General features: G+C 54.0%; 3 protein-coding genes across 5 annotated transcripts; all 3 read left to right on the top strand.

Annotated features, from left to right (window-relative positions):
• The first annotated feature begins 8498 nt into the window (after positions 1–8498).
• Positions 8499–16089, top strand: ZP3 (zona pellucida glycoprotein 3). Its single transcript, XM_042922708.1, has 8 exons — positions 8499–8994; positions 10885–11003; positions 12760–12863; positions 12940–13117; positions 13209–13326; positions 15194–15285; positions 15412–15548; positions 15869–16089. The coding sequence occupies exons 1-8, from the start codon at positions 8689–8691 to the stop codon at positions 16087–16089; spliced, it is 1275 nt and encodes a 424-aa protein (XP_042778642.1). The 5' UTR covers positions 8499–8688.
• An 8973-nt stretch (positions 16090–25062) lies between these two features.
• On the top strand, positions 25063–60903 carry DTX2 (deltex E3 ubiquitin ligase 2). Of its 3 annotated transcripts, none has more exons than XM_042921301.1 (11): positions 25063–25195; positions 26381–26544; positions 37938–38294; positions 40633–41269; positions 47432–47532; positions 52202–52342; positions 55369–55442; positions 56790–56948; positions 57619–57780; positions 59023–59112; positions 60257–60903. In XM_042921301.1, exons 3-11 carry the CDS (start codon positions 38027–38029, stop codon positions 60482–60484), a joined length of 1860 nt encoding a protein of 619 aa, XP_042777235.1. In that variant the 5' UTR covers positions 25063–25195; positions 26381–26544; positions 37938–38026; the 3' UTR covers positions 60485–60903. The 3 variants fall into 3 exon arrangements, with proteins under 3 accessions (XP_042777235.1, XP_042777237.1, XP_042777236.1); XM_042921302.1 differs by lacking the exon at positions 25063–25195 and adding an exon at positions 25396–25515; XM_042921303.1 differs by lacking the exon at positions 52202–52342.
• A 1883-nt stretch (positions 60904–62786) lies between these two features.
• On the top strand, positions 62787–68276 carry UPK3B (uroplakin 3B). The gene is made up of 6 exons (XM_042921670.1): positions 62787–63046; positions 63164–63313; positions 63533–63770; positions 65053–65132; positions 65986–66115; positions 66571–68276. The coding sequence occupies exons 1-6, from the start codon at positions 62959–62961 to the stop codon at positions 66728–66730; spliced, it is 846 nt and encodes a 281-aa protein (XP_042777604.1). The 5' UTR covers positions 62787–62958; the 3' UTR covers positions 66731–68276.
• The last annotated feature ends 272 nt before the right edge of the window (positions 68277–68548 follow it).

Here is a 68548-nt window from a genome sequence, read left to right as displayed (position 1 = left end):
CTGGCAAGTGGAGGGGAGCCCTAGGCCTCGTGTCCGGCCTACTGTTCTGTCCATACTCCCTCCAGGAGGCCTTGAACAAACTCAAGGTGTACAATACGTTGGTTTTAGTACAGTCATACAACTGTACAACCATCACCATAATCTAATTCCAGAACATTTTCATCACCCCCCAGAGGAGAAACCCTGTACCTATAAGCAGTCAATCCCAATTCTCTTTCCCTTCAGCCCATAGCAACCACTGATTTATTTTCTGTCCCCATGGATTTGCCTATTCTGGATATTTCAGAGAAATGCAAGCTTACAATAGGTGGCCTTTTGTGTTGGCTTCTTTAACTTAGCATAGTTTTTAAGGCTCATTCATGTTATAGCACGTATCGGTACTTTATTCTCTTTCTAAATTTTATGTACATATGTATTTAAATATTTATTTCCATATCATCATTTTTTATTTCTTTAAAAAAAATTTTTTTTTACCGTTTATTCATTTTAGAGACACAGAGGGTGAGCGGGGGAGGGGCAGAGAGAGAGGTTCTAGGCTCTGAGCCGATAGCACAGAGCCCGACGCAGGGCTTGAACTCATGAGCTGTGAGATAGTGACCTGAGCCACAGTCAGACGCTTAATGACTACGAGCCACCCAGGTGTCTCTCTTTCTTTTTTAAGTAGGTTTCATGCCCAGCGTGGAGCCCAATGCGGGACCTGAACTCACAACCCTGAGATCAAGACCCAAGCTGAGACCAAGAGTCGGATGCATAACTCACTGAGCCACCCAGGTGCCCCACATATCATCATTTTTTAAAAACGATGGAGTACATTTTTTTAAGTTTATTTATTTAATTTATTTTATTTTGAGAGAGCACAAGTTGAGGAGAGGCAGAGACAGAGGCAGAGAGAGACAGAGCAGAGAATCCCAAGAAGGCTCTGCACTGTAAGTGATGTGGGGCTCAAACTCACTAACCGTGAGATCATGACCTGAGCTGAAGTTGGACACTTAACCGACTGAGCCCCGCAAGCGCCCCTGGATGGACTACATTTTATTTATCCAGTGAAGTCATTCTTTCTGTTCTTTTTCTTGCATCTGGCCATCAGCATCCATTTCATCAGAAAGTCTTTTCAACCTTGCATTCAAGATATGTCCAGAACCCAGCCCCTTCCTACCTCCTCCATGCCAACTCCAGTACTGCCATACATTTCTCAACGGGCTGATTTTGCCCAAAGGGGCATTTGGCAACTTTTATTTTTTTTAAGTGTTTATTTATTTATTTTGAGAAAGAGAGAGCACGGGCAAGTGTGCAGGGGGAAGGGCAGAGAGAGAGGGAGAGAGGGAACCCCAAGTGGGCTCTACCCTGTCAGCACAGAGTCCAATGCGGGGCTCGATCTCACAAACCCTGAGATCATGACATGAACCGAAATTAAGAGTCATGTGCTTAGCTGACTGAGCCACCCAGGCACCCTGGCATTTGACAAGTTCTAGAAACATTTTTGTTGTCACCCTTGGAGAGGGTAGATCTGGGGTTGTCACAACTGGATAGATGCTACTTACGATGCATAGGACAGGCCTTCGCAACAGAGAATTATCTGGGCTAAAATGTCAATAGTGCTGAGCTCGAGAAATCACACGCAGACACACACCTCCATCCTATCTCGCTTGAACTGTGGCAGTAGTAATATCCATCAGTATTAACCAAAGCCCAGACTTCATGTGGTTACTTCCAGTTTTAACATTAATGTCTTTTTTGTTGTTGTTGTTCCAGGATCCAATCCAGGACCTCACATTCCATTTGGCAAGTGTAATTTTTTTAAGCTTATTTATTTATTTTGAGGGCGAGAGAGACAAGTGGGGGAGGGGCAGAGAGAGAGAAAGAGAGAATCCCAAGCAGGCTCCATACTGTCAGCGCAGAGTCCGACGTGGGGCTCCAACTCATGCGCCATGAGATCGTGACCTGAGCCAAAGTCGGACACTCAACCAACTGAGCCACCCAGGCCCCCCAGTAAGTGTATTTTTGAACGATTATATATGCATATAATATAACGTCTGGGAAAAATGTCTGGAAGGATCCACCACAAATTGGTAACAATGATTGTGGGTGGGAGGGAGTGGGTTCCATTTTTACTTTAGACTCTTTCCCTTCCTTCCTTCCTTCCTTCCTTCCTTCCTTCCTTCCTTCCTTCCTTTAAATACTTATTTTTGTAAGGGAGAGAGAGAATGAGAGGGAGAATCCCAAGCAGGGTCCACCCTGTCAGCACAGAGCCCTACGCGGGGCTGGGTCCCACAAATTGCAAGATCATGACCTGAGCTGAAATCACGAGTCAGATGCTTAACCAACTGAGCCACCCAGGCACCCCAGACATTTCTTTATTTTTTAAAGGTAATTTTTTTTTTAATTTTTTTTTAACGTTTATTTATTTTTGAGACAGAGAGAGACACAGCATGAACGGGGGAGGGGCAGAGAGAGAGGGAGACACAGAATCGGAAGCAAGCTTCAGGCTCTGAGCCATCAGCCCAGAGCCCGATGCGGGGCTCGAACTCGCGGACCGTGAGATCGTGACCTGAGCTGAAGTCGGACGCTTAACTGACTGAGCCACCCAGGCGCCCCTAAAGGTAATTTTTAATACCCTATAATAAAAAGCCAAAACATGGTACAAAATATCCATTTTCTTTCGCTGTAATCAAGGTCACCTATTGGCTCAAGTGGGCTGTAAATTTTATACATCATTTGACATTTAATAATGAAATAGTGGGGGTGGGGCACCTGGCTGGCTCAGTTGTGGAGGATGTGACTCTTTTCTCAGGGTTGTGAGTTCAAGCCCCATGTTGGGTGTAGAGATTACTTTAAAAAAAATCTTTAATAATGAAATAGTGAAAAGTTCCCCCCCCACCAAAATTCCCCCTTCACTTCACCCCCTGCACAAAAAACGTGCCAAATTCCAGCCCATCAGGATCTCTCGAGTCTGACTAAAGTCTGGCTGCAGAATTAAGCAGTAGAATCAGCAGCATGCGGATATGTGTGTCTGGCAAATTCCAGCTGCCCCACAATTTATGGCTGTTCTTATTCTCTATTACGTATCAGCTATTTTGTCTTCCCAGGGTGACAGGCAGAACGGAGAGTCCTATATTTTTAAAAAGATTTTATTTTATTTTTTTTAAGTAATCTCCACAGCCAACATGGGGCCTGAACCCGCAGCCCCGAGATCAAGAGTCACACACTCCACCTCCTGAGCCAGTCAGGGGCCCCAGGAAAGTCCTGTTTTTTAAGCACCTGCTGAATGTGTACTATAAACTAGTTGGGGAGATGGGCACATCAACCCTAACACTCATTCATATTGGAGTTGTTTATCTGAGCGCATCTCCCCCATATACACACTGGGTGTTATTAACTCTAAAGTATCAGAGAGACAGTAAGGTGTAGACAGAAGAACAGGAACTGGAGTCCAGTAGAGCTGGGATTGAATCTTGGTTTGGCCTTGACTGGCTGTGTGACCTTGGGCACAACTTCTCCGACTGCTTGTTTGCTCATCTGTAAAAATGGGGCCAATAATGCTTCTGTAGATGGGTATGAGGATGAGGGCCCTTAGTCTAGTCCCGGCGTATGGTGAGTCAGTGATAAATGGTAGATTATTGTAGTTATTTTTATCACTTATGCAAATGTCCTAAAAAGTCACTTTTCCTTTTTTAAAAAAAATTTTTTAACATTCATTTATTATTGAGAGACAGAGAGAGACAGAGCATGAGGATGGGAGGGGCAGAGAGAGGAGGAGACACAGAATCCGAAGCAGGTTCCAGGCTCTGAGCTGGCTGACAGCTCAGAGCCCGATGCGGGGCTGGAACTCACAAACCTCGAGATCATGACCTGAGCCGAAGGCGGTCGCTCAACTGGCTTAGCCACCCGGCACTCCAAAAGTCACTTCTCTTAAATGGTGTGTGCTTTTTTCCTTAGGAGGGGGCGGGGGAGGGGAGGGGAGAGTAGTGGGAGTCAGGTTAACAAATACCCCTCCATCTCACTCCGTCCTGAGAGGTTATAGTTCCTTCCACAGATTTTAAAGTTTTGTTCTTACACATTCAGCTCCTCCATTGATCTAGAATTCATTTTTATGTGTGAAGTTGAAATCCAGTTTTTTTCCCCATATGGATAATGACTGTCATAGCTCCTTTTATTAAGTTGTCCATCTGTCCCCTCTGTCATGTGTCATATTTCACATATGCAAGTGGCTGTTTCTGGGCTCACTCATCTATTCCACTGCTGTTGTTTTTCTGTCCTAACAGCACCCCATTTAAATTACCATGGCTCTAGAATATGTCTTCATAGCTGCAAAAGTGTGTCTTTCATATTGTTCTTTTTCTTCAAAAGACTTGATTTCTTTCAGGGTGCCCTGGTGGCTCCATTGGTTGAGCGTCCGACTTCAGCTCAGGTCATGATCTCACGGTCCATGAGTTCGAGCCCCGCATCGGGTTCTGTGCTGACAGCTCAGAGCCTGGAGCCTGCTTTGGAATCTGTCTCCTTCTCTCACACTCCTCCCCTGCTCATGCTCTGTATCTCTCTCTCTCGAAATAAATAATAAAAACAGTTAAAAAATTTTTTTAAAACGTCTTGATTTCTTTGGTCCTTAGCCCTTCCATATAAATTTTAGAATCAGTTTGTCAAGTTCTGTACACCGTACACACACACACACACACACACACGCACACTCACACACACACACACACACACACACACACAACCTGTTGGGATTTTGATAGAGATTATCGATTAACTTTCGAAGAATTGATATCTTTATGATAAATGTGTTTCCCATTCACAAATATGGAATATCTCTCATTGCATTTTGATATCCTTTGATGACTTTCAATAAAGTTTCATAAAGTCATTCCTCAAAGATCTTGCACGATGGGGCGCCTGGGTGGTTCAGTCATTTAAGCGCCTGACTCTTGATTTCAGCTCAGGTCATGATGTCACAGGTTGTGAGTTCAAGCCCCACATTGGGCTCTGTGCTAACAGTGCAGAGCCTTCTTGGGATTCTCTCTCTCCCTCTCTCTCTGCCCCTCCCCCACTGGTGCATGTGTGCACACACACACACTCTCTCTCTCTCAAAATAAATTTTAAAAAAATTTCAAAAAAGATCTTGCACATTTTTTGTTGGTATGTTTTATGCCCAGTAACCTCATATTTTATTTCAGCAATTGCTTTTGAAAACTAGTTAAAAGCCTTCTTCTGAAATTGGATCCCATTGACTTCTCTTTCCCTTGAAACTGACCTAGAGGGGGCTTATTTTTCACTTTTCATCTTGAAATCCTGTTTACCCTTTACCCTGATTTAGCAAATATGAATATTTTGCTGCATACACTTCTCTGTATCCCTTTATATTTGTATGTGTATATATGTACAAAGACGTGTATACACACATGCACATGCGTGTATACACGCACATATATGTATACACATACAAGGGTATGCACACGCATACATATACATACTTTTCCCCCAAAACCGGGCATCATCACCTCACATCAGAAGGCACACGATGTCAGTTTATCCCACTAGTGGGACAATTTTTTTCCCACTAATTGTTAACTTTGACAATGTGGCTAAAGTGGTGTCTGCCATATTTATTCACCATGAAGTAACCACTTATTCCTTTGTAATTAATACAGAATCTTAAGGGAAAAATTTTGAGACTGTGCAAAGCTTCCATCCACTGTTTTTTTTCCCCCGTGTTGTTTTTATTGTGTCAAAATGTACATAAAATTTACCATTTGGGGACACCTGGCTGGCTCAGTCAGTGAGGCATGCAACTCTTGATCTCGGGGTTGTAAGTTGGAGCCCCACATTGGGTATAGAGTTTACTTAAAAATAAAATCTTTCTAGGGGCGCCTGGGTGGCTCAGTGGGTTGAGCGCTCGATCAACACACTCGATCAGAGAGCTCGATCTCATGAAACCCATGAGATTATGATCTGAGCTGAAATCAAGAGTCACCTGACCCACCCAGATGCCCCACTGATGGTCATTTCTAAACTATCATTCTTCTTATGATTGTTAGTTGGCATTCTACTGTAAGGAAGTTACTTCCCTTTTCTGGAAAAATTTTCCCATGTATGTGTATTTATGGATCATCAGAATTGGATGCTCATGGATTCTTACTTTATTCGATGTGGAGTCCCCAATTTGGCCAGTGGGATTCCCCTCCCCCCACCATTCAATTTGGCTTGTATCCTTTTTTAAATTTATTTTTAAATGTTTATTTATTTTTGAGAGAGAGAGAGAGTGCGCGCGTGCACACACAAGTGGGGGAGGGGTGGAGACAGAGAGGGACAGAGGACGAAGCAGGCTCTGTGATGACAGCAGCAAACCTGATGTGGGGCTCGAACTCACAAACCTCAAGATCATGACCCGAGCCGAAGTTGGATGCTCAACCAACTGAGCCACCCAGGCACCTCCTTGTTTGTGTCCTTTTGACAGGTCCTCATCATTTTGTGAGTTTTTGCCATAACAGGATATTCCAGATTGACCTTGTACTTTGCTGGCTCTAGTCCTGCAATCAGCCAGTCTTTTAAGGAGCCCTAGGTCCCCCTGTTAGAGAGGAATTGTATTTAGAAACCAGTATCTGGGGGTGCCTGGGTGGCTTAGTGAAGTGTCCAGTTTGCGAATCTGAGCCCTGTGTTGGGCTCCGTTCTGACATCATGGAGCCTGCTTGGGATTCTCTCTCTCTGTCCCTCCCCTGCTTGCCCATGCCTGCACTCTCTCTCTCAAAAGACATAAACACTTTTTTTTTTTTTTTTAAAGAAAAGAAACCAATATCTGGCCTCTACCAAATTGTAAGGAAAATGCTCTGGGCTGGTGGCCGTGCCTTTGGTGAATTCTGGCCACCAGATGGCAGCACTTCTCAGAAAATGCGAAAGACCCAGAATCTGGACTGGCCACGCTCCCCGCTGGGAATGTTTTTGGTCATCTTTCTGGAAAGGGAAAACACAACCTTACTACCACCTCATGTGCATACAGACTCCTCACACCCTCACCAATTTCTTCATGTCTTATTTGTTTGTAAACTCTAAGCCCAACGTGGGGGGGGCTCCAACCCATGACCCCAAAATCAAGAGTCACATGCTCCACTGAGGCAAGTGCCCTATGTCCTTCTATCCTGAAGCTTTCTAAAAGGGGTTAGCTCCAGGGCAGAGAGGGAGAGGGGACAGATCCCAGGCTTCAGGGAGGCCCTGATCTCTAGTCCCCAGCCCACCCCACCCTATTTCCAGCACAATCCACAAACACAGCTGTGGGCAATAAGCATGGAGAGGCCCCTCCCCCTGAGGGCCGCCACTCCTAAGACACAATGTCTCCAACTAGCTGTTCCTTGGGGCCTCAGGCTACAGCTGGCTCCCTCCCTCTGGGACTGGGTAGGTAAATTAAAAAGAAAACTACAGGCCCAAAATGGCACCACTTGTGTTAAGGCAAGACTTATACCTAACCTACCTGCAGTTTCAACCCCTCAGAAAGGTAACCTTTAACCAGCCAACATAGGAATTTCCTGCACTAGTTTAAGTACTTGGAACTTTACTGAAAGACCACCTTCCGTTCACCCTAGGAGGGCAACCTTGACTAAAACAATGAATTCTTTCATAATAATTTCCTTTATGTCACTCCCTCTTTATTTTTTTAAATTATATTTTCTTTAAAAAAATATTTTTAATGTTTACTTCTTTTTTTGGGGGGTGGGGTGGGGAAGGGGCAGAGAGAGAGGGAGACACAGAATCCGAAGCAGGATCCAGGTTTTGAGCTGCCAGCTCAGAGCCCAACACAGGGCTCGAACCTAAAAACCGTGAGATCAAGACCTGAGCCGAAGTCGATGGCTCAACCGACTGAGCCACCCAGGCACCCCCTCCCTCTTTATTTTATTTTTAATTTTATTGGTTTTTGAGAGAGAGAGAGAGCATGAGCCTCAGCACCTTCCATGGCCTCCCCTGCCCACACAGCAAAGTCTGGCATCTTAGCCAGACACTTTCAGGTCTCCGCCCCACCCACCTCCCCAGCCCCCCCAACAGCCACCAGGGATCCGAGGCTCCGGCAACTCTGAGTTCCTAGGCTTTTCTCCCAAGCCTCTCCTGTGCCCTCTCTTCACCTCTGTTCACCCAGCTGCCTCTGCCGGAACGGACCTCCCCTTCTATCACCCATAAAATTGGGCAAGAGCCCCTAAAATTACCTGGTCTTTTTTTTTTTTTTTTCCTGGTCTCTTAATGATGCTTCCTGTTCTCTCACTTGGAATAAGCTCCCTGCCACGCCCTGATTAGTTCTCCCGACCCTTCCGGCCATGAAGGCCTTTCTCCTGGTCTCCCCCATCGACCTGGCGCAGCTCTTAACTCCCTCGCAGGGCTGGCAAAAGGATAGACACGTGGGCGTAGGGGCGGGGCAAGACGTGACTGAATAGGCTGCCAGCCCACGCTTCTCAGATTTAACTAGTATACAAATCACTTGGGAAGAGAGTAAAACACCAGATTCTGACTCGGTAGGTCTGGGGTGGGGCTGAGCGGCAGCAGTTCTAACAAGCTCCCAGGTGGTGCTGATGTTTCTAGATGGGGGACTAGCCCACTGATTGGTTGGGGAAGGGAAGCAGGTGGGAGCCCAGGTGCAAGTGGCATCATCCGGGGTATAAGACCACTGGGTGGTGGCTGTAGTTACCAGCGGGAGTGAGCGTAGGCGCCATGGGGCTGAGCTACGGGCTTTTCATCTGCTTTCTGCTTTGGGGAGGCACGGGGCTGTGCTATCCCCCAACCACCGCCGAGGATAAGACCCACCCCTCGCTGCCATCAAGCCCCTCTGTGATGGTAGAGTGTCGGCATGCCTGGCTGGTGGTCAACGTCAGCAAAAACCTTTTTGGTACTGGGAGGCTTGTGAGGCCTGCAGACCTCACCCTGGGTCCGGAGAACTGTGAGCCCCTGATCTCTGGGGACTCAGATGATATGGTCAGGTTTGAAGTCGAGCTGCACAAGTGTGGCAACAGCGTGCAGGTGAGACTTGGCCTTCTGGGCGGCGCTGGGGAGGGTGGATGCTGAGTGGATGTCTGGTGAGAGATGGGGCTGGGCCAGATCCCTTTCATTGGGGGCAGGCTGAGGCCTGAAGCTGGGCATTGGTGACACCGGGCTGGGGTGGTTGAATGCTCTTGCCTCTAGTGGCTGGAATCGGGTGGGGGGTGGGGGGTGGGGGGCGGTGGAGTCCAGAGGTGGCAGTGAACTTTGGTCCAGATAGGGCATCCCCCACTCTGATTCCTGAGGATTTGTGAACCCCTGGAGAGCATCCAGGAGAGATGTGGCTGATTTGGGGGCTGTTTATGACCTGCGGGTGGCCCAGCATTTGCAGGAGCCCTAGGAACTTGTGGGGAAGAGGTAAAGCTCGAAGCAATCACAGGGGGGGAAAAAAACCCCTAATGTTGGCCTCCCTCATTCATGTTTAATGCCTCGAAGCCTCGAACTAAAAGAGGGAGGGGGCGAAGGGCATCATAATCCCCTCTGTGTTGAAGATTTTACAGGCACAAACGGGGCAGTCCCAAGTGGGGGATAGGGAAGCTTAATGCGGGAGTCGGGTACAAACAAGGGAAGAGCTGAGTAATTCAGGCTACAAGGAGGGGCTTCCAACAAAGCAGGGCTGAACTGGACACAGGATCCCTAGCTGGTCCACAATTTTCTGGACTGACTTCCTGGTACCCCACTGAGAGCCATCTTCTCTGTCCTCGGCCCCTGCTCCTGCCCACCAGGTCTCAGCTTGGCAAGGGTGGGTACAAGCTCAGCACCTGGAACCCTCCTGGGACTCTGATCTTAGGTGCGTCACCCCCACCCCCACCCCCACCCCCACCCCCACCCCCACCCCCACCCCCACCAGGGCTTGCCCCAAGGCCTTCTGGCACTTGCTTCCCCGGGGAGAGGGGAGAGAGACCAGAGAACTGCGGGAGTTATTTGAGGAATTATTCTAGTTGAGTAACCCTCAATCTTTGAGCATTGGAATCACCTGGGGAGCATTTAAAAATTCTGATTCCCACCGCCTATGCTAAATCAGACCCCAGAAGTGGGAGCCAGACATCAGGATCTTTAAGGTCCCCAGGTGAGGCCGGTGAGCACAATCTGGCCACGCCTTTCTCCTGGGCAGGGTCTCCCAATCTTGCAGACAATCACCTACGGCCAGGACTTGTGCTGTCTCCCAGGGCCATGATTGCTTTAACGCCCTGAAATTCTGAACTTCTGAACAAGGGGACCCACAAATTATGCAGCTGGTCCATTTGGGGCCCTCACTAATAGCAAGCTAGGGCTCTCCCCTGAAGATTGAGCGGTTAGGGGCCAGGCAGCCTCACTGTCCCCTTCTGGGTGGCCCACTGGAAGGTGCAGATTTCCCCAGTAGCACCTGCCTGGCTCTTCCTGCCTCAGGCAATCCCTGAACAGTTTCCCCTTCTGTGAAATGGGTGTGAGAATAAGTCCGAAGAGGACGGGCAACTTGAGTGTCCATTGCTGTGGCAACAAGTTAAAGTTCCTGGTACTTGCTGGCTTCTTCCAAGGAGCTTTTTGGTCCCAGACCTCAGCACCCCCCGAAGGAAGCTGTGTGTGGGGATGGGGGTGGCAGCCTGAGCGGGAGGCCGTGCCCGACACCCCTGGTCACTGGGCACTGCTTAGTGCCAGACATGGAGCTGATCCAGACCCCCTATGGGGGTGTCAGGAGTCAAGTCTGAAAAAACGGAGGTTCCAAGGTGGTACATGTTCAGGCTTTCCCATGGGTCAGCGGTAGGTGAACTTTGGGTCCAGGGCCTGTGGTCCCTCCATCCCCAGTGGGCTGCCCCTCCCTGTACCCTCACATGGGTTGGCAAACCTAGGGCAGGTGATGCCGGTAGGGTCAACCCCGCCCCCTCCCTGCAGGTGACCGAAGATGCCCTGGTGTATAGCACCTTCCTGCTCCACAACCCCCGCCCTGTGGGAAACCTGTCCATCCTGAGGACCAACCGCGCGGAAGTTCCCATCGAGTGCCGCTACCCCAGGTCAGTGTGGGTGGGGGCCTGTCGCGGCCCCTCAGCGAGCGCGTCAGCCTCCCGGCAGCATGACTGCGATAAGGTGGAGGTACTTAAGCCGTGGTCCCTGCTCCCTGTCCCAGCTGGGAGTGGGGAGCCCGTGGAGTCTCCTCTGAGCCTCCGGAATGCATCTGGGCCACAGCTGCCTCTCGGTGGAAGCTGCAGGGCTGCCCAGACCAGGCCTTGGAGTTCAGAGAGCCTCTGAGTAAAGCGAGAAGTTCTAGGCTCCTGTGATCCCTGCTTGCCCTTTGCCCAAGTCTTCCCCCCAGTACCCGAGTGCAGGTGGCGGGAGCCCCTCAAGCCTTAGCCCTAAGGATGTGCCTGTGAACTTGGGCACTGAGGCATGAGGAGAGGGCGACTAGGCTCATAACGACAAGGCCATGATGGCGAGTCTTATGTGGCTGAGTCGAGTGCAGAGTGCATAGGCTTTAATCCTGCCCCTCCATCTGGGAGGAGGTCAGGAAGGTCCGTGCTGCTACCACAAGGGCATGGAGATGAGCCATGGCATAGGCCTGGGGAGGAGTCAAGGTAGAAGCTCCCAGAACAAGATCCTGGGAGGGTACATAAAGGGGCAGGTGGGGGTGAGACCCTCTGGGCAGGGCCACACACTCACGCACACCAGGGAGGGCAGCGTGTCACTAATAGAGGCTGTAGCCCAGGGCCCCTTCAATAAGGGAAGGGGGACAGATAGGTTCTAAAGGCCCAACAGATCCAGAGAAGGTGCTCAGGCTGGCACCTTAGCAGGCACCCCCTGCCACCCCAACCGCTGCTGCCACCGTGAACCTAACTGAATGGCAGGGATGGTCTCTGAACCCGGAAGGTCCTCTGGCCGCTGGTACAGGAGGCACACGGAGTCGGGGAGACCAGCTGAGATGGGATGGAGGGAGTCCTGACCTGTGGGAGCAGGGGTGGAGGGGTGGGCTGGAGGCAGCTCAGCGCCTGACCGGGTGTAGGGTAGGGGAGACGGAGGAACCAAGGGCAGGAAGGCTAGCTGCCCCCTCTCTCGCTAGAGAGGCCAAAGCCCTCCTCGGACCACAGCGGTCTTGCTCTAGAAGGTCTCTGCCTGGGACAGACCTGAGAATGTTGGCTTGCCTGGCCCCACGGGGGTGGGCAGTGCAGGGGGCCTGCCACAGGCTGGGGTGCTCGGACTTCCAGATGCCCGAGGCCTGCTTCTCAGATGACCTAGCCTCTTCCGTGAGTCCCGGTGGGGTGACTCCCACTGCTTCCGAGGACCTTCCCGTCCTGGTCTAGGCTCAGACGGTCTCCGTGGCTTCTCAAGGACCTAGCTGTATTTGTATTTCTGAAGGACTGCACTAGATCTCAGCTCAAGAACGCTGAGGGGTGCAGAGAGGGAGGGCTGCCTCAGACCCAAAACCTGAGCCCTGATAAGCCCAGCTGGGTCTAAGGGCCAGACTCCTCACTCAGGTGTAGCCCATTTTCGTGCCTCCGCCTGGGTCATGGCTGCACATACGCACGCGCGCGCACATACGCGCGCGCACGCGCGCGCACGCGCGCGCACGCGCGCGCACGCGCACGCACGCGCACGCACGCACATACACACACACATACACACACACATACACACACACACACACACACATACACACACACATACACACACACACACACACACACGCCTCCTCCCCCACCACCTCCCATTGAAGACTCCCCTGAAGCCAGATGGGGTGAGCTCGGGACAGGTGTGGGCAACTGCTCTTCTCCGTAGGCGTAGCAACGTGAGCAGCGAGGCCATCCTGCCCACCTGGGTGCCCTTCAGGACCACAGTGCTCTCAGAGGAGAAGCTGGCTTTCTCTCTGCGCCTGATGGAGGGTGAGCACAGGGGGATGGCGGAGGGGGGCTGCAGGGAGCGCTCTGGCGGCCTCTCACCCCTGGCTGTGCCTTTCAGAGGACTGGGGCTCCGAGAAGCAGTCCCCCACTTTCCAGTTGGGAGACCCAGCCCGCCTCCAGGCCGAAGTCCACGCTGGCCGCCACATACCACTGCGACTGTTTGTGGACTACTGTGTGGCCACGCTGACGCCAGACCAGAACGCCTCTCCTCATCACACCATCGTGGACTTCCACGGGTGAGGGCTGGGCCACCTCTGGGGGAGCCCTTGTAACGTGACCTTTACCGCCTTAGCCCCTGACTCCGTTGTCTCCTCCTTCTCTTCAAAGCTGTCTCGTGGATGGTCTCTCTGATGCCTCTTCTGCCTTCAAAGCCCCCAGACCCAGGCCGGAGACTCTCCAGTTCACAGTAGACACCTTCCACTTTGCTAATGACCCCAGAAACATGGTAATAGCCTCTAAAAAAGAAAAAAACCACTTTGGGGCACCTGGCTGGCTCAGTTGGTAAAGCATGCAACTCTGATCCCAGGGTTGGGAGTTTAAGCCCCGCATTCTGAAGTTGGGAACAGCTGGTCAGGAAGTGATGAAAAATCCCTGTTACCGACTGACTCTACATTAACCCCCTGGAAAGGTCACCTAATACCATATATTTTCACTTAATTGGGGTGGGGGCCTGGCATTACTTCTTGAACATGATTATGGAAATCCTCATAGAATTTTACGGCAGATACCTACACACCTACCATCTAGAGCTCTATTAGACTGGTAAGTGAATGTGAGTAAAGTACTATCCGGTTGTTTTTTTTTTTTTTTTTTTTTTTAACGTTTATTTATTTTTGAGACAGAGACAGAGCATGAACGGGGGAGGGGCAGAGAGAGAGGGAGACACAGAATCAGAAGCAGGCTCCAGGCTCTGAGCCATCAGCCCAGAGCCCGACGCGGGGCTTGAACTCACGGACTGCGAGATCGTGACCTGAGCTGAAGTCTGACGCTTAACCGACTGAGGCACCCAGGTGCCCCAGTACTATCTGGTTTTACTTGGAAATCCTCAAAAGCTACTTAAGCTCCTAGAGAACTCTAAGCAGCTGGGTTTGCAAGCCACTGAACCCGAGGCTCCTATGGCTGGGGGGGGGGGGGGCATTAAGGGGTGAGCACAGTGAATTTGTAGAAGATGATACTGAAGCTACCTGCCCCCACCCCCCGCAGTTCTGTTGAACAGGAAGCTTGAAACAGACTGGCAGGTAGCAGGATGGGTATGAATTGAAGACATGTCCTATTGGTGACATGTCCTAAAGCTGATGGTAGGTCCTGGGGTGGGGGATAAAGGAGAGCAGACTGAGAAAGGGTCCTGGTCCCCAGATCAGTGACCTTGTAGGTCCTAGGGTAGAGGAGCCCAGTTGGGGTTGGGAATGCCGTTAACTTCAGAGGCGGTCTGGTGGAGGGGAGGGGGAGAAGTTTTCATATGGGGGGTGGTTCTCAGCGCAGGAGCCACCAGAGCTGGGATCTGTATCTTGCGGGGGGGGGAGGCAGGGCGGGTGCCAGAGGACAATGAAGAATGAAAGGTAGCCTGAGTTCTGGGAGCGTTCCCCTCAAAGGTGGATAGGATGGTTTGGCTGACTGTGGCCACCGCATGGGGGAGGGGGGGCGGGTGTAAACCCTTATTTACGAGGATCAGGGAACCATTCTACGGTCACGGGCCCCAGTTAACATCAAAAAAAAAAAATGTCCTGGGAGGGAGCAGAGGATAAAAGCAGTACTTTCCTGAAATAAGGATTCTAAGGGACTCTGAAGCCCTTCTCTGCTGGGGCAGATACAAGGCCAGTGGCCAGAAGTGCCTCCCGGCTCGTTGGCGTTTCTGGAGTGGCTTCCTTGCTGGTATACTCAGCCACTAGGTGGTGGCCAAGGCTTGTGGCTTTGCGAAAGGCTTCAGAGAGAAGGTGGTAGAACTTCTATGCCCTTGTGGGGTTGGCAGGGGGTGTGAAGTGCACTACCTAGAGTATGAAAGGGACCTCTGCCTGGAGATCCCTCTGCCAAATGGGCCAGGGCTGACCTGAGCCCCAGTTTTGTCAAAATCTCCCCTACCCCAGGTGGCAGGGGAAGCCATCGGACAGGGTTGGGGAAAGACAGCAGGGAGTAAAGCTGGTGGGTTTTAGTCCTAGAGTCTGGTCTGCCACTTCCTCCAAAATCTTGGGCAAGTTCACCTCTGACCTTCCATCTGTGAAATGGAACTGAGGGTTAAGAGTTAGAGAATTGGCTTCCTGAAGTCATTGGTAGAGCCTAGACCTCCACCCTGTAACGGCTGCTCTTACTTCTAGATCTATATCACCTGCCATCTGAAAGTCACTCCAGCTAGCCGAGTCCCGGACCAGCTAAACAAAGCCTGTTCCTTCATCAAGTCTTCTAACAGGTGAGGCAACAGGTTAGACGTGGCTGGGGTAGAAAGCCTGCCCAGCTTCTCTGGTGTGTAGGTCATCAGCAAGCTGCTTCCTGCTGGCAACCTAGCCGTCCGATCTTTTCGTCTTCCTCTGCTCAGGTGGTTCCCAGTAGAAGGCCCTGCTGACATCTGTAACTGTTGTAACAAAGGTAGTTGTGGCCTTCCGGGCCGCTCCTTGAGGCTGTCCCACCTAGACAGACAGCGGCACAAGATGGCTTCCCGAAATCGCAGGCATGGTATGGCTTAGGACTGCTGCGGGGCTACGGCTCTCCCCTCAGTATAGGGTAACTGCCTTACTGCAGAGGGACATTCCTCCTCTGGCCCCCATTCAAGGCTGCTCACCTCTGGGGCAATGCTGTTCATGGCCTTCCTAACATAGAAGCCTTGGGGTTAATAGGGGGCTCTAACCCCCCATGCCAGTGTCAGCCGGGGGGTCCTGAGTAGGGCATAATGAAAATTGTGGGGGGATAATACAGCTGTTAGAATAAAACCTAGTTCAGTCTACTGGAACAGAGCAAAACCCTTTATCTGACCCCAGGTGTCCTGTATCTTTCAGTGACTGAAGAAGCAGATATCACCGTGGGGCCTCTGATCTTCCTGGGAAAGGCTGCCGATCGTGGTGTGGAGGGGTCGACCTCACCTCACACCTCTGTGATGGTGGGCATAGGCCTGGCCACGGTGTTGTCCCTGACTCTGGCTACCATTGTCCTGGGTCTCGCCAGGAGGCATCACACTGCTTCCCGCCCTATGATCTGCCCTGTGTCTGCTTCCCAATAAAAGAAAAAAGCTTTTTGGGTATAGCACAGTGATGTCAGATAGGGGTGAGCTGGAGGAGGGGAGCGACGGTACAACAGTGTCATGGGCTCAGAGGAGCCCAACCCAACAAGGACTGTTGTACTTCCAGTGTGGGGGTGATCTACCAGTGGAGAGGGTGGACTGATTTGTGAGGGCAAGCCTGCATTTTCCTGGCTTTGGGCAACGTGGCCTTCCTGGGGCAGGAGTTGGGGTGGGGGGTAGGGGCTCATCTTCCCTGGTGACAGTAATCTCATGCCTCCCAGGAGGCCAGGGTGTAAGCTGTTGGAAGCCAGGCCTCCTCCTGGGCTAGCAAAGGGTTTGTGTCTCTGGACCCCATGCATCTGAATTGGGGGTGGGGGCAGGGAGGAAAGGACTGAGTCTTCTAGGGGCAGCAGGCTAGAGGCCCAGAGGTCAGAGGTGACTAGGTCCAGGGCAGTGGTCTGGACAGTGGTCCCCTTGGGCCTGAAGCTGCTGTAAAGGAGAATGTCGTGGGGGGGAGGGGGGCGGGAGCGGGAGCTCTGGACAGGTCCCTGGCTTGGGGGTGGGCACCTCAGGAGGACTGGGACTGCCTGAAGCTTCTTGTCACTGACAGGAGCTGTCTTGCTGCCTCTCTTGCTCCCAGGTAGAACTGCCCTCCTCTCCCAGGCCCTGGGAATGTCCAGGAGAGAATGTGGCCCCTTGTCTGAGAGCTGTGGCTCTTGGCTGGTTCCATTCCCCACCCCTCCACCAGGCCTGGCTCATTTTCCTGAGTGAAAATCACCTTCACCGGGACTCCCCACCTTGCCAGTTATCTGCTGTGAGCCTGAGGGTCCTCGTGGGCAAAATGGAGCTGGTAACTGTTGGGCAGTCCTGTTGGACATAAATTGATTGGAAGCGAAAGGAGCTGTATGTTTCTGCAGCCTGGGGCCTGGCTGGGGGCAGGGGCTCAAGTGTGTTGATAGAGGCATAGAGGCAGTTGGCCAAAGTCTTGGGATTCTGGGTCTACTGAGAACAGGAAGCCCCTTGACCTTGGCTCTTGCCCCTCTAAGTGTGGCCTGTGAACACTATTAGCATCACCTGGGGATTTGCAGAAAGGCCAAGTTTTGGGTCCCATGCCAGACTGAATCTGCATTTTAAAATCTCCAGGTGATTCAAGTGCACCAGGCCCGGGAGTTTGCATCCCGAAAGAATCCTGCTCCCCCCCCTCCCCCAGCAGGTCAGAGTAGGCTGTGTGAGGAAGTAAAAGGCTGGAGGTAAGAGGGGTGGGCCTCCTGGAGCTGGTGACCCTGGAGCAAATCCTTCAAGAGCGGGCAGGCCCTAGCTGGACAAAACGGGATGTGGGTGTGGAGGGAAGAGAGAAAGGGAGAACACTTCTCCCTGGCAGAAGGGAGGGCTTTGATGGTCTATGAGCCGTGGAGTAGAGAGGGAGGCCTCCTAGGGCCGCCAACAATGAAAAGGAGCCACTGCATGGAAGGTTGTGTCAGGAAGACCCATAGGGACAGAGACTGGCCTGGAGGCAGAGAAAGGACCAGCCCGGCTCCCCGCCACTGCTGCCTTGGCAGGCCACTTCATCTGTAACATGCACCGTGAGCGGAGTGGCATCCGGGCTCAGGCAGCAGGACTTGGGCCAGAGGGCCTGTGTCCCGTCCCACGCAGCTTGACTCCTCATGAGCATGTTTCCTCCTCCGCGGCAGGAGGTTTGAGTTCTCAACTTCAGCATTCCTGGGAGGGGTAATGTGTTACTTGGGGCCCAGTACAGGGGTTAAGAACAAGCTCCCCCCCCCCCCCCCCGCAAAGTGTGCTGCTTTGCCTGTAGCTCACGATCACCTCTGTGCCCATCAAGACCCAACAGTTCAAGAGAAATTTTTGCCCCCTTAACTACCTAGAAGAATTGAAGTTGGGCGTCTTTCCCACAATGGGGTTCTTACCAGAGCTAAATCTTCTCTAAGTGATCCATCTGGAGGGGTGGGGGGGACGGCGCACACATTCACTCTTCCTGGTCTGTGAATCGCCTTCTGTGCCTTTGAAGCCCCAGGCTCTCCTCCCTTTTGGTTCAGGAGGGCATATGTACTTCCTTTTAACTTTGGGAACCCCATATTTGTGAGAGATTCGCACAAGCAAAATTAAACCTGCTGTTCTCCTGTTAATGTGTTTCCTGTCAACTTTTAGCCTAACCAGCGTGAGTTTGCTCCTCGGAGAGCCAAGGAGATCATAGGGAATGGCTTCCAAAGCAGTGACTCCCCGAGAGATACGGCGAATGGGTCCCTTCTGTTTAGGGTTAGGATGGCTATTTAGACAGGGAGGCCTAGGTAGAGGTGGGTGTGATGCATGTGCCTTAAGGAAACACGCCTGTAGAGACCTTGTATGTTATGTAAATGAGGCTGAGGCTCCTCCCTGGGGGAGGGTTTTAGTATTCTAATGAGGTAAACTTAAAGTTGGGTCATTCCAGAGGCCACTCTGTGGTCCATCTGCCCCAGTGCAAGTCAAGTTTAGCTCAAAAGGTCTGGGTGGTCTGGGAGGCCTTGTCAGGGCCTTCGCCATCCCCTGAGGGGTGGTTTCGGATTTCATTTGCCTGAGTTTATTTTTTTATTTTTTAAAACATTTTTTTTTTTAATCATTTATTTATCTTTGAGACAGAGACAGAGCATGAACGGAGGAGGGGCAGAGAGGGAGACACAGAATAGGAAGCAGGCTCCAGGCTCTGGGCCATCCCAGAGCCTGACGCGGGGCTCGAACTCACGGACCGCAAGATCGTGACCTGAGCTGAAGTCGGACGCTCAACCGACTGAGCCACCCAGGCGCCCCTCATTTGCCTGAGTTTAGAGATAAGCTGGAAAGAAGAGTTTAGGGGAAGATGTAAGACAGAGGTTAATGGGTGCAAGCAGGTAGGCAGCAACTGTCGGGTCTTGAGGTCTAGCTGGTGACCAACTTAATTCTTAGACCGGCCAGAAAAACCTGTGGAAGATGAGGCTTTTCCCTCCCCAACACCAGCATGTGTTCAGACAGAACCACACTCTATGAGCTCCGGCTGCTTCCACAACCCCCGGGGGGACTGTCCATCCGCTACTTGCCCTCCTGTTTCTGGGGCTTGCAACATCCTGGGAAGTCCTCTCCAACTTCCGCTGTCCTTGGGAACAGGAAGTGGTTGTAGCTGGTGTGAGGAGGAAGTGTGAGGAGCAGGTCAGCTCCAACCAGTGCCAGATGGGCCTCCTCTCTCCGGGTGCCACCGAGAGGCAGCCTCCAGCACGGAGATCCGAGGGCCCTGCCTCCAGTCTCAACTGGAGGCTTGAGCGGGGAAAGGGAGGGAGGTGGCCGGCAGCTGAGGGTCTGGATTTCCATTGCCTACGGCCACCTGTTTCCCTGGTATTTGGGGCAGCTGCCTATCACATCCCGTGAAACTCTCCGTGGACGAGCACTCCATGGGTTTAAAACTTTGTGCTTCCTGGTGGCCAGGGGAAAAAAGGACAATGCGGAGGAAGGGGGGAGCCGGGGAGTAAAATCATGTTTGTACAAATACAAAATGAAAATGTGTCCAAGGTCTTTTTTTTTAAGATTATTTTGAGAGCGAGCTCTCGTGTGTGAGAGCGGGGGAGGGGCACAGAGAGAGAGAGGGAGAGCGAGAAAATCCCAAGGAGGCTCCCTCCACATGGTCAGCGCAGAGCCCGATGCGGGCTGGAACCCACAAACTATGAGATTACCACCCCCCCCCGCCGCGCCCAAAGGTCTTGGTTTTTTTTTTTTTTTTTTTTTAATTTTTTTTTTTCAACGTTTTTTATTTATTTTTGGGACAGAGAGAGACAGAGCATGAACGGGGGAGGGGCAGAGAGAGAGGGAGACACAGAATCGGAAACAGGCTCCAGGCTCCGAGCCATCAGCCCAGAGCCCGACGCGGGGCTCTGGGCTCACGGAACGCGAGATCGTGACCTGGCTGAAGTCGGACACTTAACCGACTGCGCCACCCAGGCGCCCCCCAAAGGTCTTGTTTTAACTCCTTCCTTGAGGGGAACTGCCAGAGGCGAAATGGGTTCAAAGGAGAATCTGAAGATTTACATAAAGTAGTCAGGAACGCAGAAATGAATTTGTTGATAGATGCAAGTTTGGCTTCCTACAAAGGGCAGAAATCCATTGCATCTCCCCAGACAAGACTTATTTGCAATAATTTGCACTACTGATTTTCCACAATATACAGAATTGCAAAATATCTTCCGTCAAAAACCAGGAAAGGCAGACTTTTACAGAGTCAGGGTATCTGGAAGGGTGTGAGAGGACATTCCGTAATCTCTTTGTTCATGTCTGTGTCTGAGACTCACGCTTTTTCCTGATGGGTGTTAGATTTATCACGTATTTTTAGCAATCCTAAGCAGCAACTAGGGACTATTGGAAGTTTTCCGGGGGAGGTTGGCTACCACCAGAAAGACAACTTTGTCTCTCGGGGGGCGCCTCTTGCCCTCGGCCTTTAGGCTAAAAGGCCTGCCTTGTCCACGCACAACTGACACCTCTCTTATGTGGCTCTCAAACCAGGATGCCAGAGTACTAACTTACAATGAGTAAGTAACTTACAATGGGGTGGAGGGCATAGATCCAGTGAGATTGCCTGGTGTGAAAGCAAACTTCTCGGATGAGTTAACTGTGAGTACACATCAATTATTTCAGACTCGCAGCAAAGGAACCAGCAAAAAGGACAAGCCGGTTCAAAACGTGTTCCAAGGGGCTGGGACTTACATAAGATGACGAACGCTTTTAGGGGCTTCATCCTGGGGCTGCAGAGCCATCACGCTTTTGTTGGCCGTGTAGGTCACACCTGGGTCCTGAGTGGGCACTGTCGCCCAGAGATGCCAGGTGCTGTCTATTAATCAGAAATAATGAGCCAGGCAGCTGTGGCTTCTAATCAGACGGTCCCTCCAGAGCGTCAGATGGAGGCCAATTAGCCGAGTGGCACCAAGCAACAAAATTCTGCCTTTCCAAGCAAAACCTCAGAAAGTGCTTGAGTCCCTGAGCGGTAATGCTGGGCCCCTATGTCATGGATCTTTTCTTGCTCCCGAGTGAGCTGGGGCTGTTCCAGGATCGGAACCTTCGGAAGCAGTAAATCCTGGCACCTGGAATGGAGTCTGAGAACTTTTGGGGGAAAAAAAAAAAAAAGAGTTTCTTTGGCCACCGTCACTCCCCATTCCGTGGCCAACAGCCACATTCTTTCTTGGGCCACGCCATTCATTCTTAGTTGCTAGGGAGCCTTCGGAAGCCTGCGAGCAAGCTCCATTTGAGACGTTAAAACACACACACAAAGCTCCCCTTCGGGGCAGATGATTTTGTGAGGACAAAGAGCCCATGCCAGGAATGTTTCCGTCCCCGTTCATCCCTATGTGCCCTTTGTGCCAGGCGTACCTAACCTGCCCTACTGTGTGTTCACATTTTCCAAACCAAAACCACAAATAGGTGCATGTTCCCTATGCTGTGAAAGTTTTTTTGCTTAACCATAGACCTTGGCCATTGTTCCCTTAGTACCTGTGCATCTTCCTCATTCTTCTTCACTAGTGTTCCAAGGTCATTTAACCCGCCCTCTCCTAGTTGCTGCGGATCCTTCGCTACTATATTGGTTTCAAGTTCAGTTTGCAAGTGGCCGATCCCGGGCCCCTCATTTCCAGCTTCCTGAGGGCTGCAGTCTCAGAACACAGCACACTCGCTCTGTCCTGCCTAAAAATTAAAAGTCCGTGCCCCCGCACATGCTCCCTCTTGCTGCTGCCCTATTTTGCTGCTTTTTCACTACCAGAACTCTCTATTTTCCCCAAATAAAAATAGTCTTTCTTTTCAGGTTACAAAAAAGGAAACCATTCATTGGGACACACTCAAATGGGGCAAGAAAAGTACAAAGAAAGTGAAAATCACCTGCTATCCTGCCTCTCAGACTTTACCGTGTTGTCTAGCGCCCTTCCAGGCACACACAGCCATGGGCAAACTTATGTAAGTAGCCTCATTCCACACGTGTGGGTTTATCCTCTCCCGCCCCCCCCCCCCCCCCCCCGCCGCCCCCATGCGTGGAACACAAAGACTGTCTTTGGAACCTTCCCAACCTTCCCAAGCACACACACCTGTGTGCATCTCTGTGCTCAGGCCTCTGCTTCTCAACGGAAACCACGAGGGACACACCAGTGGCCTCTGTGTAGTTAAGTTGGAAGTTTGGGGCGTTTCCTGGAGCCCGCAAGGCGAGAGAGCCCAGAGCTGGGAGACAGGAGCCCTCGGTTCTGGTATAGTCTGGCCTCCCAGCCGGCCACCTTGTTGGGCCTCTCAGAAGCGTCTGTCACCACTGAGTACCACCTCCATGGGACACTCCCCTTGATTCTCTGATTCACCAGGCTCGCCCCAGTCCAGCCTCCCTTCAGACACTTCTATGTTTCATCTGTCCTTCAAAAGTCAGTGTTCCTTAGCCTCGGACTAACCTTGCTTATCTACTGAGGTCTTTCCACGTGATCTCAGTCTCATTGCCGGTGACTCCCCAGCCCTTGCCTCTACCCAGGTGGCTCCAGAACCTCCCATCTGGCTGTTCTTGCCGGTCTCCCTATCTCACCCTCACCTTGTTGACCGGACACCCCCCGCCACATTTCTAGTGTCCTCTACCTCATGGAAAGGCACCCCATGCACCCAGCCTTCCAGGTTGTGTCCTCTGTGAAGCTCCTCTACCCTGGCTTTCCCTCTGGTTCCCACACTGGTCCCCAACCTGGGCAGCCCCCTCAAGCCTTCCTCAGCGCTCTGGCTCCTCCTGCTCTCTGAGTTGAGATGTCTTCCCCTCTCCAGAGCCTAGGTTCCAGAACCTTTGCAGCCCGGCCTGCCACCACAGTTCTGTTTGAGCCTGTAGGTGTGTGTGCAGTGGGATTTTTGGACAATATCAGGCAAGCATTTCACTGAGGAAAAAGGAAGCACTTAAGAAAATATCTTTTGAGTGTTGAAAGGCTTTTCTAATGCTTCAGACCGTTTCACCTTGTACCACCCTCCCACCAGCGAGGCCACTCATATAGGGGTGCTCAATCTGGAGTTAGACGCCACCTTGATTTTAAGACCAGCTCTGCCAGTTGCTGGCTGTGTGACCTTAGACACATCGCTTAAACTGTGTCTCAGTGACCCCATCTTTAAAATGGGGATAACGAGGGGGCTGGCTCACTTGGTAGAGCATGCGACTCTTGATCTCAGGGTTGTGAGTTCAAGCCCCACCCCTTCCACGGCATGGAGCCCACTTAAAAAATAAATAACATGGGGAGAATGATAATACCTACCTCATTGAGGGGCTTTAATGAAGTGATGCATGCCAAGTGTTTGGCACATACTAAGTGCTTTAGAAATGTTTGGTGTAGGGGTGTCTGGGTGGCTCAGCCAGTTGAGCGTCTGACTTCAGCTCAGGTCATGATCTCACCATTCATGGGTTCAAGCCTCACGTTGGGCTCTGTGCTGACAGCTGAGAGCCTGGACCCTGCTTTGGATTCTGTGTCTCCTTTTCTCTCTGCCCCTTCCCCTGCTTGCATTGTGTCTCTCTCGCTCTCAAAAATAAATAAACAGTAAAAAAATTTTTTAAAAAGAAATGTTTGGTGTAGATGGTCATGGCTGAGAAAACTGATTCTGAAAGAAGAGGGGAAATGTTCGCATCCTAATCTGTAGCCACTGCAGTCACATAGTATAAATCACAACTAGAAAGTTACCCTTCAGTTCTAGAAAGAGGGCTAGCTCTGGGTGTAATTGGGAGAAACTGACTTTGGTGTGTCCCCAAACCAAGGCCTGTGTCCTGTAAGTCAGGTCCTGGGTCATAAAGAGTCCTGGTCTAGGGTACCAGAAGTGGGGCCACAGGCACTCCTTCCCCTCCTCTCTGGGCCTCAGCTTCCTCTTCTATAAAATGAAGTTTTGAACTGAATGATGGGGGAGTTAGGGGAGTGTCTCTTTCTGAAATCCCTGATGAAGTGTGAGGGGCATTAGTGCGAGGGACACTACTCAACTAGAGTCCAAGATTCAGAGAACTCTGAACCCCCGAACCTGTGTGCAAGATTGTACATGTAACATGTGTGTACATATATGTGAGCATGTACATCTGAGCATATTTTGGGAATAGCTTTCTTTAGCTTTGAAAGGGAAGTCTGTGATCCCAGAAGGGCAGTCTCCAACCTGGTTCAGGCCTTGTCACCTTCTATCTGGACTACAGCAATGTCCACCAAACTGGTCTCCTAGCTCTTTTCTCTGTCCCTTTAACCTATCCTCTACCTACCACACACGGTATCCTTCTAAAGTGCAATGCTGACTGTCATCCCCTTGCTTTGAATCTTTCTATTGGTTCCAGCTGCCTAAATTCCTTGCATGGCATTAAAAACGATCATAATCTTACCCAGCCTGCTCCCCACACTCCTGTCCTGACACACCCTAATCTATTTTCTCTGTCCTCAGCCCCTCCATATACCCTTTGCCCTGACCACAGAGAACATTTCACTGCTTCCCGATTGTGTCAGGCACTTTCACACGTCTCCTCCTTTGCAAGAACTTCTCTGTACTCCATCTGGCAAACCCCTATATATGCTTCAAAATCCAATTCATGCAACACCCCTTTGTGATGTCTTCCTGACACCCCCTCTCAAATTAAACACACCCTTCTGCGCTCCAACTCCTGTGTTCAAACTCCCATTTATCCCACTGTACTGTAATTCTATGTTTGAGTATCTGTCTCCCCAAATAGATACGAAGCTCTCCCAGGAGAAAAACCAAGTTCATAACTCACGTTTTAATCCCCGGTACCCAGCACAGGGCCTGACATCACCTACGTATCGGTAAAAAGTACCTAAAACGAGTCAGTAAGTTAACGAAGTCAGTGAGTGAACAGACTGAGGAGGAATAGATACACCTGAACAGGTGCGCGACGGGTTGGGCCCCGCCCCGCCCCCAACCCACGGAACTACATTTCCCAGAAGGCCCCGCGTCCTGGGCATGCGCACCGGGGCGCTAGGAAGCTGCGACGCCGAGTTTCACTCTGGCTGCCTCCTCAGAGTCGGAGCTTCAGCGGGAGCGGTGCCCAGGCCGAACCCCAGCTGTAGCCCGAGCGCGGCGGTGCCCTCAGCCTGCCCCCTCGCCTTCCTCAGCCTCGGTGAGAGGGGCGGGCAGGCCACCTGCTTGTCGTCAGGGCTGGGGTCCCGGGGACGCGGGGGGGGGGGGGGAGGACGGGGGGAGAGCAGAGCTGGGACCGGAAGGGGGCGGGCGTGCGAGTGAGGGAGGGCCGGGCCGGGGAAGAGCCCCGGGGTGAGGTCCGGGGGGGATTGGGAGGACGGGCCGCCGCGTCGGGGAAATCGGAGGCGCGGGCAGCTTAGGACGGGACTGGGTGCCGGGTGCGAGGGTGAACGCCGGGTGGAAGCCGAAGGGCTAGCAGGGGGAGGGGCGCAGACCCTGGGAGTTTGGGGCCGTCGCGAGGTGGGTACCCCTCCCCACAGGACCGGGAGGAGGCGGGGGTGGCCTTGTCACCGGGCTTCGCGGTGAGGGCGTGGATTCTCCCGGGGTCCGGGGTCTGCCTTCAGGTGGACGACTTCGCTGGAGCCCGGGGCCGTACTTTGAAAGAGTTTTTGCCCCGTAACTCTGCTTCCCTCGCCTCAAGTAGGGGTCGCCCTCCAGGAAACAGGAGTTTGCTGGGGCCCTGGGTTACTTTTGAGGGGTGCATAATGTATGCGGAGGAGGATTTAGAAGACCTTCTTTTCTGAAGCTGGCCTTCCGTCCGCCCCCCTCCCCTCAAGCCAGCTGCTCCCCTCCACACTGGTTCCACTTCCCTAAGTGCCAGTAACAATGGAAATGGTGTGTGCACGGGCGCTTGGCCCCTTAAGAATGAACTCCGAATATTTCTGCCTGCCGTCCTAGCTCCTCTGGAGTTCTGAAAGGTGAACTTTCTGATGAAGCCAACATCAGGCTTTACCATCAGGGTAGCTGTAACTAGGCCTCTTGTTCTTTTGCTGTGTGACCTTGGCCAAACTTCCACCCTCTCTGGTGTGTTAATTTTCTGGATACTTATCACCGCAGAGTGGCTTATGGAGTCCGTTTAGGCCTTTTCGTGAAATTGCTGAGGTGTTTGTTTGTTTGTTTGTTTGTTTGTTTCCACCGTTCCCTTGATGACTGAGTGGGTGGAGAGAGACCGTTGTACCTTCTGCCCTGCCCAGGCTGTTGGAAAATAAACCTGGTGGTTTCCAGTCCCCAGCCGCAGCACACAGACCCAACATCTGTGCGTTCGCTTTCACTGACTGCTGTTTCTCAATTTAAAACCTGATCATCTTTTTCCTTGTTGGCAAAGGTGCCTTGGAATTTGTGTTGCCGAGTCAGCAGGCCTTTCGGATTTGCTCGGCTTTTGTTGTTTGCGTTTATATCAAGATGGGAACTCAAACAAGTCAGTGCTCCTAAGGATCTACTGTCTCCATCAAGAAGGGACAGTTTGTGCCAGCTCTCCAGAGAGAGAAGGTAAGAGCCCCGGGGATGTTACAATGCTCCCTTCTCAATCTGGTTTTCGGTAGGGGAGGCTGGACTTTGAGGTCTCCGGGATGAAAAGTCAGCCTTGGGAGTTGATAGTTGATTGCCAACTGTCTTCAAATAAATTCAAGTGCTTTCTTGCCAAGGGCTTCTCCTGTTTAACCAGTCTTAGAGGATACTTTCCACGTGGTTTCCATTAGGGCATGCTTTATGGGATGAAGGACACAAGTCATGTTTTCTGCATCTGACCTGGAAATGTTTATGTCTTTTTTTTTTTTCCTGCACAAACAAAACCGGGTACCTCCTTTGTGTCAAGGCCCATGCCCAGTGCTGGGGTCCACTGGTGGGCAACGGTTCTTTCTGTCGCCCGGGAACGCATGGTTTCGTGGAACAGACAGACAAACCACAGATAGTGGCAAGGTGTTGTTGGTGCGATATGTGTGGAGGGGGAGAGGGGGGAGTCGCAGGGCAGAGCCCCAACCCCCCCGACCCCGTTTGTCCAGGAAGGGGTAGGAGGGAAGAGGAAAACTAAGGTGAGTCGTGGAGGAGGAGTAGGATTTGGAAAGGAGGGAAGAAGCCCCACAGAGGAGTTGACGTCTGCAGAGTCCAGAAGTTGCCTGGTGTGCCTGGGCCCCTGTAAGGAGCTCCCTGTGGCAGAAGCAACAAGAGACGGGTGTGGGGTAGAGGAGGCTGGTGAAGTAGGCAGAGGGCTGAGCGCGGAGGGTTTTGGGGGCCCTGCCAAGGCTCCGGGGAGCAGGATTTTAGCAGAAGAGGCATTTTATTTTTTAGTTTATTTTTTATTTTATTTTATTTTTTTTATTTAAAAAAAATTTTTTTTTTTTAACGTTTATTTATTTTTGAGACAGAGACAGAGCATGAACGGGGAGGGTCAGAGAGAGGGAGACACAGAATCTGAAACAGGCTCCAGGCTCTGAGCTGTCAGCACAGAGCCCGACGCGGGGCTCGAACTCACAGACCGCGAGATCATGACCTGAGCCGAAGTCGGCCGCTTAACCGACTGAGCCACCCAGGCGCCCCAGAAGAGGCATTTTAGATGAGCACACTGGCTGGAAAGTATGGGATGGATTCGACTGGGTTATTCTCTTTGTGACTGTTTCCTTATGCCATGAGATGTGGCCCCAGTTTGCTCATAGTCTCCTTGGAGAGATAGAATGGACGTAGAGAACTGTGGAGGGCAGACAGGTGCTGTGGAAGTTGATAAGCGGGTGTTTTCTTTCAGTCGGGCACATCGAGGCATCTTGGAGGTGCTGTTTAAATTGGGTCCTGGGGCGCCTGGGTGGCTCAGTCTGTTAAGCGTCCGGCTTCAGCTCTGGTCATGATCTCACGGTTCGTGAGTTCGAGCCCCACGTTGGGCTCTCTGCTGTCAGAGTGATGCCCACCTCTCAGATCTTCTGTCTCCCACTCTTTTTGCCCCTCCCCCAGTGGTGCTTTCTCTCTGCCCCTCTCTCTCTCAAAAATAAATAAACATTAAAAAATAAAAAATAAATAAATCGGGTCTTGAAAGTATGGGTAAGGTGAGGATGTGTGGCTACGTGGGTGGGATTCTGCACAGAGCCAAGGTATGGAGGTGGGAAAACTGGATGTATATGGGGGTAGCAGGTATGGATTGGGGGAAGGGGAGGCACAGACAAAAGTAAGGTATTGAAGGGAAGCTCCCTGGCAAATACAGTTGATAGGAAGGGACCAGACTGTGATGGGCTTTCAGTGTCAACCTAAGGAACTTGAACTTTATTCCGGAAGTATACTTCGGGAGGCTCAATCTTGCACTTGCCTCTCAGGTGGACCAGAAGGAGAGACAGATTTGGGGAGGCCACTTCAGAGAGAATACTTATCAGGGTGAGAGGCATATAAGTCCCAAGCAACAGGGCCTGAGGAGGGAGGAGAAAAAGGAAGCCGTGGCAGCTGCGGGGCTGGAGGGGAAAGGTTGTGAGGATGTAGAAACCCAGCTTTTTCTCGTAACTGCCTGGGGCCAGGGAATCCAGGGGGAAAGGACAATCAGGAAGGAAGATGAGTCTGGGTTCAGACATATTAAACTAAAAAAAAAAAAAAAAAAAAAAAAGCTTTGTTAATGTTTGTTTATTTTTGAGAGAGAGTGCAAGCAGGGGAGGGGCAGAGAGAGAGGGAGACACAGAGAATCCGAAGCAACTCCAGGCTCTGAGCTGTCAGCACGGAGCCCAACGCAGGGCTCGAACCCACGGACCATGAGATCATGACCTGAGCCGAAGTCGGTTGCTTCACCTTCTGAGCCACCCAGACGCCCCCGGGTTCAGACATATTAAAAGTACCTAAGAGGCCAGCAGGAATGGGGCCATGGGCCACACAGAAACCCTGTGTCAGGGGTAGGGCTTGGTACTTGGGTTAAAATGTGTTGGTTTTCATTTCTACTTTGGGTAAACACAGAGCTAGATTAATACATGCTCATCACTGTTCACGCATGGCTTGCTTTTACTTATTTCCTAAGTGATTTGTAAGGAATGTAGTAAGTTACCGCGTTCCACCCACCCAGAACAAAAGCTTGAAACGAAAGTTTACCTGTAGTCATTTTATCATTCTCCCCATCCTGAGATAACCATTTTCCCCTCGCTTTCATGCTCATGTAGTTTTATGTGTTTCTGAGGAAAGTAAGAAAACGTTGCTAAGATTTCCCATCTTATCGCATGTCCTCTGATTCATTCGTATTCACTACTGAAGAATCCGTGAACACACCACAGCTTATGCATCTAATCTTCCACTGACGGGCACTTAGTTGTTTCCAGATTTTTGCTGTTGCAAATGTGCTGCTCTGAACATCCCCATTCACGTCTGTAGTACAGGTGCAAGAGGTTTTCTCGGGTATGAATTTAGGGGTGATATTTTGCTGGGTCATCCATCATGTGCAACTTTCATAGATGTAGCCAGACTGTTTTCTGAAGTGGTCCTACCAGTATCCACTCCCTCAGCACCAGCGCATGGGACTCAGTTGCTTCACGTTTTTGCCAACACTCACTATAGGCAGACTTCACTTTTCCTGATTGAATGGATATAAAATGGGATCGTTGGGATCTTGATTTCTATGTTCCTGAGCCCTGACATTGAATATCTCTTCATGAGCTTATTGGCATGTGTGTTTCCTGTGAAGTATTTGCTTATGATTTCTGCCAACTTTTTATTGTTTACTGGTTGTAAGAGTTCTTTATATATTCTTGATTTCAATCCTTTGTTCATATTGTGAGTATTTTCTTCCAGCTTGTAATGGGTCATTTTACTTAAAGACGTCTTTTGTTGACCAACCATTCTTTTAAAAAATTTTTTAATGTTTATTTTTGAGAGAGAGAGAGAGACAGAGTGTGAGCAGGGGAGGGGCAGAGAGAGAGAGGGAGACACAGAATCCGAAGCAGGCCCCAAGCTCCAGGCTGTCGGCACAGAGCCCGACGTGGGGCTTGAACTCATGAACCATGAGTTCATGATCTGAGCCGAAGTTGGACGCTTAACCGATTGAGCCACCCAGGTGCCCCATGTTGAACAATCATTCTTAATTTTCACATAGTGAAATGGGTTTTTTTTTTTTTCATGTTTGTTTATTTTGAGAGAGAGTGTGTGAGTGGGGGAAGGGCAGAGAGGAGTGATAGAATCCCAAGAAGGCTCGGTGCCGTCAACACAGAGCCTGACGTGGTGCTTGATCCCATGACTCTGGGATCATGACCTGAGCCAAAATCAAGAGGCAGATGCTTAACTGACCAAGCCACCCAGGCGCCCCCCCACCTTTTTTTTTCTTTTTTGTTTTTGTACTCAGCGTTCTGTATCTTGTTTAAAAAGTCTTTTCCTGACCTTAGTCCTTGCCTTAAGGACCCTATGCCCTAGTGGAGGGCCAGGTAGATAATTGCACTCAGATATTACATGGACATTGATTGTTAGAAGTGGCCTCTTCTGCCAGAGTGGAGGAGTGGGTGTAAGTAAAGATTTCACAGGGTAGAGAGTCTCAAGCTGCCCTCAGGTACTGGGGGAAGACTGGCATGTCGGCAGAGGCCCTTTCCTACTTTCTGATGGAGATGTGGGTTCAGAGAAGTATTTCTCAACTATAGGACGCTGTGAGCACGGCGATGGGTGTTGGGGAAGCTGTACACTGATCACTCTGTGGTTAGTTTGCACATTGTCTGTGGCTGTTTTCACACTGTCGTGGCAGAGTTGCATAGATGCGACAGATGCCTTGTGTTCTGCAAAACCTAAAATATATGTGTACTTTCTGGCCCCTTACAGGAGAAGGTTGCTGACTCCTGCCGGGGGGGGGGGGGGGGGTGGGGGGTGGGGGGTGGTGTCACGGTAACCGTGGTGACCTGGCGAGAGTGTGTCCCAGCCACCACAGTGGTTTAGTGAGTTGTTGCCGGATGGATAATGAATCTAGGTCAGCGCTGCAAATGTTGCCAACTTTTCTGCTTTCTAAAAGCTGGAAATCTGGAATTTTTTTTTTTAATGGTGAATATTCCAATTTTTAAACATCAACTCAGTTTTTAAAAAAACTGAAAACTGTATAGGCCAGGAAAAACACATCTGGCAGGCTGATTTGTCCAGCATCAGTGGACCCCTTCTGTCTCAGTGGACCCTGGGAACAGATTTGGGTTTCTTTATACCCGTGTATTCTTGGGCGGGTTGGTCATCCTTTTCTGCCTCCTCTTCTCGTCTATAAAGTCAGGAGAAGACCCACCCCAGGACTCATGTGAGTTTCTTAGTGCCTGGTGCCTCGTAAGCTCTTGGTTGGTAGTCATCGCTGTTACTCCTGCCACTGCTTCCATTGCTCCCCCATTTTGACCCCTGGGTGGGCCTGGGGACCAGGGCTCTGTCCTGACAGGTCGCCAGTGGTCACATTGCTCCTGGTAGAGAAGGATCAAAGGGATCCTTCGATACAGGGGATCAAAGATTGCTAGTGCCTGCCATCTGCTAGTGCCTGTCGCCTGTGGCTTTCGGTGCCCTATTTGAAGGCTCTGCCCTGACCAGCCCCTGGAGGGCTCAGGTAGGCACAGCTAGAGGAGGAGTTATCACTTCCCTTCCAGCGTGCAAGGGACAGATCATGTATTAGTATCCTTCCATAACTCAGAAACCTATTAAGTTCTGGGCGGCACCGGCTCGAGCCATCTCTCTTCAAGACAAAAGCCTCATCTTGCAGTGCCTACCTCTTGCAGTGCCTACCTCTTGCAGTAGTTCAGGCACCTGGGTGGTTGCACCTTTTCTTGCAACTCAGAGATGGGGATGTCTCTTGGCAAAGAGGTGCCATGGTACTCTGACCAGGTCTGTTGTTTGTGAAACCTGCTGGGATAGTCAGTGGCCATCTAAAGTAACAATGCTAAGTCATGACGGTGGTGCTGGTTTGGTTTCTATTTATGATCTTTTAAAGGTGTTGGGCATATTAAAGAGACGTGTTACTGCTAACAGAAGTTACTTTCTCACTTTAGAAAATGTGAAGAGTTCAGGTACGTAAGGAAGTTGAACAAAAGGCCTCCTGAGGTTTCTCTAGTCAGTGGCCGCAGCTGTCCCGAACATTTTAGTGTTTCTGTTGAGTTTTCTCTCTGCTTCTCTTTTACCTGGTCAGAATAGTGCTACAGCAAATACCTTTATGTCAAAGGTTTTCTATAATCTCCTTAGATTGTTGGGTCAAAGTGAGTAAGCATTTCTAAACCACTTGATACCTATTACCACACTTTTCTGGAAAGGGTTTATCCTTCCCAGTGATATGAGGACTCTGTACTCCTGCCAGCACCAAGTATTGAAATTAAGGGGTGTTTGTGTGTGTGTGTGTGTGTTGTTTTTTCTACTATTTTGATAGGCCAAAAAATAATGTTCCGTTGTTTTTAATTTGTATTAAAAACGTTTCTAGTCAGGTAGAACATTTCTTTGCTGGGCTTGTGTGCAGGATTGGACTTTCCCAGGTCTGCGGGAGGGCTTCCTGATGGGACCCGGGGGGCTGGCTGCACTGTGAGAGGTCTGGGAAGGTTATACTCCCTGGGTCAACTGGTGGGTATGGAGTTTCAGGCTGAGCTTCTTGGAAAGGGTCCGAAGAAGAGGTGGAATACAAAATAGGCCTCCTTGGGGCACCTGGGTGGCTCCGGCGGTTAAGTGTCTTGATCTCTAGGTCGCGAGGTCAAGCCCCGTGTCGGGCCTGGGTGTGGGGCCTACTTAAAAAAAAAAAAAAAAAATAGGCCTCCTGGTTGCCTGCTCTCGCTGATTTCCCATCCATGCCCTTCAGAACTCTTCTGCAGAAGAGCATCCTGGGCGTTTCGAGAAGAAGGAATGAAGACCATTTCTGTGTCAAAAAGAACACCTCGTGTTCCTATATTTTATTCAGTGGGCGGCCTGTGATCACATTTGGAAACAGGTTCCACTGCTTGTAACAGGCTGGCAAACCCATCTGACCGCCTGAGTGGTGGAGTCTACAGACAGGGAAGCGACTGCCCCAAAGTCATCGAGTGTGGAGCACATGTGTGCGCGCGCCGAGGGGGTCCTGACAGATCTCTCCATTTCCATCTCCTCTCGGGACATTGGGGGGTGTGGGACAGCCACTGTCCCAAGCATGGACTGCAGGGTGAACTGCTGAGCCCGGCACGGGTGGGCTTTGGAGGGATGAAGTGGGGTCCTCACGTGTTGGCAAGGTGGTGATCATCGCTCAGTGTGAGCACTGCTTTAAAAACCACACTCGAAGTCTTCTGCCCAGAGGCTGCAGCTGTGGTGGGATCCCTTCGTGTGGTTCACCCACCTGGAGGCCCACAATTAGGCAGGATGGTTTTCACTCACGTTCTTGTGCCAGCTCAGATCTTGTTCGAAAGCTTTTCTAAATCCTCTGGGGATAGAAAGACTCTGGGACACATGTAACTTTTTTTCTTATGTGTGAAAACTCCTCTCTGGTAGAACAGCAAATTTCCTCTGTGCCTCGCAGCCACAGTACTGTGGACAGGATTTGCAGCTAAATTGCACAAGAAAAGGCGAAGGAAAGCAGGAAGGTTTTCTTTGTGGTCAAGGTTGTTGATATTTTTAATTTATTTTTTAAGTTTATTTGGAGAGAAGGCGAGAAGGGGAGGGGCAGAAAGAGAGAGGGAGAGGATCCCAAGCAGGCTCCGAGTTGCCAGTGCATAGCCCAACATGGGGCTTGAATCCATTAACCATGAGATCATGCACTGAGCTGAAACCAAGAGTCAAACGCTCAATCGATTGAGCCACCCAGGTGCCCCGTTAATATTTTTTAAAATGTTACTTTGGTCTCATAAGAAGTAATATGACCATTGTAGAGCATTTGTATGTACAGAAAGAGGTAAAAAAAAAAAAAAATCCCATGATCCATCACTCCTATTAACATTTCAGAGATCTTCCTTCCAGTCTTTTTTCTCCTTTCAGCCTTTTTTTTTTTCCTAAGTTTATTTATTTTTAGTAATCTCTGCACCCAGCATAGGGCTTGAACTCATGGTGATCAAGAGTCTCAGTCAGGCTCCTCCAACTGAGCCACCCAGGCGCCCCTTCCTTCCAGCCTTTTAAAAATTAGTTCATGCAGGGCAGAAAGGACATAGGTTTTATGGCATCATAGATTTTGGTAAATTCTTAATTTCTTTTTTTTTTTTTTAAGATTTTATTTTTAAGTAATCTCTATATCCAATGAGGAGCTCAAACTCACAATCCTGAGATCAAAAGTTACATGCTCTTCTGACCGAGCCAGCCAGGCACCCCAATTCTTAATTTCTTTTGGCCTCAGTTCTCTCGTCTATAAAATGGGCATAATTCCAGTTGAGGGTTGAGAGCTGGATGACAAGAGCACCAGGCAGAGTTTGTGCCCCGCAGTAGGTGTTCAATAAAGGGCACACCCTCCTGCCTAACGGCGGGGCCTGTGCAGTTCCATATCTTGTATTTTTCATTTGTTGTGAACATTATCTTAGGTCTGTAAGCCTTTCTTTTTTTTAAGTGTTTACTTATTTTGAGAGACAGAAATAGAGCGGGAGCAGGGGAGGGGCAGAGGGAGAGGGAGAATCTGCTCTGTCAGCGCAGAGCCTGACGTGGGGCTCAAACTCACGAACCGCAAGATCATGATCTTAGCCGAAATCAAGTCAGTTGCTCAACCAACTGAGCCACCCAGGTGCCCCAGGTCTGTAAGCCTTTTGTAAACATTTTTCAACACTTATATTCCATCATTAGAATGTACTGTAACTTATTTAAGAATTCCATTATTGTAGGTGTTCAGGTTACTTCTAGATCGAGGACTATTTCTATGGGCAATTATAATAATTATTATTTTCATAATTAGGGACACCCTAAATAGCCCCCATCATTAGGAGCCGAGACAAATTAGGTTTTTGGACTGCAGCTTCGTGATGGCTGAGGTTGTTGCAGAGAATGGGCGCATTGACATGGCTGTTGGACATGGGTGATTGCTCTGTTCAGGTACCATGCCAGTGGGCATTTTTGGGCATTGCTTCAGATGTGCCCCAGGCCCCTGGAGCAGAAGGTTCACCTCTCTTCTGTCCGCTGGGGTTTTAGACCCTCTGGGATATTAGGCATTTGAAGAACTGAAGCCCCAGCTTTGGGCCAGCACTGGCTCTGTCCTCAGAGAGTTCCTGTTCCGGTGGGGAGACAGACACCGAGACCAGTGGATGTCGTCGTGTTCGTGTTTGGATAAGTAGGATACACAGTGAAGACTCACAGGTGGGTGGAGTCAGCGCTTTTCTGGTGAGGTGTGGGTCAGAGGGCTCGGGAGAGGGGTGCTGTGACTGATTCTGGAAAGATGGGCATGTTTGGGTTCTTGGTGAAGAGAAGACTGGAGTCTGGACGCACGTAGCAGCAGGATCTACAGCTGTGAGGAGGTAGGAAATGGCTTGGAATGCTCTGGCACTTGCTAAAATTTGGTATGGCTGGATGTAAGGTGGAGGCCTTGGTTTGAGGGGGGACCAGCGGCCGTGTCTTCTTCATCTCTGGGTCTTTGGGACCCCAACAGTGCCTGAGGAGGGTGCGCCCCTGGTCGGTGGAGGCCGAACACGTTCAGGAAAAACTTGAGCTGCAGCACTAGCCTGCATTTCTCTGGCTGTTTGGCAAAGTTCTGCGAGTTGGTTCATCCGGGGATGTGCGGACATGCTGGAGCGGACCATGGGTGCTGATCTGTGGGAGGCCCCCGCTGCCTGCCGGGTGAGTGATGCCTGCCAGGAGGTGCCAGGAGGAAAGTCCGGGCCGGGAGTAGCTGGCTCTGAAACCGGTCCTGTGATTTGTACCTGGATGTGGTTACAGAGACTTCTAATTGTAGTCACGGAGCTAATAAGCCAGCCAGCCCAAGGGCATCCCAGGTCTGATCCTCCAGAGTGGGACGTGTGCTCTCGTTGGAGCAGCTGGCAGCTCACTGGCGGCCCCGGCACCCGCGGGCGTGCTCCGCGTTCTCGCAGGCCTGACTCATCGCCCGCGTTCTCGCGCTGTGTAGCCCAGTGCCGCCCCAGGCTGCCGCTCCTCACCCGGACTTGAGGGGTGGGAGGGAGGCCCCGGGGGATGGGGGGCAGGGGTGGGCAGGGAAAGGGAGGGAGGACAGGCTCCGCGGATATCTGCTGTGTGCCAGGTGCTGTGCTGTGTGCTCTGTACCACCTGTCTGTCTGAATGCCCGTGAAAAGCACAGAACACGGATGTTGTTATCATCATTGTCAAGTAGGGGAAAGCAAACTTGGAGAGCTCGGGTACCTCTGTCAGGATGACACAGCGAGTGGAGTAAGTAAGCCTGTGCCTGTTCCTTTCACCTAGGGCTCCAGCTCTGCCTTCCTTGTGGCGGGTGTCGTTGGCCTTCTCGACACCTTGACAGTGCAGTGCACTCGCAGGGACAGCAGCAGAAAGCCCAGGGTCCCACTGTGTAAGCAAGTCCCCGCAACTGCCTGGGCCTTGATTTCCTCATCTGCAAAATGGGGAGAAAATTCAGCGTGTTCACTTAAGAGGGTTGTGTAGGAATCCGAACAGATGGTGTGACTGGGAACCGTACTGGCACCGGGGCCCTGGGTGGACGTGCTGTAACTGCTGAGGGTGCTGGGGGACTTGGGACACAGCTTCCTCTCTCCTTCCGCCTTTCTCAGCGCGGCCTGTAAGTGGAGCCCAAGGTGGAGTCAGGCTGAGTTTTCCTCTCTCAGAAATGGGCATTAGAGCCGGTTGACCTGGGCTTGTTCTCTGCCGCCACTCAACAGTATTCATGTGACCTTCAATAAGACCTTGACCTCTCTGAGCCTTGTAAAGTGGGAGAAATGCCACCTTGTCAGTCTGTTAGGCGTACACGAGACAGGTATATTTGGCGTTTGCCGCTACACTGGTCCTGTTCCTCCTGAACTCCGGGTGCTGGTGCTCCGGGCGCCTGGCGCGGTACGTTCACGGTATAGCGCCCTTCCTCAGACCGCTGCAGGCGGCTTCGCGTTCAGCCGTGTTGTCGACTAGTATGTATACAACACTTAGCACATGACAGGATCTCTGCTGGAGCTGCCGATATGACTGTGGACAAGACAGACTCCCCGGCTCGCTGCCGTCTGGAGGAGCAGAAAAATCTGGAACGTCCTCCTCCTCATACATATATAGAGGCATTAGCATTCTGGCCGGTGCTGCAAGGCAGAAGCTCACGTGAGCCAGGGAAGGGCCCCCTGAACCACACAGGCTGGGCCTCAAGGCTGAGTAGAGTTTACAAGAGAAGAGGATGGGCGAGGGTGGCTGAGAGAAGAGTGTCTCAGGAGCTGGGTGTAAACTCTCTGGGCCTGACTGATGGTCAGCTAGGCCCAGACACGGGTGTGGAGAGGCCGGCCTTCTGCCTCTGTGAGATCTTAATGTTTATCTAGGGCGCCCTTCATGGTTAATCAGTCTCCTGGGTACCCTGGAGACCTGGGCGGAGCTAGGACCAGGCTTTCAGTCTCAGCCCTGCCATTGACCCTCTTGAGGGTCCTTGAGCCCCCAGTCCTTTCTGAGACACAGGTTTTTCCCATCAGGAGCATAGCGGTATCTCCCAAACCTGCGTTGGAAACCGTAGAGTGTTCACATAATTGTAAGGGGTCATTGTGGCCTCAGTGCACGAAGGATTTGGGGTGATTCACGAAAACAGTATACAAGGATATACTCAGTAGTTAGGTCAGAGGGAAATGATTGGTAAAAAGAAGCTGGGCTGTTGATTAGCACCCAAAATTCACTCCACAGTATCTTGCTGAACATTTACAGAGGCAGGTACGTTGCTTGATTGACTGAATTCTTCCTGGCTGCCTGAACAAAAAGACAGGATCAGGTACTTGATTCACAATGCTCTTTTCTTTTAGGGAAAAAAGTGATTGTGGGAAAATATTTTTTTTCCCCCTGCATTGAGGCCAACTCTCAGGGACACCGTGTATGTTGATAACTGTTTGTCCTGTTTACAGGTCTGCTGGAAGCACTGGGCAATGAACCCGAGACTTCAGCCCAGAGTGGTCTGAAACCATTTGGGAAGGAAGAGGGAGTCCTGGGGAAGATGGCCATGGCCCCAGGCCCTTCCCTGGCTCAGGTGTACACCAGCCCCGTGGCAGTGGCCGTGTGGGAATGGCAGGACGGGCTGGGCACCTGGCACCCCTACAGTGCCACTGTCTGCAGCTACATCGAGCAGCAGTTTGTCCAGCAGAAGGGCCAGCGCTTCGGGCTGGGGAGTCTGGCCCACAGCATCCCCTTAGGCCAAGCTGACCCCTCGCTGGCCCCTTACATCATTGACCTCCCCAGCTGGACCCAGTTCCGCCAGGACACTGGTAAGACACTTCCTGCCTCTAGTACGTGTTGGAGCACCTGCTTTGGGCCAGGTGCCATGCTGATGGTGGAGTTATATATAGAATTGACTCTCGGCCCTTCATCCTGTCCCCGACAGGTGCTGTGAGTGGTACAGGTACCACAGTATAGGATGTACCTCTTAGTAGTAGGGAGTGCCTTGAGAGCGCAGGGCAGAGGCCCGCCCCGCCCCTTCCCCTGTTTCCTAAACCCAAACTGCCTGCTTCCACCTGCAGAAATGGAGGGGCTTGTGGGCAGAGAGGCCAGCACAGAGGAAGAGCGCCGTGCTAGTTAGAGGGCCTGGTGATGAGTTCTGCTTCCGCTGCACAGTGTCCGTGTGACCTGAGCAGGTTACTTTATTCTCCTGTGTGCTCACATTAGGGTTTGTTGTGTGTTTTGATCAGTATTACTGAGAATGGGACCACCAAGTTCCCCTCGGAGTTGTTCCCCGTCCGTCTAACCCAGTGGTTCTCACCTGGGGGTGTTTTGTCCCCTAGGACATTTGACAACGTTTGGACACATTTTTAATTGTCACAAGTGGGGCAGGGAGCCACTGGCGTCTAGTCAGTAGAGGCCAGGGATGCTGCTAAATGCACGGGACTGGCCCCACGACAAAGAATTCTTGGCCCAGGATGTCACTGGTGGGGAGACTGAGAAACACTACTCTGATCCCTACGGCAGCGTCCTTGGGTGTGTGAGGACTAAGCCTTCCAATCAGTTGGATACAGAAGAAAGTCCTTGCCTTCCTGATGCCTAGAGTCCACTGAGAAAGGCAGCAAACAAGATATGTAATGTGGAAATTGTGTATTGTGTTAGATGGCAGTAAGTGTTAACCAGGGAATGGAGGTGTTGGGAGAGGTGGAGGTCTGAGCCAGGGTGACCAGGTCACCAGGAAGGGGGTCTAAGACAGACCTGAGGGAGGGGCAGGTTGTCCCTTGAAGGGACTTTGGCTTTGGCTTTTATTCTTTTTTTTATTTTTTATTTTTTTCATGTTTATTTATTTATTTTGAGAGACAGAGAGGGAGAGGGAGAGTACAAGCAGGGGAGGGGCAGAGAGAGAGAATCCTAAGCAGGCTCCGCACCGTCAGCGCGGGGCCCGATGCAGGCCTCGGTCTCACAAACTGTGAGATCATGAGCTGAGCTGAAATCAAGCTGAGCTGAAATCAAGCCAGACGCTCAATTGACTGAGCCACCCAGGCGCCCCTTGGCTTTTATTCTGAAAGGGGGAGCCGTGGGAGGATTTGGGCGGAGGAGTGCTGTAATCTGATTTGGAGGTGAAGAGTATCCCTCTGGCTGCCAAGGATGGAGGCGAGGTGGGGGTCAGGAGACCAGTAGAAGCAAATTGCAGTGATCATCTTTTGGCAAGTACTCTTGGAAACATGGCCCGAATTAATTTTTCTCTGTAATCATCAGGTTTGGTTTAGTAAGAATATAAGCTAACCACAGGGTGTTTCCCAGTAGTTGCTGCTCGAAGAGTCAAAGGGTATGGTACATCCACGTAAGAGACTTACGTAACAATGAATACTGAGTTACGTATAAAATTTTAGAGATGTAAGGAAAACTGATGGCCTAACAGAAGAAAACAGCCCGAAAAGTTTTCAATGTGATTGTCAGCTTCCTAAAAGGACGTGTCTAGAAGATGAGATGGGAAGAAATGCATTGTGATATAAGCTGTGTGGTTAGATTATGGATGGTTTAATTTTCTTAACTTTCCTTTTTTTTTTTTTTTTTTTTCCAGTTTTTTAAGTGAGGCTACATACGTTTCATCATTAGAAATATTTTGAAAAAGCCTGGAATCTGAGCCATAGCTGTTCTTTGACCTAAGCTCCTGGTATCCCCTACTCCTGCCGAGGAGCACAGATCCCCCTCTGCCATTAGGTCCCTTTGAGCCTAGTTTCTTTACAGAGAGGGAGCTTTCTACCCTTCTACCCTTCGCCCAAAATTTGGAAGGAATAACCAGTACCAGCCTTTAGGTCAGATAGCAACATGACCCTATGTACACTGACCATGTTGGTTTCTTTTGGTTGTAGAAAAAGAATTTTTTTTTTTAATGTTTATTTATTTTTGAGAGAGCATGAGCGGCGGAGGGACAGAGAGAGGGGGAGACACAGAATCGAAGCAGGCTCAGGCTCTGAGCTGTCAGCACAGAGCCGGACACGGGGCTCGAACTCACAAACCATGCCATGAGATCATGACCTGAACCGAAGTCGGACGCTCAACCGACTGAGGCACCCAGGCGCCCCCAAAAATAATTTTTAAGCCCTTTTTGTTTTGGGGGGCTAGCAGATTAGCCATTTACGTGTCCTCCTCCTTTTCAAACAGGTACCATGCGGGCTGTGCGGAGGCATCTGTTCCCCCAACATTCAGCCCCGGGCCGGGGCATCGTCTGGGAGTGGCTGAGTGACGATGGCTCCTGGACAGCATATGAAGCCAGTGTCTGTGACTTTCTGGAGCAGCAGGTGGCCAGGGGCAACCATCTTGTGGACTTGGCTCCCCTGGGGTACAACTATACCGTCAACTACGCCACCCACACGCAGACCAACAAGACTTCGAGCTTCTGCCGTAGTGTGCGGCGCCAAGCAGGACCCCCATACCCGGTGACCACCATCATTGCCCCACCGGGCCACACGGGAGTCGCCTGCTCTTGCCATCAGTGCCTCAGTGGTGGTGGAACTGGCCCCGTGTCGGGCCGCTACCGCCACTCCATGACCAACCTCCCGGCTTACCCTGTCCCCCAGCCCCCCCACAGGACCGCCATTGTCTTTGGGACCCACCAGGCCTTTGCCCCGTACAATAAGCCCTCACTCTCTGGGGCTAGGTCTGCACCCAGGCTGAACACCACCAACCCCTGGGGTGGGGCACCGCCCTCCTTGGGGAACCAGCCCCTCTACCGCTCCAGCCTCTCCCACCTGGGACCGCAGCACCAGCCCCCAGGATTGTCCACTGCCGGCGGAGCCAGGTATCATGTGTTTTTGAGGGTCATTTTGTCTACCTCTGTGCCCTGTCGGCAGGCTTGGGTTTCTGCTTTTACTTAGCTGGGAAGATGTGCCCAAATACCTACAGACCTGGCCCCTGCCTCCTTGTCTCTGCGTCGTCTCCTTTGCATGTGCCACCTGGTGCCCAGGTGCTGGCCTTCCACAGCCTTGCAATGCATGGAGCCTCCCTGACCTCTGGTGCTTGAGCGCTGGTCGTTGCCACATGGGTTAAAAACAGTAATGCTTGCAGCCAGCCAGGAGAATCAGGTTCTCTGTAGAGCAGGTAAAGGTGTGCCTGTGTGCCACATCGCTCGTGCCGTGCACCTGAGAATGTTTCGTTGATTCCTCCTCTGTGCCAGGCACTGAAGACACAGACATGGGACATTCTCTCCCACAAGCCCACAGTCTGGTCCAGGGGGAGGCTGTGAGCCCAGTTTTGGTGCTTAACAGTCGGTTGAGGAGAGAACAAAACACTGGGTGTGTGGCAGGTGGCATCAGGTGACAGGACGGCTTCCATGCTGGTGTAGTCTGGCCCAGTGCCTCCTAGAGCTCTCTGCTCCTTGAGGGGGATGATGAAATGTGCCCCATCCGGACCAGGGAGCACCTAAAAGTCAGGAAACCTCTTGGAGTGGCCAGTGGGGGCTGCTCTCTGGGTGCTTGGAGACCTGTCACTGACAAGGGGCCTTGTCAGTGATCATTACTGAGGGTGTTGGGCTTGGAGAACATTTAGAGAATTCCAAATGGGAGCTGGGATGGGGGGCTGGTTTCTGAGATGGTGACCGGAGAGGGTGGGTAGTGACTGGATGTGTGGGCCTGTAGCGGGCCTGTGACTGCCCTGCCCCCCAAGGGGGTCAACATCTTGTTGGTTTGGACTGACGTTGGCCAGTCAGCTTCTTGGTTCTGCCTTGCTCATCACCCAGCCGCATCCCTGCCTCCTTGACCATGGTGAGTGAGGGCTTCCCAGTGTGGACAACACTTTCTCAGCGGCTTCCTGGACCTCTAGCTAATTTTTTTTTCCCAATGTTTATTTAATTTTTAGAGAGGCAGAGAGCGAACAGGGCAGGGGTGCAGAGAGGGAGACACAGAATCTGAAGCAGGCTGTAGGCTCTGAACTGTCAGCAAAGAGCCTGACGGGGGGCTCAAACCCACGAACCTTGAGATCATGACTTGAGTTGAAATCTGACGCTTAACCAACTGAGCCACCCAGGCACTCCTAGCATTTTTTAAAGCTAGGTTTCAGAGGACCCTGCCAGCTTCTGTAAGACAGGGTGACAGCTGCCATTCACTGAGCACACATTGCCAGGCCCTATCGAGCAGGCTGTGTGAATGATGTAAGTAATCCTTATAGTGACCATATGGTAAGTGGTGTCCTCAGCTTACAGGTGAGCACACCGAGGTTGACAAGGTTGGCAGCATAGCCAGCAAGTGGTAGAGTTGGGGTTAAACCAGGCCCCACAGCAGTCTGTAAGGGACACGTGGAGTTCTTGAAGCTGTCTTAAAGGCAGAGTAATAGGAAGGCAGCGGTATCTTGAGGGATGACTTTGGGGAGTCCATAGACAGGAGGAGAATGGGTCAGGGCATCTTCTGGGGGCATCTCCTTCAGGGAGTGGGAGCAGGTGGACCTGAGTTCTTTCTGGGAATGGGGCTACAGGAGCTTTCACTTGGCCTTCTCCCCGGATTTTCACGTGGGCGTTAGCGAACGGGGCTCTGGGCTGTCCCAGCCCCACCCAGCGTGCTGTGAGGCCCCCTATAGTAAGTGGGTCAGGATCTTTCAGGGAAAAGTGTGCTGTCTGCCAGCACAGAATGGTTATCAGCATGACCAGAGCCTCTTCTACTAGGTCAGTTCTGCTGAGCCTCCTGGGGCTTCTTAAATTCTTACAGATTATTTTGAGGCACATTTCTAGATAGTTCTAGAACTGGGATTCTGGGATTGAGCCAAGTGATTTGATTGATGGGCTTTGTTGCTCTGTCCTGGTACAGGGTTCCCATTGGTCTCTCCTGATATTTCTCTGGCGTCCCCCCTCCCCAGCCTGAGGGCCCGAGAGACTGCCACAGGGGGCCCCCTAGTACAGGCCAGGCAAGTTACAGAAGGGAAGGTCTTACCTTTGCTTCTGGGCCTGCGTGTTGCTACTTGCCCTGCTTGCCTTGGTTGTAAGCCAGGAAGGGGACCAGGCCAGCCAGCTCTGTTAGTTGAAACCGCCTCGAAGGAGCCTTCCTCCTGAGGTGGGTGTTCATCTTTATCTCCTCCAGCTTTTCAGGAGCTGGGAGAGGCACAGTTCACTTGCATGGGCCTATCCTTGTTTGGAAAAACAGGATTTCTCCCACGTCTTATTTGCATCGATGCTCTTTAGTTCACCCCCTTCCGGTGGGTGTCGTAGAGCTGGCTGGAAGGGGTGTAACGAATACCTGGTGTCTTGACCCAGCAGGGCTAGGATGATCGAAAACACTCGACCCCTTGGTCGACCTCCTTGGGGGCTGTGGTCTGGTTCTCCAAGGTGAATGATTGTCAACTACATTCACTGAAAATTCCCCAGAGAGTGGCAGGCTGGCGGCACCATGGGCTGGGGAAGCCTGAGAACCAGCTGTACTTACTGGTAGCCGCTGGAAAGAACATGTGAATGAGTGGAATCAAAATTCACGGAACCCATGTGGTTTTTATTTGGGAACCCGTGTGGTTTCACATCGCTTCTTGCTCAACCTGGGTAAAACCTTGGCCGACTGACTTCCTTGTGGGAGGCTTTCTGAGTAGGCAACAATACATTGAGAAGGGACTTCGTCTGTCTGTCACTGAGCTGCTGGGTTTAAGAAAATTTCCTAGTAGCTGAACTTTATCCCTTTAAGCACCAAAACTTGTGTTTTAATGATGTGGGGTGGAAAACTTTCCAAAATGTGTCACATGCACACTCTCGTCTTCTTTAATAGGGGGTGTGGTGGCTTAACGTTTTGATGACTTCTGGTAGTGATCGTGACCTGCAGTCTGTTGCAGCTTTGGTGTGGCTGAGCCCCGGGGCGCCTTGCCTTTGCACTAAATGGCCCTTGGAAATGGCTCTGCCGGTTTGCTTTCAAAATCTGCTCTGTTCTTGCTACTGCTGTTCTCCCAGCCTCTAAAGGCACTCCCACCTGCTGTCAGCCTGGCCTGGGTGCTCGGGGGTCCTGGGTCCCAGGGGGACCTTCCTCCCGACTGGCTGTAGGCCCTTGGGTCAGCTCTGTTCCCTTTCCACGTCCCTCCTTTCCCCTCTTAAGATTAAGGAGTTGGGCTGGGAAGTGTGACATTTCCTTTTGCTCCAGTATTACAGTTTTCAAGGTTTCAGGGGAGCCCTGCAGGAAGGTACCCGGCGGCTCCTCAGCTTTCCTGTGTCCCCTTTGCTCCTCTGAGAAGAGGGGAACAGTGGACATTTGTACTGCGCTGTGGATTGAGCCTCACAACCACCCCAGGGGCCTTTTAGAATTGTTCTCATCTTATGGATAGAAAAATTGAAGCTCAGAAAGGGTACTCGACCTGGCCAAGGGCACACAGCTTTAAGCTGGAGCGGGTGCTGTTAGCAGGGTCTCCAGAGCCCCCCGCCCCGAGCCGTGTCACATTCCCCATACTGCACGTGCTGCCCGGGGTTGCTGATTAGTGCTGGCTCACCCTGTGGGGAGCTGGTAGGAGGCTATGCATTTCCTTGGTCCAGCCTCCCAGCCTTGCCCTTTGCCCAGGGGCTGTCCAATCTCGCCTTCACAGAAGAGTAGAAATCCTGGAGATAGTCCCAGACAAGAAAGCCAGGTTGGGCCTTGTAGGTAGACCCAGGAACAGGGGAGGCCCCGAAGGTTGCCTGAGCCCATGACTAGAAGGGCTCTACCTTCTGGAATTCCTTCACTTCTAGAACCTAAGAATTGCAAAGACCGCCAGAGATTATCTACCTTCCTTTAAAAAACCCAAATGGGAGGCGCCTGGGTGGCTCAGTCGGTTAAGCAGCTGACTTCGGCTCAGGTCATGATCTCGCGGTCTGTGAGTTCGAGCTCCGCGTCGGGCTCTGTGCTGACAGCTCGGAGCCTGGAGCCTGTTTCGGATTCTGTGTCTCCCTCTCTCTGACCCTCCCCTGTTCATGCTCTGTCTCAAAAATAAATAAAACGTTAAAAAAAATTAAAAAATAAATAAATAAAAATAAAAAAAATTAAAAACCCAAATGGAGAAACAGGCCCAGGAAGGGGGTGGTGGTTGCTCCAAATCAGTTTAGTGGGACCAAACCCTAGCGCGGGTGGTCTGAATGCCTGGCTCTTCCCCTGCATTATCAGAGCACTCCGGAGCCAGGTCCCTTGTTCCCTCAGGCTTGAGTGTAGCTGAGGCGGGGGCCACGATGTGAGTAGTGTGGCCACACGGGTTATTCTCTTTGGGGAGAACAATCAAGAAATGAAAACAGAACAACCTCTTTCTTCACTCAGACAAATACCGAAGTGCCTGCTGGGCTCTGAACCCTGTGCGGGGCCCTTGGCAGCTTCAGGACCAGCCGAGTGAGAGGTTCTGGTTTGGAGCAGGACCAGCCAGCTCCATGTGGCTTTCCACCAGTGGGATCTGTGACCCAGGGCAGTGGTAGGGAAGGATCTGTGGCAGCTTCCAGGAGCACTGTGGGAACCAGGCAGGTTGTTGGTTCTCTGGCAGCTGTAAGGGCAGCACAGTAGATGGGAACTGTCCGACATTTCCTGAGCGCCTTCCCAGCCCCAGGCCAGGCCCTGTGGAACAGACAATACGACCTGACCCTGTCTTTGGGGATTCTGGGATTCTGCAGGGACTGTGCAGAAGTTTCGGAACCCTTCTGGTGTGGTCATCTTTAACGTGGGCAGGATGGGCTGGAAGACGCGGGAATTGGGCTGGGGTAGGGGGGGTGGATTATCAGGCGTTTCGGGCCATCTCCGCCAACCGGTCTCCCGTGTGGGGCTCTTCCCAAACCAGAGTCATGTAGATTTATTAACACTTGAGAAATAGAATGTCTTAGAACCAGATAAATGACTCAAACATAGTTACTGTGGGAAGCAAGACCCCCATTTAAAAAAAAAAAAAAATCCAAAAAGAAATTGTTCTATTTTGAACTGGTTTTAGGTTTATAGAAAAGTTAAGAAATAGTGAAGAGAGTTACCATATCTCCCTTCCTTGACTCCTCTCATAAACATCTTTCATAACCATGCTGCAGTCTTCAGAACCCGAGAATGGCCATGGGTGCGTTCCTGTTAACTAAGGACTTTTCTCGATTTTCACCGGTTTTTCACCACTGTTTCCATTCTGTCCCAGGATCCTGGGGGACCCCACTTTGCATCCAGTTTTGCTTTCTTCTTCCTTTCCTCCCTTCAGTAGGAGTTCCTCCTTTATCTCCCATAACCTTGACACTTTTAAAGAGTTACTTTGTCGAATGTCCCTTAATTTGGGCTTGTCTGTTGGTTTCTCATGCTTGAGGTTATGCACTTTTGGCAGGAACCACAAAAATGGTGTTCTGTCCCTCTCAGAGCACCATTTCTGGGGTTCCTGGTGTTGATTGGCCCTATTACTGGTGATACTGGTCTTGAGTACTTGTTAGAGCAGGTTGCTGCCAGATTTCCCCTCTTCAGGTACCATAGAGCTCTTATTCTGACAAAGTGAGTGAGCTCAGAATTCTTTTAGGATTGTCTTCAGAGTCTGAATTGCCCAGGAAAACATTTTTTTTTTTTTTTTTGACAGTTTATGCTTCCTTCTTGATCGCTTGTAAAAAGCGGAGGCTCACCGCCAGCCCCCCCCCCCCGCCCCGCCCCTGTTCTCTCCCATCACTGCTCTGGCCCTGCCAGCCGATGCTCCCCCCACTCGATGCCTGGGTTGGAGTTTGATGTCCCCACTTGATTTTTGCGGCGGTGGTGGGGCTGGCTCTGGGCTTCACATCCTCAGCAGTCAGATTCTGTAGGTTAGTTTGGGTCTAAGAGTGCTGAAATTCAGATTTCTTTGATTCTCTTTCCAGACATCAGGATCTTTTTAACTAAAAGAAAACCCAGAAATCCTCACTCACACAGAAGCAGCCATGCAGAGTGAAGCTGCGAACTGGCCCCGGCAACACCAGCGAATTCCTATCTTGGTCTTTCTCTGGCTCTTGTTCCTGCTAAATCGGCTCCTACGTTAAGCTTTGTTCTCTCCTCTCCCCTAGTGCCTCCCTCCCCAGCGGTCCTGCCAGCAGCCCTGGGAGCGTCCCTGCCGCTGTGCCTGTGCAGATGCCGAAGCCCAGCCGGGTCCAGCAAGCCCTCGCAGGTAGGCACCCTGCTGGGTTCCGGGTTCCAGAACAGACCACCTGGCAGGGGGCAGGATGCGGAGGTGGTGGGAGAATGCGTGGTTGAGGGAGGAGATGGTGGGGTGGGGGTGCCGTTACCTTATTTCTTCTCACGGAAAGCCGCAGCCGCTCCCTAGGGGGCGGTGCCTCTTTTGAGTGACGGGTGACAGTGTACGTACCCTCAGCGAGTGGGCCTGGGGCCGCTCCTCCTCTGTCTCTCCAGGGGAGTCCTGCTTGATATCAGTGGGAACCATGGTGTGGACCTTTCCATCTTTTACATTTTCACGTCACTTCAATTATGGTTTGAGTCACTGTTCTGTCCTGAGATGCTTTAGGCATTTCCCTAAAGGGGCCCTTTGGGGGAACTTGCAGCTATTTTGGCTGCAGTTACGTTTTGAATTAAGTGGCTTTGTGTCCAACTGGATCATTTGTTAACCATACATCTTTGAACTGTTTTTTTAGATTCCTTTTATAGTTTAGGGAGCTACTGAAAGTTACTTTTTAACTAATGGGAAATGCAATGTGTTATGGAAAGCTAGAGGGGAGGAGTGTAGTGAGGTTGAAGCAGGGGAATAAGATAACCCGAGTCTGTGTGTTAGGGTGAGTCACCGTAGTAGACAGTGGGAGTTCGAGGGGACAGGCCCGGGGCAGGGAGACCCGTGTGGAGCCCGACACGATGGCTCAGGGGAGCCGTGGCAGTCGTGGAGGTAAGAGCGTCTGACTTGGTGACTGGGCGCGCCGCGAGAGAGAAGGAATAGAAGGAGGCCCGGTGTGAGGCTGCTGATGTGGTGCTGTAACACGTCATGATCGTTCTTGAGGATCATGTAGGGGCTTTGCATGTGTCTTCCTTCACTTCTTCCCAGTAACGGCTCTGTGAGGTATGAACTTCTATTCCTATTTCATACTTGGGGAAATAGCCTCAGAGAATTCCAGACACTTCCCAAGATGAGCCAGTCAGCCCTTGGTAGAGCTGGGACTCAGCCCCAGGCATTCTAGGCCTCAGCACCTGGGTTCTTAGCCATTACACTGTGCCGATCCGGAGTCTGGTGGGAGCGCGGGGAGAGGTGGGGGGTGCTGGCTGTGGTTGTGGCCCGGCGCATCTGTCCTGGGGGCAGTGGGAGTTTGGGTGTGCGGTTCAGAAGAACATTCTGGAGTGGAATGGGGTGGCCTCTGCCCCCGTGGGGGATCATATGAGCTCACAGAGACTGTAAGTGGGATTCTGGGAAGAGCCCTTGAAGGAAATGGAGGGACCAATCAGAAAAGTGGTAGAAGACAGGAGAGGGGGCCCCTCTGGAACCTGCTTCAGCTGCTCAGCCATCAGCCTTCTGCGGGGACAAAGAGAACAGTGAGCAAAGATGTGGTGACTGGAAAGTTCCTCCTGAGTTTAGGTCTTCTTGTGGCATCAGATGCCATAGGTGAGTCAGACCTGTGTGTGTGTGTGTGTGTGTGTGTGTGTGTGTGTGCGCGTGTGCGCGCGCATGTGTGTGGTGGTGGTCTTATTGGAGAACGGTTGTAGGTGAATAGGCGTGGCCTGCATATGGCCCAGCTCCATTCAGCACTGTAATCACTAAGGTTTGAATACAGATGTTATAATAACTTTTCTAATATTTTTAAGTTTATTTATTTTGAGAGAGAGAGAGAGAGAGAATGAGTGGAGGAGGGGCAGAGAGAGAGGGGGACAGAGGATTCATAGCAGGCTCCATGCAGACAGCAGAGAGCATGATGCGGGCCTCGAACTCACGGACTGTGAGATCATAACCTGAGCCAAAGTCGGATGCTTAACCAACTGAGCCACCCGGGCGCCCCCGTAATAACTTTTCTAAACGCGTCTCAGAAGTGGTCTGGGGATTGAGTAGCACTTGCTCCCTTTCCGCTGCTCTTGAGGCTGAGGACCTTCTCTGGTCTGTATCCCAGATTGTCTCCAATGTCCCCTATCACCTTGGCTCTCAGATCGATGCAGGAGGTAGGTAGGTCTTTTAACCTCCATTTTACTCACTGGGGAAACCTCAAAGATTTAGGAACTCGGTCACAGCGAGCACGGAGTGGAGACTCAAGCCACTGGTCAGATGCCACCTCCTCTGAACACAGCCTCTGGCTTGTAGTTGTTGGTGGGACCCTAGTCTAAAGTGTCAGGGAAGGAGAGATCCTGAGCCAGCCTCCAGGAAGTAGGGTCTGGAGAACAGAGTGCTGTCTTCCCTGCACTGAGCGCTCTGTGGGTAGGTTTACAAGCAAGTGGTCATCTACACTGGGACAGGAGGTCCACCAAGGAGCCACCTCCAGGTCAGGCCTTAGTGCCTCAGGTGACAGCTTCCCTGGCTGCAGCATGGCCCAGCCCTCTCCTTGGAGTTTTCTGCTTTCACAGCCTGCCCAAGCCCAGACAGCCAGGAGGAGTGGGGCTGGCCGGGCAAGGCCAGAGTCAGGACGGGCTTGGACCTGAGCCCCGGTCACTAGACAAAGGGCCGACCCCTGGTGTCAGAAAGAAAGTGATTGTACATCTGACCGCGACAGGGACTGCTCTCTCGGGGGCTCTGACAGATAAGCGGAAATCCTCTCAGAAGAGTGGAGAAGCTGTGGCCGTTCAAGCTGCTACAATTATTTGGGGATGTGAGGAGTTTGGGGGGGTTGTCCCTGAATTCTGCTGTTGGGAAGATGTGATGGCCCCCTCTGGGTGTCTCCCCACCTCATCCTGTCCAGTGGATGTTGCTTTCGCGAAGTGTGGGTGTGGGGTGGTTCTCGCACGTTCTTGCAAGAAGGCAGGCCACAGAGCAGGGGCTGCTTCTCCGCAGGCTTTTAAGTTGAGACTTCTGTGTCCGTGACTTGAATTCAGGGGAGGGGGTCCTGCATTGACCGGAGCAGAAGTGTTGTTCATGCTGGCCTCACAGCAGCCACCCAGCAGCATTTGGGGATATCTTGGTTCCCCAGCAGACAGGTGCTGTGAACACCTCCTGTGACCGGGCCCTGCCCTGGGTGTTCAGTGCAGGGAAGACAGCAGTCCCCAAAACAGGTATGCGAGTCCTTTCAGGTAACACTAAGTCGGGTAAAGGAGGCAGAGATGGAGGGGACGTGGCTCTTGTAGATGGGGTGGTCAGGGCAGGGCTGCCTCCTAGGAGACACTTGGGGAGAGGTCTGGTAGAAGTGAGGCAGTGGATGTTGGGGGAGGAGGTCATGGTCAGCACAGAGGCCCAGGGCTCTACTAAGGCATCGTTCCCGTCCCCTCCATCGTTCTGTCCCCATGCCTGCTTGTCATTATTCCGTCCACCAGACGGTTAGGTTCAGACTCACATCTGAGCTCAGAAGCACTCAACCCTAAGACGCTGGTGGCATTGCATTACCTGACAAGCGAGCGCCTGGGGTGCAGCCGTGGTCTTCTGACGTGCACTTTTGTGTCTCTTGCAAGTGGCTGCCACGGCACCTCCTGCCTGCCTCTGCTGTGCTGCCCATGCCCAGGCTGCTGGCTGGCCTCTGCTTCTGTCCCTGACTGGGCATGTTTGCCACATTGAGTCTTTGTTCTGTAGAGGCCACAGTGGCTGGCCCAGCCAGGTCCTAGGGCCGGGTTTCCCCTCACCCATCTGCGTTGCCCCTGGAGTGGGCAGCACCAGCTGTGGGATCTCCACTTCCTATCCCAGGCTGCCCGCAGGGAAGGTGGCAGAGCGGAACCCAGAGCTCTCCTGGGGAGGAGGTGGTTTTGAGCTAGACAGAGGGCAGGGGGGACTGGGTAGGGGTGCTGTGGACAGCAAGGTAGGCTGAGGGTGTAGTAGGACTACAGACTGCAGCAGGAGGACAGGCCATGTTCCACGACGTGTCAGGTCCTCAGGGAGCGGTGAGGGGGGAGAGTCCGGCGAGGGTGTGTGTGGAGCACCAGGCTGAGGAGTGAGGCCTTTCCCCCGTGGGTATGCCCACCCTGCTCCGTCTGGGGCAGAGGGGCTGTTTGAGCCCTGACTGAGGGCACGAGAGGAGGAGGCCACGGCCCGGGACCCTTGCTGCTCCAGAGGAGCAAGGGCCTTGGTGGTGCCTCGGTGGGAGAGCAGGTCCCGGGGCTAGCATTCCTGCCCGCCCACCCTAGCAATGGCGCTGAAAACACCTAGACAGGCCAGATGGGGGACAGGAGGCAGACAGCACCCCACTGGAGGCAAGGTGACCAGGAGCCAAGAGGGCACAGCCAGGGGAGCGCAGGGGGTGAACTGGGAGCTCGAGACCCCGTCCACATCTCCATAGCTTGGCCGCATCCTTCCGTGTCACCGCCTGCTCTCCTTGCTCCTAGCACAGGAGACCCCACCCGGAACTGCTTAGGAGGCTTCCTGGGATGGCTTCCTGCCCTCTGCCCTCCTGAAGCAAGCGGCCTCGCCCCACCGCCTTCCCCGCATGCTGTGAGCGCGGGCTGGGTGGTTGCTTGTACAGTTAGCTGTGGAACTTGGGGCCGGGGCTCCGATGAGCCGGGCGTTTCACTGGTTCCTGGCCTGGAGCTTAGCCCAGCGCGCCCGACTAGGCCCTGGCAGCCTCGAGCGGCTGAGTCCTCAGGGAGATCGGTGGGTCCTGCTGGCCGTTGACAGTGCCACCTGGACTCAGCCAGGGTTTGTGGACGTCACATGCTGAATGACTCCTTCTAACGTTTCTCCCCTCTCTGCATGTCTGATCTCGCACCCCGTGTAGGCATGACGAGTATTCTGATGTCAGCCATTGGACTCCCTGTGTGTCTTAGCCGCGCACCCCAGCCCGCCAGCCCTCCCGCCTCCTGTCTGGCCTCTAAAAGTCACAGCTCAGTTAAGAGATTGAGGAAAATGTCCATGAAAGGTAGTTCCTGCTCACAAATGCTCTCTGGCCTCTGCTAAGCCTCCAAGTCTTGCTGCCTCTGACTCTCCTGCATCAACTGCTCTTCTTTGACTCCTACGGCCCTTCTCTGCTTCCTTTACCCCCCAGGGGAGGGGCTCAGTGGCCCTTCTCCCTGCTCTCAGCACAGAGGTGGCCCCCAGAATCTACTTAACACTCAAGACCCAGAGTGCAGCTTCTATCTTCCTGGCACAGTTGGAGCATGAGGGGCCTGTTCTTGAGGACTCTGTGACTCTATATGGGGTGAGGCCGGCTCAGGATGGGGGTGACTCTGTCCCTCCCACCGGGGCCAGCATGTGTCTCAGGAAAGGCCCCCAGCCCTATTTGGCCTACTTCCGAGGGGTCTCCCACTGAGCACCGTGCTGCCCATCACACAGCTGGGGAGGAAGGGGTTTCAGAACCGTGGAAGGTGCAGTGAGTTTTAAGCAGACTTACATGAAGGAGCCTGTGGGTAGTAGGTTCTAAAGCTGCCATTTCTAAAGCTGATTGCGGCTCTGCCTCCAGCTTTGGGCTGGAGACGCACAGACTGCTGAAAGCCCAGTGACCTTCAGGACGGTGGGGTGAGCAGGGAGCATGGCTCTGGCTCAGCCAGTCTTGGGTTCCAGTCGTGGCTTCTGTGCTCACTGCTTTAGGATCTCACGCCCGCGTCTCCATTCATGAGCCGGTACCTCCCACTTAGCAGATTGGTCGTGGGAGGAATAGGAAATCCACACGTGGGGTGCCTGGCACAGAGTGATGGGGGCTGCTCTGACCCTGGCCCACCATCTGTCTAACCCTGACCCCGCAGGTGGCACGGAGGCCCAGGGAGCGGCAGGGCTTCATACCCAGTCCCCCGCCTCACCCGGGTCCCCGAAGTCAGGCAGGCCTCGGATGTCCTGACCCACTCCCCTTTTCCTCTGCCTTGGAGGTAGAGGCAGGTCTGCGGGCAGGGCAGGCCAGGAGTTTCCTGAGATACTTGGGCTTCGCCGGGAAGGACACACGTTCTTGGCAGCCCCTCTGGCCTTTCTGGGCTCAGGTGTCCCTTTCTTGGGGTTGGTGGTCACCTGGCTGGCCCCCTTTGAGAAACACGGCTCATGGGAAGCTACCTTCGGTTCTAAAAGGCTGCCCGGGCAAAGGCGAGTGGTGGGCAAATGGGATGCGGAGCTGAGCCAGAGGTGGGCCCAAGGCCGGTCCTGGCAGACGGGGTCCTGGGATCCTTCTAGAGACTGACTTGTAGCCACCAGGCTTTTCTAAAACGCCTCTTCCCTAAGTCCAAGTAGAGTCGCAGCTACGAGGACGGCCACTGGTGCCGGTGGTCATTGTGCTTTGGCCTGACTTTCTTACCAGTGACCAGTCAGTGGCTTAGAAATCTGTGTATGTGTCTGTATGTGTACTGGGTGGGGGAGAGGGGTGTGTGTGTGTGTGTGACAGAGTGTGGGGTGCATGTGTGTGTGTGGATGTATGTGGGGTACATGTGTGAGGGGGTGTGGGTGTATATTGTATATGTGAGGGGGTGGGGGTATATTTGTATGAGGGGGTGGGAGATGCGTTTGTGTGTAAGGGTGTGTGGGGAATGTGTGTGTGGGGGGGGTATGGGGTATGTTTGTAGGGGTGGGGTGTGTGTGTGTGGAGCAGGGGGAGAGAGGGATGGGGTATGTGTGTGAGGGGGTGTGGGATATGTTTGTGGGGGGTGGTGGTATGTTTGTGTGTGTGAGGGGGGTGGGGAGTGTGTGTGTGTGTGTGTGTGTGTGTGTGTGTGTGTGTGGAAGAGAGGGTGATATTCCTTTGCCAGTCGCTGCCTTTTAGGTATTAGAGGTTCATGCCTTCACAGCAATCACAGTTTTGGTCAGGGTTAGGTTTCTGTTTTTAGGTGAGGGAACTGAGATTCAGGTGACATGATTTGGTCCCAGCACAAGAGCCAGAATCAAGCCTGACGTCGCCTGCTCCCAGCCTCTGCTCCCTTCATAGCTGACCCCTAGCCTTCTCTGGTTTTGAGGCCGCTTGGCTGTGGAGCCGTCAGGCTCGTATGTCCTTGCGGCCATAGGCTGGTGGCTATGAGTTTGAGTTCAAACCGGGTCCTTCGGGACTCAGAGGCTAGGACCAGGAGCTGCCTGGTGACCTGGAGGCAGGATGTGGAGCCCTGCCGGGGTTGCTTTCCCAGGCCACATTGGTCTCCCTGGTCCCTCCTTTCTGCCCCTGCACGGCTTTGCTGCCATTCTCTGTGATTCTGCCACTGCCTCTGGCTGGAGAGCTCCCCCCCCCTCACCCGCACCCCGCCCCGGGCCTGGCCGGATCTCTCGCCCGCTGCGGGAGTTTCTTGTTTTGGGGGCATGGGGGCCGGTGCTCGTGCAGGTGCAGCGTCATGCACATGTGCACAGAAGAGTGGGGTGGCCAGGGTGCCCCTCCTGCTGCTCCTCGGCTCCTTCCCAGAGTTGGGGTGTCACTGAGACCCCACAGTCCAGGGACAGGCGAGAGAAAACCGGGGTTTGTCATGACCCTGTCAGCGTGGCCGTCATCCGCAGCCAGTGGGCATCTGTGTGCCGCGGCGGTGGGCACCCGCTGCACGTTCGGCTCCTGAAACTTCTCCTGCCTTGGCTTTCGCACCAGAGTGATGACAGTTGAGTGAAACAGCGCTGCCGGGACACTCCCCACAGTAGTTTGTTTCAGAAGCTGCTGTTTGGCTTTTCTGTGTGTCCTCCTGAGGAGCCTGGGTCCGTCTAGCTTCCTGACTGAACGTGCACAGGGACGTGGTGGAGGCCCAGCACGCGGCTCCTGGGGGCTGTGACCGGCAGCCGTCTCTGGTCCTCGTCCTGGTGGGGCCAGAGGGGGCTGTGCCCAGCAGGGCTCTGAATGGCCGAGTCGGGCCCCCCACCCCGTCTCTTCCTGCACGCTCACCCTCCTGCCCTGGCCTCTCTGAATGTCCCTCCTGGCGGCTTGTCCTCTTCCTCTCTGGATCCAGCATCCCCAGTTCGTACTCCTTGGGACACTGCTTCTGTCCTTCTCTCTTCTAGGAGGGACTCCAAAGCCAGAGCCAGAACAGGTGATAAAAAACTATACCGAAGAGCTGAAGATAGCCCCAGATGAGGTATGTGTCACGGGAGCCATGTTGCCTTTGGTTTCGTTTGGAGACCAGGAGTAGCGCCAGAGAAGGATACCAGCCCTTCCTGTGCCGCGGGGGGTACTTCCCACAGTGCCTCTGGGTGCTGGCCGTGCTCCAGGTGCTTGGGTTTAATCTCCCAGCCTCCCATAGGAGGCTGGCCCTACCAAGAGGAGGCAGCCTGCACTTCAGAGGCCTGGATTCTGATCCTAGCTTTGCCGCCAGTGAGCAGAGCTCCTACACAGGCCTCTGGGTGCTCCTGTCCCTGTGCCGTCCTGGTGCCTGGAAGTCCTGGAGGCCAAGGATGGGAGAGCCTGCCGCACTCCCCACGGGCTGAGTGGCTTTGTCCCCATAGCAGTCCTGCCCCTCTGGCTACTGGGAAAGCCAGCCAGCCTTCCTGTAATTACAGGGCCTGCCAGACCCTCATAGCTGCTTGGGCAGGACCGGAGCCTCTGTGCTGAGCCTTGTTTCAGGGGCCGCAGCGCCACTTGTCTGTGATTTGAATGGGGCGTCCTGGGGACTCTGGACAGTGGGTTAAAGGGCGGTCATGCCCGTGCGGAACCGAGGGCTCTGCCCTGCCTCTCCCCTGCAGCTCTGGCTGGTAAAGCTTTAGACAGTGACCTGGAGGCCGTCTTCGTGTCTCCCACTTGACAGCATACGTCTGTGTCCTTGTCTTTGCCCTTGTGCTCACCCGGCATCACTGGGCCGCTCTGTGCCAGCCTCCTGCCCTCCAAGCTGCCACCTGTACAGCCTGCACGCAGCTGTGGTCCTGGTGGTGCCCCCACTGTAGAGCACCTCAGCAGGGTCCCCTGACGTGTGAGACGAAGCCCAGCTCTGAGCTTAGCCATCAGAACCTTCCGGGACCTGGTCCTGTCCCACCGGTCTCTTACACCCTACTCACCCCTTGCCCCCTGCAATTACCACCGCCCTCCCCAAACTCTGTGCTGGTTCCTGCTTCAGAACATCCTCTTCCCTTTCTCTGGAATGCCCGTTCCTGTGCTTATCTACCCGACAAGGTCCTTTCCCCTGTGACACCCAGCTTGGGGGGCACCTCTAAGGAGCCTGCCCTGTTCTGCCCCCTCTCCCTGCCCGTGCCCTGTTACTGCCAAGGCCCCCATGTCCCCCATGCTCACTGCTGCCTGTTGTCTTCTGTACTACGGTGAGCCCTCTGAGGGCGCAGAATCTGGGGACTCCTCTGTGTTCCCAGCTATGTTCCCAGCTGTAGAATTGTCCGTAATCCTGGCGTTTTCAGCAGACAAAGGCTTTTTCTTTCCCTTCTCCCCTTTTGGCGCAGTGGGCCCTTGGTGAGCGTGCCCTGTGTTGGTCTCCTTCTAGGACTGCATCATCTGTATGGAGAAACTGTCCGTGGTGTCCGGGTACAGCGACGTGACCGACAGCAAGACCATTGGGCCAGTAGCCGTGGGCCGCCTCGTCAAGTGCAGCCATGCCTTCCACCTGCTCTGTCTGCTGGCCATGTACTGCAATGGGAACAAGGTGCCCACACGTCTGACCCCAGGGTGGGGGTCGGGGCAACCTGCCCATAGTCCTGTCCCAGTCCTGTTGCATCTGAGCTGGTGACTGCTGCTGCCATGTGAGCCCCAGGGCACTCAGAGGCGACCTTAAGATGTCTGTAGGCCTTGGCCTCACAGCAGGATAGGGGTTGGCCGCCGGGGTTGCCGAGGGTGACAGGTGATACTTGGCTGCTTCCCTTCAGTGGAGTTCAGCCGGAATGGACAGGTTGGGAGGACAGAGAGAACTGAGTCACGTGGCAGACCTTCGGGCCCGGCTTGGCCTCTCTGCAGATCGCTGTGCCGCCCCTGTACCAGCCAGGGTGCCAGCACAGTCAGTTGAGAGGTCACGGGGTTTTTTGTTTGATTTTAAACATGTTAGATCGTGGAGACTTTTGCTCATAAACCTGATTTTCCTACTTGATGCTCGCCTCCTGGTACCTCTCCCCTTGGATGGAAATGGCTTGAGGAGTTTCTGGTGTAGGACATCTTCACAGGGATGCTCTCAGGATCGGGTTTCTGTGCAAGGAGGGACCTGCTGTGTGACAACGGGCCGAGCTGAGCCCCTGTGGGCTCTTCCCCACCTCGACAGCCAGACAGCATGCCTGGGTGCTCTCTCGGCACCGGCTGAGACTAGGTGCTCTGCTCTGCCTCAGGACGGGAGTTTGCAGTGTCCTTCCTGCAAAACCATCTACGGAGAGAAAACCGGGACCCAGCCCCAGGGAAAGATGGAGGTGTTCAAGTTCCAGGTGTCCCTCCCTGGCCATGAGGACTGTGGGACGATACTTATAGTTTACAACATTCCTCACGGCATCCAGGTAAGGGCCCCCAGCACAGGAGGAGCCTCCTCAGACCGTTCTGGACTCGGTCCCTCTCGCTCTGGGACACACTTCTTCCTACCCTGCCCCTCTCCCTGTAGTCTGCCTTCCCCCGCCCGCCCCCCCCCGCCCCCTACCCCAGGCACTCAGGATGCCCGGGCTTCCCAAGTTCAGGCTCTCAGGAACCGGGGGCACTGGTGTCTGGAGGTGGAACAAGCTCTTAGGGCTGTGGAAGCAAAGAGATGGCCTCCGGCCCTTTCCTGACGCAGGGAGGGCATCCTGGAGGCAGAGACATCCTGGCTGGACTTGTGCTGGGCGGGAAGCCAAGTGTATAAGCAGGAAGAACACTTGTGTTGAAGGTCTGGATAGTGGAAGAACCCAGAGGGCAGGGAGGTGCCAACACTGAGGACTGTCCTTGAGAGACCAGCTCGGTGGCCAGATCCAGGCCTGTGGCAGGGCTGTGTCCGATGTCAAGAGCAAGACAGGAGCCCGAGCAGAAGGTCGCAGTAGAGACCCAGACAGGAGCCCTGGACCCTTAGGCCTCCTGCTTGGGCCAGGACTGACCTCAGAGCTGGTGGCGGGTGGGGAAGATACAGGGCTGTGGAGGCCAGGACCCAGGTGACCTGTCTATGACAGATGGAGAGTCCCTCTTTCGTTTAACCATACACTTTTCCCTGGTTTCCCTCCATTTCTTCTCAGTGGGTTGTAGTGAATTTTAAAAACATTCCAGACAGCCCCAGAACCACAGAGCAGGAGGGGAGTGTGGAGTATATGTGGCGTGTCTCTGAGTGGCAGAGGGCATGGGCAAGGATCCCCCACTGTTCCAGCCGCCCACCCTTCCATCCAGTTTGCTGCCACTGTCTCCGGCCCCGCCATGGCACCATCTCGAGCAAGGAGCGAGGGTGTCAGGAAGGGAGGCCTGGCCTTCTAGGCCAAAGAGCCCAGTGCCCAGCGGAATGGGAGCCCCAGCCTTTGATGAATTCCAGTCTCATCAGGACATTTGCAGGAGCGTGTGATGCCAAGCCGAATGGCGTGGGGTCAGGGAAGGTGGTCGCCGGAGGCAGGCCACGTCATGTTGGGTCTCTGAGGGGCAAGATTCGAGACAGCGATCTGTTTGGTCACTTGAGTGCAGACAAATCTCCGGCTAGGGAGGTGAAGGGCGGGCCGGGCTGTGAGGGCCTCTGCAGCTGCTGGGCCCCTCTCAGGGTACCCTGCCTCCTTGTGTCTGTGTTCCTCCTGCAGGGCCCAGAGCACCCCAACCCCGGGAAGCCATTCACTGCCAGGGGCTTTCCCCGTCAGTGCTACCTTCCGGACAATGCCCAGGGCCGCAAGGTAAGGCCCCACCACCCTGGGGGCACCCCCTGCCCTCTGCTGGCAGGGCTTGGCCTGGCTGCTCGTGGGCTGTTCGAGCAGGTGGGATGGGGAGGGCCCAGCTTGGTGGCCATACCTGCTCTGCCCTGTTCACCTTCTTCTGGGGCTGGCTGGGGTGCTGGCCACTCCTTCCCGGGGCTGCCTGCTATCTGTGAGGCATCCTTGACCAGGAGAGACGACCAGCAGGGAGGGGAGGCCACTTCTAGCAACCTCTCTGGCCGGGTCACCTGCTCTTGAGTCAGGCTAGTGTGACGCGTTGGGCAGAGTGGGGACAGGGGAACAGGACTGGGTGACCGTGATGGCCTGCAAGCAACCTCTGTATTGCAACCCAGGAGAGCATTCTGGTCAGAGGAGCAGCTTGAGTGGCAGCTTTGAGAGTCGCAGAGGTGGGCTGGGCTGGAGGGTGTGAGGCGTCTGGGGAGGATCAGATCCGAGGGAGGGAGGGAGGGAGGGAGGGAGGGAAGGAGGGAGGGAGAGAGAGAGAGAGAGAGAGAGAGTGTGTGTGTGTGTGTGTGTGTGTGTGTGTGTGTGTGTGTCGGGGGGCAGTGAGGTGTCGGGCGCCCTCTGGCTGCTGTGAGCCTGGCCTGGGGAGAGGCTGACTTGGAAGTAGGGCAGAGTTAGCCTGGCCCCGGGTGTGGCTTGAGCGGCAGCAGAGCAGTGGATGGCGGCGCCCTCTGAGGTGGGGGGTCCTCCTGGGCAGTCAGGTCAGCACATGGAGTTCCGGGGGGTGGGGGGGAGTGGTCAAGACTGGGGCTGGAGGCTGAGGATCCCGACAGATGGGGCCCCGGCCCGGGACTGCGGATGAGATCGCTTGGGAGAGCGGCCCAACCTCAGCCTGCCAGTGGCTCGCAGTAAAGGCCAAAGGGACAGAGAGCCTCGCCCCTCAGTGTGCCCCACCCCGCAGCTGGCATTTGGTGGGTGGCTGCTCCTGCCGTCCTGGCCCTCACTGCTGGGGAGATCAGACCAGGGGAGGAGGGGGAGCCGCAGATGCTCTCACCCTGTCACCTGGCCACCCACCTCTCCAGAGTGAAAAACCCGTGCCCAGGTTTGCACTTGTTCACCAGGCCCTCCCTCCTTTCCCCTCCCCCCCTTTCCTCGAGGGCAGGTCCTGGAGCTGCTGAAAGTGGCCTGGAAGAGGCGACTGATCTTCACGGTAGGGACATCCAGCACCACGGGAGAGACCGACACAGTGGTGTGGAACGAGATCCACCACAAGACAGAGATGGACCGCAATGTGACAGGCCATGGCTACCCCGACCCCAACTACCTGCAGAATGTGCTGGCTGAGCTGGCCGCCCAGGGGGTGACCGAGGACTGCCTGGAGCAGCAGTGAGCCCCGGGCCTGGCCGGCCCCATCCCGCCCCGCCGCGCCTGCCTCTGGCAGCCAGCTGCCCTCTCCCCCTGCTGCCGGCTGGGCTGCCCCGGGATGGGCAGGCGGGAAGGTGCCTTTCCTCAGAGGCTGCGAGGTTTGTGGGGGCCCGCCTTCTGCCCCCATCCTCCCCTCCAGGCCCAGATCTACAGGCGAATCAGGCAGGCCTGGGGAGTTGTACTTGTGGGGGCTTAAGATGCAGCTACCTCAGTGCGTGGGGCCCCCTGCCGCTGGCGGGCTGCTTCGGGGCCGTAGTGCCGGGGGCCTGGCGTGGGGTGAGGCGAGACTGCCCCGTCCCCCATCGTAGCCAGGGCAGGCGTGGGTTCTGGGTCAGCTTCTCATACCTCAGATGTTCTGTTTGCAATAAATGCCCTATAGCCAAAGTCAGCAGGCCCTGGTGTGTTTTTGGTGGAGAGGTTTTTTTTGTGTGTGTGTGTGTGTGTGTGTGTGTGTGTGTGTGTGCTGATGTGAGAAGGCAGCACACACATACGTGCCCTGCTGCATCAGGGCAGGAGGGAGCTCACACGCTGCCCGTCCGACTCGCATTTTCCCCAGTGACGAAACAGGCCGCAGAGAGGGCCCAAGAGCCCGAGCACTGACCTTGCTGCTTCCCCGTCCCCGACTCCAGTTCTCGCCGTGTGCGGTACAGCAGCTCCGCCAGGCCCACCGTCCCGTTCACTACCACAGTAAAGCGCCACTCACATGTGGCTGGTGCCGCGGTCTGCCCTGTTATGGATGAGGAAACCGTCACGGATGCAGTGACCCGCCCCAGGTTGCAGGCTCATAGTAGGGCGTAGAGCCGGGGCTGGAATTGGGCCAGGATTGGTTTGACGTCATCCTTGAAGTCCTAATTCTTCCCAGCCCTCTCAGGAACATCAAATACCCCAGCTTGCTGTCTGCCTGGGGGCGGTGATTGGGGCCTGGGGCTGCAGGGCCCCGGGGTGGGGGGGGGGGGCTTAGGGGGAGGGGGCAGGGTGGCACATCCTGAGTGGGCCAGGGATACTTTTGCCTCCTTGAGGTCCTTTTCTCCGTAAGAAAAAAAATTAAGTTCTATTTCATGATGTGTTGGTTTAAAGCTGAGTGTATTATACATTAGAGCATTTTCTTCCATCTAAAAGTTTGAGTGTCTTGTGGCACTTGGCTCGCTCAGTTGGCAAAACATGCAACTCTAGATCTCGGGGTCGCGAGTTCGAGCCCCACAGCAGGTGTAGAGATTACTTAAAAACAAAATATTAAAAAAAAGAAAGAAGGCAGTTACCCTGTGACTCAGCAATTCCACCCCAGGTGTGTATCCGAGAACGGAAAACAGGTCCACACAAAACTTGGGCATGAGCGCGCTTGACAGCCTTACTTACAGAAGCCAAACAGCGGGAATGGGTGTCAGCGGAGGAGCCGGTGAATAAAATGCCTGGTTTCCATCCGGCGGGATGAAAGTTCCGCAGCCCTGAGAAGAACGAACTCCCGCCTCGTGCTATTGCGTGGATGAACCTGGACAACAGGATGCTAGGTGACAGAGACCAGACGCAAGATGCCACGTGTGTGATTCCGTTGCTGTGAAATGTCCGGCACAGGCAAGTCTGTAGAGGCAGAGAGCAGGTGCGAGGTTGCCAGGGGAGCCGGGAATGGGGAGTGACTTTCAATGGGTACAGACTGTCCTCTTGGGGTGTTGCTAATGTGCTGACCTTGGTGATGCTTGCACAACCTTGTGAAAACCCGCTGAGCTGTACGCTTTAAAAGGATGAAGTTTATACCGTGTGAATTATATCTTCTTTTGAATTATGTCTTAATTGAAAAAAAATAGAGCCAAAGGGAGTAAAGTAAGTGGAGGCTTGTCAGCTGTCAGAGGTCCTTCATCTGACTCCAGATTCTTCCTTCAGACAAGAATGTGGCCTTGTGGAGGGAGGGCAGGGCGCAGAGATGGCGGCAGGACCAGGGGGGCTGTGGTGGGGCTGGAGCTGGACAGGTCGGGACCTCTGCTCTGTTCCCCACTCCCTGGGTGGGGATGGAAGGCCAGAGGGAGGCTCCTGGCACCTGGGGTGTGGGAATCTCAGGCATGTGGCCCTGAGCCCATGTTTCCAGAGACTGGGTCCTCTCCAGGGCTGGGAGGCTGGGTGGGACCCCTGTTCAGACATGGGAGTCTCTGGCCTCCTGGCTGGCATCTGGGGGTCCGGTGGCATCCGCCTCCCTCCCGGCAGTGGGGCCTGGCACTGGCCTGCCCCACCCTGCAGCCCTGCCTAGCTCCCTCCTCATGGTAGGCTGGGCCAGTGGGAGGGGTGGGGTGCATTTACATTTTCAGGTCTTTCCAGCCCTCGGCCAGCCTGGAAGCCTGACTAACCAGCTCCTCCAGGGTCAAGGTGTTGGGGGAGGGGGTGCAGCAGGAGGTGGCCAGATCGCCCTGGGCTGTGGATGTGGAAGAAGCCCCAGCTTGGGCAGCCATCATGGGGCTCTCCCAGAGGCAGCCTGGCCCATTGCTGTCTCTCCTCCTCATGGGGGCGCTGGTCTGGCCCCCGCCCTGTATGAGCCTGGGTGAGTGGGGGTCCTGGGATGAATTCACAGACCCTGGGAGCCCACCCCTCCAACTGGGAAAGGCAGCCCCAGGGAAGGCAGGCCCCAGGACCCTCATGCTTATCTCTGTGACTACAGAGCTGATCCCCTACACGCCGCAGATCACAGCCTGGGACCTGGAAGGGAAGGTCACAGCCACCACATTCTCCCTGGAGCAGCCACGCTGTGTCCTGGATGGGCATGCCACTGTTGCCAACACCATCTGGCTGGTGGTGGCCTTCAGCAATGGTGCGTCATGGTGCAGGTCTGGGGCTGAGGAGAGCTGCAGGGAGGCGGACTGGGCGTGGGGCTTTATCCTGGGGGGCTCCGGGAGGGTAACAAAGTGACCTGATTTGTGTCTGGAGGGAGCCTCTGGGCCCGAAGGCATGGACAGCCAGGGTGGGAGGCCTTGGACCCAGCCTGGGGCTATGCCCTCTAGCCCCATCCGTCTGTCCCTTTCTCCTGCAGCCTCCAGGGACTTCCGGAACCCACAGACGCTGGCTGAGATCCCAGCCTTCCCACGGCTGCTGACCGATGGCCACTATATGACGCTGCCCCTGTCCCTGGACCAGCTGCCCTGTGAGGACCCCGTGGTGGGCGGCAGGGGCATCCCCCTGCTTCGGGTGGGCAATGACCCTGGCTGCCTTGCTGACCTCCGTGAGCCACCCTTCTGCAACACCCCCCTCCCCAGCCCTGGACCTTACAGGTGAGTCATTCTGCCTGGACCCTGGGACAGGGCCTGTACTGGGGGAGAAGGGGTCTGGGGGAACAGGGCTGCCCTCCCTAGCCTCCCCCCAGGGCCCCATCCTGGCGGCAGGCTCCTCCCCTTCACAAGCCTTGCGGGGGTCAGGGAGCAACGCTCATCCAAGCTGGGGGGCAGGCAGAATGTGGCCTTTCCAGGAGACCTGCCCACGAGGAAGTGGGCACCGCAGGGCTTGTGGGGGCACGGTGGGGTCTCAGGCCCAGAGTCAGGGGTGGGGAGCTGCCGGGCTGCAGCCACTAGCCCCGGGGTGGATCTGGTAGGAATCTGAGCCCAGGGCTGAGTCCAGACCCAATCAGTGGGTACAAGACAGGGGAACAGGAAATAAGCCTACTGCTCACTTTTACAGGTGAAGAAACTGAGGCACAGGGCACCAAGGGCTTGTCAGGGTCACGGGGGGAGCCAGAGTGAGAGAGCAGGTGTCCAGATGAGGGCCGCCTGGGCCACAGGACAGGACCAGGTGTCCTCAGGGAGACCAAGTCCAGCTGGGAGAACCAGCATGGGGCGCAGGGAAGGTGGGGCTTGGTGTGGGCTGGACCGGCACCTCCGTTAACCGCCTCCCTCTGCCCTCTCCCCGGGCCCGGCCCTGACAGAACCGCCTTCCTACCTCCCCCCATGCCCACTTCCTGGCTCAGCCTCATCTTAACCTCCTGCCCCCATTCCTAGCAGCCACCAGCGCTGGCTGCCCTCCACGCCAGCCTGCCTGGGCCCCTCCATGCTCAGACATCTGCCAAGCCCCCCACCTGGCACAAAGATACAACCTGAGCTCCTCTGCATGGCCTCTGGTGCCCTCGGGTCTCAGCCTGCCTCTCCTTGTGATCCCAGGCTCTTGAACACCCCTCTCCTCCCTGGGCTTTTGCTTAGGGTGCCTGACCCTACTGGGGAGACTTCTATGGCTTTCTAGATGTCACTTGGCCAGCTGTTCTCTACGAGGCCCGGGGCCCCCAGCCCCATCTGACTCCCTGAGGCACTCTGTATGGGACAGTGATGGGGGCCCCCTAAACCTGATGGGGAGTCTGGAGAGCAATGGCTCAGGTGGACTGGGGCTGCTGGCAGAGGTTACTGTGGCCAGAGAGGTCTTGGGGGGTTCTCAGAGCAGGACCAGGCCATGGCTGGCCCTGACAGGCCCTACAAGAGCCCAGCCCAGAACTGCCTGGGGCTTGGCTGCTTTGGTCACCAGGCCCAGGGCAGTTCAGGCTCTGAGCCCCACTCCTTCTCCTCTCCCCAGGGTGAAGTTCCTCCTGATGGACGCCAGCGGCTCACCCCAGGCCGAGACCAGGTGGTCCGACCCCATTACTCTCCACCAAGGTAGCGTAGGAGGGCGGGGCGTGCTCTGGCTCCAGGCTGCCCCTGTGGACGAGTCACCCTCTGCCCAGTGGTCCTGCTCAGCTGGCCCTTCCCTCTGCTGCCATGAGACTGGGGGCCTGGAGGAAGTCTCCAAGTCCAGCCCATCCCCCAAAAAGAACCTCATGCTGGGGGCAAGGAGGCACTGGGTCAGCCTCACTGGCAGAGACACCAGCTGTGTCCATCCACATCAACACAACCTCGGGTGCCCAGGTCCCAGCCCAGTTGTGGGCAGAAACAGTCTTCCCCTCCAATGGGGAGCCAGCCCTGGGCCAAGCGCTGCCAGGTGGAGAAGGGCCAGGGCACAAAGAGGCTGGGGTCAGAGTCAGGGCCGCAGGTTCTGGGAGACTTCCCTCAGCGGGGCCCTAAAGGGCTGGTGATGGACCAGGCCGAGGAAACTGCATGTAGGAAGGCCAGTGCCCCGGGGTGAGGGACACCTGGGAGACGGGCTGTAGAGGCTGGGTGTTGGCGGGGGTGGAGGGTCTTGTCATCTGAAGGCCTTGAATGCCACGCTCCAGGAAACGAGGCGGCCACCGGTCGGTCCTGAGGTCGGCTGCAGCTCTGCCCACTGTGCGCAGTGCAGTGGGGTGGGCGTGTTGGCAAGAACAGCCTAGAAAGTGAGACTAAGAAAAAAGGCTGGAGCGGTGGTGGGTGGTCCGGGCTGGGAGGGCACTGATGCCCCGCTGGGATGGACAAATAGGGTGGGCTCAGGAGGCTGTCTTGGGACTCGAGGCAGTCAGGCCTTGAGCATGAGTCTGGAGGGGGAAGTGACTGCCCTGGGCTGGAGGGGCAGCCTCTGAGCGTACGCTGTGTGCAGGGAAGGCCCCAGGCTCTATCGACACGTGGCCAGGGCGGCGAAGCGGTGACATGATTGTCATCGCCTCCATCCTCTCCTCTCTGGCCGGCCTCCTGCTCCTGGCCTTCCTGGCTGCGTCCACCGTGCGCTTGTGAGTGCTGACATCCCCCTGGGCCCCTCTTCCACCCAGAGCCCCTTCCCTCTCACTGGTCCCAGCACCTGAAAGCCCTCCAGGAACACTGCGGCTGAGTTGGCGGTTCCCCTTCCAGGGGTGTGCGGGAAATTTCCGCCCTGAGTATCTCTCGCCTGGACAGCAGGGAGGTGGGCCAGAGGCTCCTCTGATGACAGGTTCAGAGAAGGGGCCACCTTGCTCTGCCCTGTCCTTCAGCGTGTCCTTGGCCCCAGCCTTACTCCTCCCAGGCCGTGTTTTCTCTCCAAGGAGGCTTCAGTGAACTGAAACCAGGGTATTCGGGGCAACCACCTGGAGGAGGTGGGCCAGAAGCAGGTTCTGGAAGGAAGGAAAGGGAGAGGCTGCGGGAGGAGGCCCTGACTTGGCAGATGGCTCCCCACAGCAGGGACCCAGTCTGGTCTCCTCTCCCCATCCAGCTCCAGCCTGTGGTGGCCGGAGGAAGTCCCGGAGCAGCTGCGGATTGGCTCCTTCAAGGGGAAGCGCTACATGACCCACCACATCCCACCCACTGAGGCCGCCACCCTGCCCGTGGGCTATGAGCCTGGCCTGGACCCCCTCCCCAGCCTCAGCCCCTAGCCTGGTGGAAGGGGCTGGGGCGGGGCCCTGGGAAGTTGGGGGCCACGTACGCAGTGCGCATTCCCAGCTCCTGCGCCCACATGCCCCTCCCCCATTGCGCCGCCCCACCCGCCCGATGTCCCACCACCTGCAGCCCTGCCTTTGCCTTTCCCATTCTGCCCTCTCCAGGCAACTGAAGTTGCATCAAGTCTGGGGGGAGGGCCATGGTCAGGCCAGCATGCAGCCCCCACTTCCACCCCTACCTCTGTGAGAGGTAACGTGGAGAGGCCACACTGACCAGAAGCTTCCAGGCTCCAGGAGGGGCCCAGTGGGGGGCCTTGCTCTGCCCTGTGCAGGGGACTGGGCCAGGCCCATCACCGGGTGCATGAAGTCCGAGCCTCCCTCTGTCTCTCTGTCCCACCTTCCAGTGGCTGGGGCTGCAGTGAAGCCTTCAGAGGCACCTCCATTGTCCCCCAGGCGGGGGCACTTTCTGAGGGTGGCCAGAAGTTCAGAGCGTAGAGGCACATTGTGGCCGTCTGACCACTGATTCCACCACTTCCAACCCTATTGCACACACAGATGGCTTACTCATTCTCGCTCCACCAACATTTATTAAGCACCTGCTGTATGCCACTGCCAGTGTCAGACATGGAGCCTCAGGAGGAACCAGTCCTGAACTTGGGGAGCTCACTCACCACTCTGGACCTGAGATGACCACGTGTCCAGATGTGACCTGTTACTGTTAGGGCTGTCAGATTGTCACATACCCTCGGGTTCAAGCTCCTTAGATGTTCACCCCAATGGGCTCTCTGAGGCCCCGGAGCCCCCCACCATCAGGCAGTACACACTTTAGACTTCCCCCTAGCGTCCGACTTCTCGCAGGGCCGGTGGGTCCAGCTTTGGCCACACGGTGGCGCCGGTGCGCCGCAGCCGTCCGGCCCCGCGCACGCGCACTCGTATTCACAGACCCGCCTGAGGCAATTGACTGGCAGGTTCCAGCGGTGACCTGATGCTGAGGAGCCGTCGCCACTTTCTGGAGGTCAGGACTCCAGACTTCATCTGGGTCAAGCCAGAGGGATGAGCAGTCACGCACTCGCTTGAGGGCCGTCCAGTCTACACAACCGCCACCATTTTCTAGATGGAGAAACTGAGGCTGGGCGACTTGTCCTCCACGCTCTGCCCACTGCCTCCCCCCCCCGCCACCACGCCCCTCTTGTCCCCGGGCATCTCCCATCTTATTCGGTGGGACCGCGGCTCCCAGCATGCAGGCCCCCCGCCCCTGCACGGCGCCCGGCCGTGACCCATGTGTACCCGCCCTCCTCAGAGGTGAATAAACGCGGTCTCCGTCCCCCTAGCGGTGCCCGCGCTGGTGTGGGGAAAGGGGCATCTGCGCCCGGGGCCCAGCCCCGCTTCACCCCTTCCACCCCGGGGTCTGCCCCGAGCCTGTCCTTTTGACGCACAGCCCTAACTGCATTTTCGAGGTGCCCCATCTCCTAATAGACCCCAGGGAAACCCATCCTTGCATTTCAGGGCCAAGAGGCCACCGCTAATGCAGCTTCCGCGGATTTAGCAGTACTGTCTCCCAGGCAAACACTTCAGGGAGGTTTTGCTTTCAAAACCCATGAAGCCCTGGTCCCTAGTGGTTTATCCTCCATCCTACTTGCAGCCCCTTCGGCCGCAATACCTCCAGGTGCAGGCAGAAGCCGATTCAAATGCAGTCAGGAGCTCAGGCTCCGGTGTCCTGGGTGACATCTGGCCATGGGAGCCAGCCGCTTTGGGCAGCCGCTTTTGAAATGCTGCTGCTGTGGAACCTAGGTCCCTCTTGGCCTCTAAGCGTTC

The sequence above is a fragment of the Panthera leo genome, chromosome E3 (genome assembly GCF_018350215.1).
Source record: "Panthera leo isolate Ple1 chromosome E3, P.leo_Ple1_pat1.1, whole genome shotgun sequence".
In the NCBI taxonomy this organism is placed as follows: domain Eukaryota; kingdom Metazoa; phylum Chordata; class Mammalia; order Carnivora; family Felidae; genus Panthera; species Panthera leo.
This window is presented reverse-complemented; position numbering and strand designations above follow the sequence as displayed.

Coding starts and splice junctions, on each gene's coding strand:
- ZP3 (XM_042922708.1), top strand. CDS start 8,689: ATGGGGCTGAGCTACGGGCTTTTCATCTGCTTTCTGCTTTGGGGAGGC. Junction 11,004..12,759: donor ATCGAGTGCCGCTACCCCAG/GTCAGTGTGGGT, acceptor TCTTCTCCGTAG/GCGTAGCAACGTGAGCAGCG. Junction 15,549..15,868: donor TTCCCGAAATCGCAGGCATG/GTATGGCTTAGG, acceptor TGTATCTTTCAG/TGACTGAAGAAGCAGATATC.
- DTX2 (XM_042921301.1), top strand. CDS start 38,027: ATGGCCATGGCCCCAGGCCCTTCCCTGGCTCAGGTGTACACCAGCCCC. Junction 47,533..52,201: donor GGTCCAGCAAGCCCTCGCAG/GTAGGCACCCTG, acceptor CACCCCGTGTAG/GCATGACGAGTATTCTGATG. Junction 52,343..55,368: donor GAGGAAAATGTCCATGAAAG/GTAGTTCCTGCT, acceptor TCTCTCTTCTAG/GAGGGACTCCAAAGCCAGAG.
- UPK3B (XM_042921670.1), top strand. CDS start 62,959: ATGGGGCTCTCCCAGAGGCAGCCTGGCCCATTGCTGTCTCTCCTCCTC. Junction 63,314..63,532: donor GGTGGTGGCCTTCAGCAATG/GTGCGTCATGGT, acceptor TTTCTCCTGCAG/CCTCCAGGGACTTCCGGAAC. Junction 63,771..65,052: donor CCCAGCCCTGGACCTTACAG/GTGAGTCATTCT, acceptor TCCTCTCCCCAG/GGTGAAGTTCCTCCTGATGG.